This window comes from Quercus suber, unplaced genomic scaffold, assembly GCF_002906115.3.
Source record: "Quercus suber isolate HL8 unplaced genomic scaffold, Cork oak 2.0 scaffold_9, whole genome shotgun sequence".
NCBI lineage: Eukaryota > Viridiplantae > Streptophyta > Magnoliopsida > Fagales > Fagaceae > Quercus > Quercus suber.
Genome location: NW_027069475.1, coordinates 2,467,831 through 2,539,919, shown reverse-complemented (window position 1 = coordinate 2,539,919; position 72,089 = coordinate 2,467,831). Strand labels below are relative to the sequence as shown.

The window sequence follows — 72,089 nt, the reverse complement described above, 5'->3', positions numbered from 1 at the left end:
TTTGACAATTCCATCCTCACATTATGCAGTTCCAACATCACATTTGACAGTTCTTTTGTTACATTTAGTGGTTCCTTTATTTGTTTCTCAAATTTAATGATTCCATTATCACATTGTGCAATTCCAATATCAAATTTGACAGTTCTTCTGTCACATATAATGGTTCCTTTAATTTTTTTTCTTAAATTTGGTGGTTTCATTCTCAAATGTTTACAGAAAATGCTATAGATTTGACACAATTTTTGGAACTAATATACGAAACCAATACAATTTTCTATTGATAACCCTTGCATCATTACATAGTGTTGAGATTGACCATAACATTTAATCTGAAGCTCCATTGATTGTATGAAAGCATGATTTGGCATCCTCTTTCACTATGAAGTTCTTGAATTCCCTTATCTTGGCTAACTATGTTGCCCATAAAATGGCCATTACTTTGTCATTAAAGGACCACTGGAATTAAATTTTTTTGTCCAAGCTTTAAGATAGACTGCATTTCATCTCGAGCTACTTCTCTCTCTCTCTCTCTCTCTCTCTCTCTCTCTCTCTCTCTCTCTCTCTCTCTCTCTCTCTCTCTCTCTCTCTCTCTTAGTGAGTCTTAGAATCTCTCTCACCCTTTGCATTTGAGATATTTTAAAATATTTTGAAAATTTCAATTTCATATTATAATAAAAAGATATTGGCTTGTAGAAAGAGTCTCAATCTCTCTCACTATCTTTACCTCTCCAAGTAACTCTTTCAAATGGATGGCTCAAATTGTCATTGTCCATCAATTTTAGTGAAACACTTGATAATAATGTCCTATGAGTTCCAAAATATCATCATTGTTGTCTCAAAGTTAGAGAAATGCTTTAGATTATTTTTTTATTTGATAATGAAATTAAAGGGCAAATGGGTCAAAGAATATTTTATCATTCTATTCCAAAAAAATATCCTTAAGCAAACGTGAGAAATCAAATCAAAAGAATATAGAAGATGATTCAATATGATTCATGAAGAAATAATAAACGAACAAAAATTCATTGTGATTGATACCATAGATAGAGAAGGTTATCGCACCTACACTTTTATCTTAGTACAAACTACAAATGTCAAAACTCAAAATTGAAGGTTGTGTATTATCTAGATGATGTATACAGTGCTCTTGTTTGCTAATAGATAAAGACTCACATTCACACTTATACAAAGCATTGTCATTTGAGAGGCTGAAAAAAAAAAAAATCCAATAGCTCTATTTTTTAGTGCTTTAAATAATTTAAAACATTGTTGTTGATTCAATATGATTCATGAAGAAATAATAAACGAACAAAAATTCATTGTGGTTGATAGCACAAACAGACAAGGTTATCACACCTACACTTTTATCTTAGTACGAACTACAAATGTCAAAACTCAAAATTGAAGGTTGTGTATTATCTAGATGATGTATACAGTGCTCTTGTTTGCTAATAGATAAAGATTCACATTCACACTTATACAAAGCATTGTCATTTGAGAGGCTAAAAAATAAATAAATCCAATAGCTCTATTTTTTAGTGCTTTAAATAATTTAAAACATTGTTGTTTATTATCCTTTGAAATAATTTAAAACATTGTTGTTGATTCAATATGATTCATGAAGAAATAATAAACGAACAAAAATTCATTGTGGTTGATACCACAAACAGAGAAGGTTATCGCACCTACACTTTTATCTCAGTACAAACTACAAGTGTCAAAACTCAAAATTGAAGGTTGTGTATTATCTAGATGATGTATACAGTGCTCTTGTTTGCTAATAGATAAAGATTCACATTCACACTTATACAAAGCATTGTCATTTGAGAGGCTGAAAAAAAATAAATCCAATAGCTCTATTTTTTAGTGCTTTAAATAATTTAAAACATTGTTGTTTATTATCCTTTGACAGCACCAGCTCTGCTGCCAACTTGTATCAAAAAAGTTCCAACAAGTCCTCCTACAAAATAATGAGACGTGTAATTAAAAATTATTCCACAACAACAGAACCAAATCTTAATATAATTCTCTCTTCTAAAATAGAAAAAAGAAACAAACATAAATTTATTAGGCATACATGTATAAGTGCACCAATTTTAAAAAAAGAATTTTGCAAGGAAGGAGCCACAAGAACCTGCTTCATAATGGATATCAAAAGTTGTCCTGCACAAATATTCCATTATGATGGATATCAAAAGTTGGGACATTATAAGAGCTTTGTATAGAAAGTGGTTTTGCACTTACATAACATGAATTTCCTTTCATCTTTGATTAGTCTTGAATTCACAGGGTTGCTTAACTTACCATAAAGGCATAAAGTTATAATCCATAATTTGTTTGACATCTATAAAAAAAAAAAATCATTAAATTGGAATTTTCTATGTGCTAAGTTGAATACTTGATGGTAACAAAAAAATATAACAAATAGATAGCAGTCAAGGAAAAAGCATATAGTTATAAAGACGACGAAACTACACTATCAGTCCCTAAACTCAATTATTGAAACCAAGTTCCTTGTTTTATTCTAATTTCTTATTTTTGATATCTGTTATTTCTAGGAAATCTGGAGTGCCCCTAGAAGAAAATATTGTTGCATAGGGAAATAATTTGGCAAGGAAGAACTGAACACCAATGCTTTCTCATAACAATATTATCCTGTAGAGGTTTTTCAGAACCAAGAAAAAGATGGACTGTTCAGTACAAATAGAAGGTGACATTTCCTTATTCCTTCAGAATTTGAAATTGGTCTCCACTAATTACTAGAGCATTAGAGACAAGCTTCATTTTTTTTTCTTTTTTCCCACAGAGGTACTTTCCATTTATCAGACTTCTTAATATTATATAGTTGAAAATTTTCATTTTTTGCACTCACTAGATCTGGAAATCAAAGTTCGTATGATACAGATGTTTGAGAATATATATGTTAGTCCATCTGAATTTTGAAATATATATTAAGAAATTAAGGTGAATTGTAAAGTTCTATGTGATGTGGTTTTAGTGTTGCTTGAGTCCTTGTTTTGTTGTTTTAGATGCCTATGTAGTCCCTTTATCCACTGTTTCTTTTCTAGAAATATGAAGGAAATATGAAGACATATTTCAATGAAATGATTTTTTAGCAAGATCTCTGGCAGTACATCTAATAGCTGGTTCTGGATTTCAATAGTTTTGAGTTAGGACAAAAACAACTCTTTTGATCTCTGTTAATCAAATTGCCTTTGTTTCACTAGTACTCAGTCTCTAAAGCAAAATGCCAGTATAATATTTCACTTAAAAGGACAAAGATGTTGTTGGAATCCCAATGTATATAGGTTATCATTTATAAGTCCAAAGTTATTGCTAATTCATATAAAAATGATAGAAAGATAATTGTCTCATATCCTTCTATATTTTGTTTCTTGTGGATTTCAGGATTGAAAGACACGAGTTTTGGCATATTGACAATTAAAGAATTTTGGTCTCAAGTTGCAGTTTTTAAATTACTCCAACATCCATAAGAGTAATAGAAAAAGATGCTACTAAATGGCAAGCTGAAACGGGCTAACAGAAGATTAAGTTTTAATAGTTTTAATTCTTTCCCTAGCAATGTGGCTTCTTCCGTGGGTGATTTAGATCCCTGTGCATCGGCCTAAACCTTCTACATTGTGCCCCTTTGGAAGAAACTATACCACATCTTTATCTATATTCTTCTTCTTTTTATATTCAATGGAAGAGGAAGGATGGTTCCACCATCCATCCCACCTCCATTATTCAAGGATGAGAATTTGACATTGTTTTCTTGTCTTTTGAGTTATAATTTGTCCCCATTTTTGAACTTTGTATAGTTTCCACTTTCCATTGTGTTTTCCCATTCTAAATCATTTATTTATGCCAATACTTGTATTATAAATCAACAAATTCTTAACAAAACTAAACCAGCGCAGTTCTGATCCTTACTAGTAGATACAAACCCACAAAAAATCAGAAACAAATCAAACAAAACTCACAGACGAATCAGGAAAAAAAAAAATCAAAAGAAACCCCAAAAAATCATAAACAAATCAAACAAAATCAATAGAAAAATCATAAACAAATCAAATGAAACCCACAAAGGCACAAATAAACCTAGACAATCCTATCAATATTTTGTGATTCAGATCTACAATTGATGGAAGAGACAGAATCCACGGCATGCAAACAGATCACTAGGGTTTTTCCCTAACTTCAACAAATATTGAGGAAAAGGGTTAAGAATCAAAATCTCTAAATGAATGCTATAAGAAATTTAGAGAATCTAGATTGTAATGACACAGGATGCCAAAAAATAGATTCAGTGATTTACCTAAGAACATCAGCAATGAAAGTTGGAGAGAAGAACCTACTTCAGTCAAATCGGATAAGATGCGAGAGAAGAAGAAGCAGAACCAGAACCGAATGTTTTTTTTTTTCCTATTTCGGTTTTATATGTTAACCTGACTAGCCGGTAACTGATATCCCATTAAAATTACATAAACGGCTAAGATTAAAATAAGTAAATCTAATGGCTAAAAATTATGTGGGTACCATACCCCCTAAAAAAAAAGAGGGGGTACAGGAGAATGACCCTTCAATCAAAAATATCTCTCTTTTTTTTTTGGTTCCAAAGTCAAAACCCTTATATTTTGAGATTCATTTAAATTCAATTTAGTGGAATAATTAGAAAATGCTTCTATTTGTAGTGTTTTAAATTTAATACTTCGTACAAATTATTTGATTTTTTTGTCTGTTTTGTGTGTGTATTTTTAAGCCCAAGTTAGTGCTGCTTTACATCATAACTGGAAGAAGAGCAATCTTGAAGGTTTAACAATGGCAAATTGTGGAAAATAGAGAGAGAAAAGATGAAGAATCAAAAGGAAACTTCTATTCAAGATTGCATAAAATGATTACAACACTCACACTCTCTATTTATACATTACATGATTGGTAACTTCTCTAGAAGATTCCAATCTAACAAACTCCTAAACAGACTAACTGAAATTTACATCTGTACACCATAAATAAATATCTAGACTAATGCCATAACAAAACACGAGGTAGGAAGCCCAGAATCTTATGGAGGAAGAGAGTCTGAGTCAAACGACGTCACCTAGTTCAAGCATAATGTGACACGCGTGGATAAGACTAAAAAGACCCTGTGTCACATTAAATAAAACGCCGCCGTTTGACTCTCAACAATATAGCCGTTGCAAATATAGCCATTAGCTTTGCTTTGTTTCTTCAACCTCTGTGATTCTATTTTCATCCCCCCTCAAAACTAAGGGGTCAAGACATACCATGGTTTTGGAATGTAAAAAGAGGAAACGAGAGGAAGAGAGACTCTTCATGAAGATGTCAGCAAGCTGGTCACCAGTAGCTATATAACGAATTTAAAGATCCTTGCGAAGTACCCTCTCGTGCACAAAATGGTAATCCACTTCAGCATGCTAGGTGCGAGCATGGAAGACAGGATTAAAGGCATGGCAAGAGTAGAGACATTGTCACACCAGAGCTTGGGAGCAAATGAGAGAAAGATGCCAAGATCCTTCAAAACTTGACAAATCCAACACAACTCCGCGGCAATGGTGGCAAGAGTACGATACTCAAACTCTGTGGAAGATCTAGAAACAATGTCCTGTTTCTTAGCACTCCAAGTGATGGGGTTTAAACCAAGATACACCAAAAACCCAGTAGTAGAGCGACGATCAAAAGGATCACCAGCCCAACCTAAATCCAAGAAGGCAGAAGTGATAAAAGACCAGGTTAGAAGAAAATCCTCAAGTTGGGGGTGCCACTCACATACCTCAAAATACGCTTAGCTGCAACTAAATGAGCTTCACATGGATCAAACATGAACTGGTAGACTTGATGCACAACAAAACTAAGGTATGGTCTGGTAAATGTCAAATAGTGAAGGGAACCAACAATGCTACGATATTGATGAGGATTAGCTAGCAAGGACCCTGTGGCGGGAATCAATCTAAGATTGGGGCCACAAGGAGTCTTAGTAGGCTTAGCAGAGAGCATATTGTGTTTCTGAAGTAAGTCATGTGCATACTTGGATTAATTGAGGAAAAGACCACTAGTTGTTCTAGTAATTTGCAACCCAAGAAAATAGTGCAAATTACCAAGGTTTTTAAGCTCAAATTCAAAACTCAGTTGAAGAATTAGAGACTGCAAGAAAGAAGGACTATTGCCAGTAAGCACTATGTCATCAACACAGACCAACAGATAAACTAAGAACTTCCCATGCCTCAAGATGAAAAGAGAGGAATCTACCAAAGAAGCCTGAAACTCCAAATGAAGAAGATGAGAAGAAAACCTCTCAAATTAAGCCCTTGGTGCTTGTTTGAGACCATGGAGTGATTTCTTTAGATGACATACATGATTAGGGAAAACTGGATCCACATACCTCTGTGGCTGAACCATATAAACCTCTTCTTTCAAGACAACATGAAGAAAAGCATTTCGAACATCCAATTGCCTGAGGGGCCAATTGAATTGAACAGCAAGAGATAAGATAATTTTGACAGTGGAAGGTTTGATTACAGGACTAAAGGTTTCATCAAAGTCAATACCATACTATTGATGAAATCCCTTAGCCACAAGTCTAGCCTTGTATCTGTTGATGTTGTCATCACTGTTGTGTTTCAATTTAAAGACTCATTTACAACCCACAACATTCTGAGTTGGTGAAGGAGGCACTAAAACCCAAGTGCCTTGTCTAGTGAGAGCATCAAATTCTTCATCCATAGCAATACACCACTGCTGATACTGAGTAGCAATCTTATAGGATGGAGGCTCAGTAATAGTATAATCAATCTGAGCAACCTTGGACTTAGATGTGTGTTGAGGCTTATTTTCGACAAAGCCCAGTAGGACAAAGGCCCAGAATCGCGGCAGACCAAAAGAAACAGCAGACAAAAATCATACGAATGGTTCAAGGGTCCATGAGATGGGTTTAGAAAAAAGCAAACGGGCTTGAATAGGACCGGAAAGAGAAAAGAAACAAACCTATGGAAAATATGAAGAAAAGAAAGAATGGGCCACAGCAGACCCAACGCAATAAAAAACAAGGAGAGTAACGAGCTAATGGGGAACCCATGAGCCCAAAGGATGAGGTATATAAAGCAATTGGGCCAAGGAAGCCTAAAATGAGTTAGCAAAAGTCCATGGGTGAAACAGAACTAAAATGAGCCAGGGATGCCCGCAAGAAAAAAGGGACATTGGAGCCCACAAAAAATGAAAGAAGGAACCCAGTAAGTATACTGGGTTACGGAGAGGGAAAGCACATGGCAGGCCCAAAGAGGGCTCGGCAAGATTGAGATGAGCAGCAAAAATAACAATCTGGCATGGCAACGGACGCCAAGCCACAAAGCAAAAGAAAAACTCCTAACTAAAGGAAGACCCAACTAATCCTACAGAGCCCAACCTCCCAAAGAAAGGGACAACACATGAACGTTGGCCTGCCAGAGATACATTCCACATCAGAAAAGGCCAAAAAAGCGCACGGCAGGATATGTGCACCCAGTCTCAGACCTCGGCAAACAAATGAAACATCAATAAGGTAACGTATGCGTACGACCCAGGCGTCACCAGCCTATACCCAACCACTATGGGAAAGGGTGACGTCATGGGTGAGGGCACGGTCTGGCAGTGGGGAGAGGAGTGGAAACCCATTTTGTGTTTCTAGCCCAGACTCTTTTAGTGGGCACAGTCCTGCTGGGATGACATGCCACCCAAAAGACGCAAGGGTGGGTAAGAACCACTAGGTGCATGCCATGAGAAACCGAGAGAGAGAGGAGACACACTAGACGAAGTAAAGAAGGAACCTTCGTTGTTTGAAAGCCACAGGTCAATGGTGGTAGTCTGAACCATTGACTCGGTAAGTGATCGGCAAAAAGCTACCATATCAGAATAGGGCCATAAAAAGGCTAAAACAGTAAAATCGGCCATGGCAGACCCTATATAAGGGACCCATGGCTGTGTGAAAAAAAAAGGCAGAGGAGAGTTATCAAAAACAGAGAGAAAAGAATTTTAAGAAAGAAAACAGAGTGTTTATGGCAGGCATGCACCTAAATGGGTTTAACCCCCTCTCTCCCTCAATAGCCTTGTCCTCGAAAGGAAATACAACTTATACTTGGGCACATACCATTTGGGGCTGGTCTCTCAAAGCAATTAATTTCATTAATTGAAGTTACTTGCGTTGAGGGAGTGGTTTCCCCTGCCTTGGTTAGAGTCCTGTGGCTATACTTAGTGTGGCAGACTCGTCCTTTTTTTGACTAATCCCGCTCTAATTCTTTGTTTAAGTATTATTCTTTAAAAGTCAGGCCTTTCAAGTTATTTATCTTGTTTACTGCGGAAGAAATAGTGAATGTATTTTCTTTACGTTTTCTCTATTACGTCTGCCTGCCATAAACTGTTGACAATGACTCTACCTGCTGTGAGCTCTTAAATAGACTTTGGCAGATGTAGTGAAGATTGCGCACAAGCCGGGCCAAGGTGTGCTCCAATTGGGCCGGTCCCAACTCCTCACCCAGAAACAACTCGGGCTTAGTGCGGCAAGAATTTGCCCAACATCTCAATCCAAACCCACCTCTTTACAATTGGCGACTTCACTGGGGAGTTGGGAAAGAAGGCAGGGACAAAACACAAGATCCCTCGCAAATAATGCCACCAAAGTCTAGAACGACGCGAAACATGAGCGCCGTGCCATCACAAGCAGAGTTTAGACCAACTACACCTAGCCAACAGTAGATTAATCAAACAGAAGGTGCTAATGGAATGGGGGATGGTCCCCAGCCACCGCCAAGGGACCCCACAGACAACACCAATACTTTCGTTGAAATGTTACAATCATTACAACACTCCCAGCAACAAATGATGGAAGAAATCCGTCAGCTGAAGGCAGAAAAGACGAAAGAGAAGGGAAGCCAACATGTCTCAGATCATGCGACAGACAGGGAGGAAACGCTGGTCCCTCAAAATACAGAGCAACTCTTCATCACCACGGTAGAAGTAGCAACTCTCCTCGAGCAGGAGAGGGCTAGAGCGCCTAAAGAAAGGTTTTATGCATGCAGACCCCCTTATCCATTAAAGGTGCTCAACAAGCCATACCCTGAAAGGTACGAGCCACGGGCTTTTGCCCAGTACGATGGCTGGGGAGGAAGTGCTGTTGAGCACGTAAGCAAGTTCATAGATACCCTTGGCCCCTACGCGGCAGACGAGGACTTGTGTCTGCGGGAATTTTCTAAATCACTATGCAACCGAGCGTATACCTGGTACATTGGCCTAAAACCAGGATCCATCCCGACTTGGGACGACATGGTGGATTTGTTTTGTACTAAGTACTTTCATAGAGAGGAAACAATCACACTTGCAACCTTGCAAGCAACCAAGCAAAGAAGCGGCGAAGATTTGATGGAATGCATAAAAAGATTCAGGGACATAGCGCTTGACTGCTATGACCATTGTGAAGAAAGGACTTTGGTAGAAATGTGTATGACTAACATGATACGGAAATACAGAGCAGTCTTGGAAAATCTAGACATCTCCCAGTTCGCACAGTTGTTACAAAAGGCCAGGAGGACAGCCCAGTCAGTGAAGCCAAGCACTGACAAAAGAAATGCTCCACAAGTGACGACGGTGACTACTGGCGAGCGAAGAAGGAAGACAAAGGGGAAGGAATATGATACTCCCCCACCCATACCGTACACTCTAAAGGAACTAGACGTACTGCTGGATAAATGGATAGTAGATGGGGTCTTTAAACCCAATCAGGTCTCGAAAGAGCCCACGAAGGAAGAACGAAAGGACCCATGCTTCTGCCGCTTGCATTACTATGTACAACATCCTATCGCAGAAAGTTGGGCGCTTCGCAGGCTGATACACCATAGAATCAAAGAAGGGACCCTGGAGTTGTCCCAGTCAGAAGTCTAAAGAAACCCACTCCCAAACCATAAAGGGAAAGGTATGGCAGCGGTCGTAATCTATGCAGACCCAGGAGGGGATGAAGAGGAGAACCTAGCTCTGCCTACCACGGCTATCACCACTTTACAGCAAAGCACCAAGTTCAAGAATTTGTTTGACCAACTGGGGTTCACTATGGGAGAACGAAAGGTAGCCACAGAGGCTTTGGTAAGTATCGCCTTAGGAACAGGGGTAAAGTGTTTAACCACAGAAAGTACAGGGGACAGGGCCCTCTTACAAGAATCAAGTGAAATCACCTTCAGCAATGAGGACATGGAAGTGGGATATCCGGATCACAGGAGGCCACTTTACTTAGCAGCATCTATAAATCAAATCCCCGTAAAGAGAGCCTTGGTGGACACAGTCGCCTCTGTGAATCTTATCCCATTAAGCACTTTGCAAGCAACGGGAATTTCGAAAAGAAAAATCCAGGGGTGCCCAATGGAGGTAACAGGCTTTGGCGGAAGGGGAGAGTATACCACAGGATACATTCAACTATGGTTAAAAGTAGGCCCTATAGCTTCCCTGGCTCGATTCCATGTAATAAAGACAGAAGCCTCATACCATGTGCTACTAGGGAGACCCTGGCTGCACAAGCACCAGTTAGTCCCATCCGCCTATCACCAGTGTGTAAAAGGAAGGTTAAATGGTAAGATGATACGCATAATGGCAAACCAGTCACCGTTTAAGCAAGCGGAAGCCCATTTCGTGGAGACTATGTTCTATGACCAATGGGTACCGTCCGGAGAAAGTTCATTAGCAAGGCCACTTGGTACTTTTGTACCTAGGTGGGAAGACATTCAGAGTGATCCAAAGCCCGATTTGAGGGAGTTATTAGCTCAAAAGAAGAAAAGAAAGACAACACCCGCTACAAGAACAGAAGACGCACCGCAATGCGTTAGAATCCGAGGTCCTGATGGCAGAATTATTTACAAGTTATGAAGGTGCGCGGGGCCCACGAGTGAGACACAAGCGGGCCCCAGGCGAGAGTGGCAACACAAGAGTCTGGTGTGTTGCGCAATTCAAGGTAGTTCAGAAGAGAAAGATAGTGAAGAAAGTCATGAAGAAACTATGGCAGAAAAGGACCCTCAGGTTATGGCAGAAGAAGAATTGGAGGAGGTCAACCTGGGGTCTGACTCATAGGAACCAAGACCTATTTTAGTTAGTTCAAGTTTGACGAAAAGGGAAAAGTCAGAGTTGGTACAATTGTTAAAAGAATTCAAGGATGTTTTCGCATGGGACTACAGTGAAATGCTAGGACTTGATCCAGGACTAGTAGTGCACACACTGAACATTGATCCAGGAGCTAAGCCAGTAACCCAGCCTGCCAACACCCGCGCTGGCTATCCAATATAGTGCCAGTAAAGAAGAAGAACGGGCAGATAAGGTGTTGTGTGGACTTCAGAAATCTCAACAGGGTCTGCCCAAAGGATGAGTTCTCATTGCCAAACATGGACTTGTTGATAGACTCTGTGGCAGGAAGTGCTATGTTCTCGTTCATGGATGGATTCAGCGGGTATAATCAAATCAGGATAGCACCAAGGGATGCGGAGAAAACTGCCTTCAGAACACCCATAGGTAATTTTTACTATACAGTAATGCCATTCGAATTGAAAAATGCGGGTGCAACTTACCAACGGACAATGACAACCATATTTCATGACATGAAGCATAAGGAATTGGAAGACTATGTGGATGACATAGTGGTGAAGTCAAGGAAAAGAGAGGAACACTTCTACACGTTGAAGCAGGTGTTTGAGAGGTGCAGAGCCTTCAAGTTGAGAATGAATCCCCTCAAGTGTGCATCTGGGGTGTCCTTAGGAAAAATTTTGGGCTTCTTAGTCCATAGCGGGGGAATAAATGTGGATCCTGCCAAGGCCACAGCCATAGCAACTATGAAGCCATCAACCACAGTGAAAGAATTGAAGAGTTTCTTAGGAAAAGTCTCATATATTCGAAGATTTATTCCTAGATTGGCATCGATCACTTCCGCTTTCGCCAGACTACTCAAGAAAGGGGAAAGTTTTGACTGGAGGGAAGCACAACAGGCGGCCTTCAAAAGGCTACAGCAGATCATGATGAACCTCCCCACCGTGCAAGCCCCAGTCCACAAAAAGCCATTGCTACTCTATCTGGCCACTAGTTCATATGCCGTAGGGGCGTTGATCGCCCAGGAAGATGAAATCAGCGTGGAATAGCCAGTATACTACATCAGCCGCGCTCTAAAAGATGCGGAAACTCACTATCCAAGAGCAGAAAGGGCGTGCCTGGCTATTGTGTATGCCTCCCAAAGGTTGCGCCATTACTTCTTAGCTTATGAGGTATGGCTGATGACCAAGTCCCAAGCTATCAAAACTTTGTTGCAACAACCAATCCTTTCTGGCAGACTATCCCAATGGTTGTTACAGTTATCACAGTACGACTTGAGAATGGGGACACCCAGGGCAGTGAAAAGTCAAGCAATAGTAGATTTGTTGGCACAGTTTTCAGGAGAAAAAGAATTCCTGCTGGATGATGAAGTTCCAGGAGAAGTAGCCATAGCAGAAGAAAGAAGAGAACAGTGGATAATGAAATTTGATGGGTCTTCTACCACCCAGTCCGGAGGGGTGGGAGTAGTCTTGTATCATGAGGAAGACAAGGCAGGATGCCAAGAGGGGTCTTGTCCAGGTGTGTGGGGCAAGAAGAGGCCCAGAGAAAGTTAAAAGAAGTACACGACAGGACATGTGGATCCTACGGAGAAATTAGCCTCTACCGCAGACTCCAAAGAATAGGCTTTTATTGGCCAAGTATGGGCAAAGATGCAGACCAGATTCAAACCTAACGTGGGACCTGCCAACTCGCAGCACACAGGGGAGAAAGTTATATTGTATTGACTAGTGAAGACTGGAGAAGCCCATTCAAACTGTACCTAACAAAAGGCATCCTGCCACAGAAGCATTCCGAGAGTTATAAACTCAAAAGATTGGCAACACGTTATTTCCTGCATGAGGAAGTCCTTTTCAAGACAGGATATGATAGGGACCCATTAAGATGTTTGGGCCCCAAGGAAGCAAAGGAAATAATAAGAGAAGTGCACTCAAGGGAATGTGGGGAACACCAAGGGAAAAAGAAGTTATACAGATGTCTGCTGCAAATGGGATATTACTGGCCTACTATGAAGAAGGATGCAGCAGAATTTGTAAAAAAAATGCCATAGCTGTCAAGTACAGGCTAATCTCATCCATACCCACCCACAAAGTTTGCATAGTATGATTACTCCATGACCCTTCCACACTTGGGGGCTGGACTTGGTGGGACCAATCAACCCTCCATCTCGTGGATAGATATGGATTTTGGTAGCCACTGAATACTTCACCAAATGGGCAGAGGCAATACCACTTCGCAAGGCCACAGGAGGGGCAGTGACAAACTTTATCAAGGAAAATATAATTATAAGGTTTGGGGTGCCCCCACAGAATCATCAGTGACAATGGTACGCCATTTGTCAATAGTGAAGTAAGAAAGATGTTGGAGTTTTACCAAATTAAGCATCACCGTTCGTCACCATACTATCCCTAAGGAATGGGCAAGCAGAGGCAACCAACAAAGTTCTCATAAAGATCATCAGTAAAATGAGTCAAGAGTATACGGGGGGATGGGCAATGCACCTGCTAGACACCCTTTGGGCCTACCGAAAATCACCAAAGTCTGCCACAAGATTTACACCTTTTTCTCTAGTATACGAAACAAAAGTTGTGAGCCCTGCAGAAGTAATGATCCCATTGCTAAGAGTCATGCAGATACAGGGGAAGGAAGAAGAGGAAGCCTTTGCGGCAAAAAGATGTGAAGATTTAGAAGGGCTGGACGAAAAAAGAGAAGAAGCCCAGGAATGTGCTGCAGATACAGGCAAAAAATGGCAAAAGCCTATGGCAGGATCATTAAAGAAAAAGTGTTTGCGGAAGGGCAACTCGTGTTAAAAGTGACGGACTATGTGAGAAGGGGTATGGCAGGACCATCCAAGTTTGCACCAAAATGGGAGGGACCCCTCGTGGTGAGAGAAGGCTACCCAAATGGATACTACCAACTGACTCAGATAGATGGCAAGAATTTGATGGATCCCATCAATAGGAAATGGCTGAAGCGTTACTATGCTTAAAGTTGAGAACAAGTCATTACCCTCCTTCTATGCTGTGTTCAACAAATTCCAAGTTTAGTTTGTTCCCTTTCCTGCTTTGTTATTTGCTTTCCTCCAAGTGACCATGTCACAAGACAAGTTTATAATATGCTTTCGTGAATTATGCAATGAAAAAGTATGCTAAGTATTATAAAAACATTCCATGACATAAACGGTAGCAAAAGGTGACTAAGTGTAGCACATTAAGTTACAAACCCCAGATTGTATCAGTCTTGCCAAAATAGTTAAATAAGTATTCTAGAAGACCATAATAGAGTGTGCTGGCCAAAGATTAAAAAAAAAAAAAAGGAGAGAGAAAACAAGGATAAAAAAAAAAAAAAAAAAAAGAAGAAGAGGGGAGCCTACCATCATCAGTAAAGTCCTGAGAGCAAAGACTAGTTTCCAAAATAGTCAGGCCCACCAATACTAGCAATCAAGCACTCGTGACGACCCTCTACATCCGCTATCTCCTTCTTCAAAGTCTCAATCCGTGCATCTATGGCATCCACAGCAGGCTGAACCTTCCTCATAAAGAAGGCTCAAGCAGCTCCACAGTAAAACCCACACTAACCAACTCCTGTATCGCAGCTCTCCACTGCAGAATCCTCTCAAAAGAAACAGAATCAATAAAGCTGTGCTCAATATCATTCAGCACGCTCCCCAGCATCTTTAGGAAGTGTTCCCTGGCAGAGCGACCCAAACGGAACCCCTGCATGAAGTCACCGCGGCTACTGTAAACTCCCTCTAAATGAGAAACACACTCACTGGGAACTCGGAAGCCATGAAAGTCCGCATAAGGAAAACCTGCTCCCCAGAAATTTGTCAGGTCAAGATCATTCGTCTCAAGCTGATCAAAACGAATGAAGAAATTCGCAGCTTCGCTCATGAGTCTGAAACTGCGGCAGAACTACCTCCTACCTCAAACTGAGAAAAGATGGTGGGAGGCAAGCCTAACGAGAAGTGGGAAACACAATATGAGTATTTATGATAAGAAAGTAATAAATTTGCAAGAAAGTAGTAAAAACAAAAAAAAAAAAAAAAAAAAAAAAGAATAAGAGGGGGTGAGAAAACTTACCAGAAACTGTGAAGATAGGAGTGGCAGGATTTGCGGCTGAAGCAGAAACTGGTGTTGTGGCTAAGACAGAAGCAGGGATGGCAGAAACAGGCACGGTAGGAGCAGCAGGAGGAGTGGATGACTGTAGCTCCGCAGTTACTGCAGCCTCTGGTTCTTCGAAAGCCTCTGCAATTAAGAACGTGAGTACATCAAATGAAGGAAAGCGGCATAAGCATATATATATATATATATATAATAAAATAAAATAAAAATAAAAGAACAACAACAAGGGAGGAAGGAAGAAGCACATACCCGCTAACTCAGCCTCACTCTCCTCCTTCTCAGACTCCTCAGAAGACAAGTCTACAGCAGGCCCGCGAATGGCAGAATTGGGGATGGAAGAAGGGGTAACTACCAAGGAAGAACCTTCCTTCACAACTTGAGAAAGGGTTGTAAAAGGATCATTGGTGGAAAGGATAAAGGGGGCGGCAGGAGAGGCAACCCCAATCTGAACAGCAGGAGGAGTGGCCCCTTCTTGAGAAGTGGGTGCCTCGGCAGGAGTGGGGGTAGCCTCCCTAATCCCTTCAGTATGAGTGCCCTGCATGGGCACCAGCTCAGTAGAGAGGACAAGAGTCTCAGCAGAAGTCCCTTCAACTATGGGACGATATATGGAAAGAGGCTCAGGCTGATCCTGCAAGATAAGAGCAAGAAAAAAAAAAAAAAAAAGAGAAGGTAAGGGTAACTAAGAAAACCGCAATTAGACAATAACTCAGAAAAAAGAAAATGCACAATTGAAGGCATGTGACGAAAGAATGCAAAAAAAAAAAATATATATATATATATATAATACCGCAAGTTCTGGCTCGTCAAGAAATATAGGATGAGCGGCAGATGCATCCTCTCTGTGCTTAGACTGCAAAAGAGACAAGGTCGACATGCACAAGTGTTACTTGCAGGAAAACCCAGAACCAAGTATAGAAAAGACTAAAGAAAATTAAAGACAACATACTCTCCATTCAGTAGCAGTGGCAGGAGAGGGAGATGTCTTTCTTTTGCTACCTCGTGTCCTGCTAGAAGGAGGAGCATTTGTGGATGACTGCGAAACGGTATGCTTGGACTTGCCGGCGGTAGAACGTGTGCTAGGAAGAGTACAGGCTTTAAAAGGAGGAGAGTCCTTTAGAACTATGTGGCCCATGGGTGGCAGATTACTCCCAGAAGACATTGCCTCGCCTTTTTTCTTGGCAGACTTGGGTTTGACAGAACCTTCTTTGCCCAGTGTAGGAGGGTTCAAGACTTTCACTTTCTTATCCCAACCAGGAGGGTAGTCACCCACAAGCCAATTCCGTCCTTTAGCCCCCTCATCCCATTCAAGAACAGAAGATCGACCTTGTTTGTTAACATATGCTAACATGGACCTGGAAGGAAGCACTAGTCGAGGGTTGGCAGAAACAACCATGCCAAGACCGTCAGGAGGAATCAAAGAAAAACTGTGGCTGCCGAATAAAGCCTGCTCAAAAGATGTCATTACAGCCCGCCAATATTCATGCATAAGAGGAGTACAAATACCTTCCCTTGAAGAGCTAGGGACACTGACTGCAGTAAAGTGCTGCCTCTAGAATTCAAAAGCAGTAGGCCGCAGAAATGGCCTGGCAGAAGTGGGAAATTCTACAAGAAAAGAGAGATCATCTGGAATATCTTGGTCCAACCCAAATTGCCTTCTTACTTGGTTGGCAGGATAATACACAAATCGAACCCCCTCATCAGCCAGATAAGGCAGCCACCCACCATTAGTGGCTGCCAAGTAGGTGATCCCCCTGTCATCAAAATCAGCCAAAGGATGAGTAGTACCAACAATATCTGCAAATTGACCCATAACAGAATCTCCATTAGTGTAACCTGCACCCAAATGTTTATATGTTCGCAAAGAAAATCCTACACCCTTATCAAAGAACTCAATAGCAGGGTGGTAAATAGGCTTCAAACCAGACCAACGAAAAGCCAAAGGAAACTCAGATTCAAACCTGCCACAAAAATCGGTAATAACCCTCGGACAGGAAACATACTTCTCTTTTGCAAAGCGAACAGGTCTGCACTTAGTCAAGTGTTTTGCGCAGCATTCATACAACAGATGTTGTAGAATAGTGCTGTGAATGAAGGAGGTAACTATATGGTAGGACCCTGCCTGGTCCTCATCAGTTCACAGGATATCCAACTGTACATACAAGTGCCCCAGAAACATGGGGGCTAATGGCAAACTTACCCCAGCAGCAATCTTAATAGCCAAACGAAAAAACAAAGGTTTAACGGCATAATAAGGACGCGAACCAAACACAAACTTACAGAGCCAAAAAGAAATGAAAGTCGCACGGCAGGCAGCGCCGAAAAACTTGGAAGAAGAATTGACCCAATGAGATAGCTTGGCATTTTTAGCCATTCTTTTCCTCAACTCGGCCTCCACGGCCACTTCCTCCAGAGAGAGTTCTAGGGTACTCGGGTCAACGTCACCAAGAATGGGCAAAAGGAGTTGGTTCGCCACATCCTCCAATGTCACAGTGATCTCATCGCAAGAGAGAAAGAAAGTGTGAGTGGCAGTGCACCACCGGCGGACCAAATGGCGAAGATTGAAAAGGTCCCTGTAGTTTGACAAGCAACGAGACAAAACAACGGCCTGCCATAGCAGACCCATGCAATCTACATCCGACAACTCTCGGTCTACCCATTCTTTCCAACCTAGGGCTTGGCCTGACCCAAACTCAAAGTGAATAGGGACAGGGAGCAAAATACCCTGGCGAATAACAATATCAGGAATCGAAGAGGGCAACGGAGCCCAAGGAGCCTCACTGCTACAGCGACAAAGAGCAAGCCACACCCGGCCCAGCGCCGGCGGAATATAATCGCCAGGTACCTTTGGAAAGTGGGCATGGACGTCATACCAAGGATCTATCAGCAGAATAACCTCGTTGTCAGAAAGGCGGCGCGCCTCCTCCTCGTCGGAGGAACCTGGTTTAGAATACTCAACCTCCTCACCCTCGTCGTGAGCGGAGGGAGGATCAGAAGCAACCCCCTTTCCTTTACGGCGTGAGGAAGCTTGGCTTTTCATCGGCGACATGACGGATCAGAGTAAGTGAAGGGGAGTGTTTGAGAGGAAGAGCACGGTGGAAAAGAGAGAACTAAAAAGACACTTGTATGGAAAAGAGAAAAAGTGGTTGGGAAGAGGAAGGAGACTCCTTTAAATGCCCCCATCATTAAAATCAAAGTGAAGGGGGGTGGTGGGTCAGCCGCCGGATGGGGAATGGAATTAATGAAGCAACGCTGCTTTTCGAAATAACTGCCAAACTGGAAAATTCGAAGAAGCAACTCTGTTCATGGCAAAAAAAGAAAAGAAAAATATGTGTATATATATATATATATATATAATAAATAGAATAATATACACGTGAGTTGAAGATCACTGTTTGAAAAAGCCCGCGAAGGAAAAGAAGAAGAAGAAAAAAAAAAAAAGACAAAAAGACAGGAATAGTCTTTATTCGCATATAAACCGCTAGAGCATTTCATATGCTTAGGGGGCTAATTGTTGAGGCTTATTTTCGACAAAGCCCAGTAGGACAAAGAGCCCAGAATCGCGGGCAGACCAAAAGAAACAGCAGACAAAAATCATACAAATAGTTCAAGGGTCTATGAGATGGGTCTAGAAAAAAGCAAACAGGCTTGAATAGGCCCGGAAAGAGAAAAGAAACAAACCTATGGGAAATATGAAGAAAAGAAAGAATGGGCCACAACAGGCCCAACGCAATAAAAAATAAGGAGAGTAACAGGCTAATGGGGAACCTATGAGCCCAAAGGATTAGGTATATAGAGCAATTGGGCCAAGGAAGCCCAAAATGAGTTAGCAAAAGTCCATGGGTGAAACAGAACTAAATTGAGCCAGGGATGCCCACAAGAAAAAAGGGACATTAGAGCCCGCAAAAAATGAAAGAAGGAACCCAATAAGTATACTGGGTTACGGAAAGGGAAAGCACATGGCAGGCCCAAATGGGGCTCGACAGGATTGAGATGAGCAACAAAAATAACAATCTGGCATGGCAACGGACGCCAAGCCACAAAGCAAAAGAAAAACTCCTAACTAAAGGGAGACCCAACTGATCCTACAGAGCCCAACCTCCCAAAGAAAGGGACAACACATGAACGTTGGCCTGCCGGAGATACATTCCACACCAGAAAAGGCCAAAAAAGCGCACGGCAGGATATGCGCACCCATTCTCAAACCTCAGCAAACGAATAAAACATCAATCAGGTAACGCATGCATACGACCCAGGCGTCACTAGCCTATACCTAGCCACTATGGGAAAGGGTGACATCATGGGTGAGGGCACGGTCTGGCGATGGGGAGAGGAGTGAAAACCCATTTTGTGTTTCTTGCCCAGAATCTTTCGGTGGGCACAGTCCTGCTGGGATGACATGCCACCCAAAAGAGGCAAGGGTGGGTAAGAACCACTAGGTGCATGCCATGAAAAGCCGAGAGAGAGAGGAGACATGCTGGACGAAGTAAAGAAGGAACCTTCGTTGTCTGAAAGCCACAGGTCAATGGTGGTGGTCAGAACCATTGACTCGGTAAGTGGTCGGCAAAAGGCTACCATATCAGAATAGGGCCATAAAAAGGCTAGAACAGTAAAATCGGCCATGGCAAACCCTATATAAGGGACCCATGGCTATGTGAAAAAAAAAAAGGCGGAGGAGAGTTATCAAAAACAGAGAGAAAAGAATTTTAAGAAAGAAAATAGAGTGTTTATGGCAGGCATGCACCTAAATGGGTTTAACCCCCTCTCTCCCTCAATAGCCTTGTCCTCGAAAGGAAATACAACTTATACTTGGGCACATACCATTTGGGGCTGGTCTCTCAAAGCAATTAATTTCATCAATTGAAGTTACTTGCGTTGAGGGAGTGGTTTCCCCTGCCTTGGTTAGAGTCCCATGGCTATACTTAGTATGGCAGACTCGTCCTTTTTTTACTAATCCAGCTCTAATTCTTTGTTTAAGTATTATTCTTTAAAAGTCAGGCCTTTCAAGTTATTTATCTTGTTTACTGCGAAAGAAATAGTGAATGTATTTTCTTTATGTTTTCTATATTATGTCTGCCTGCCATAACCTGTTGACAATGACTCTGCCTACTGTGAGCTCTTAAATAGACTTTGGCAGACGCGATGAAGATTGCGCACATGCCGGGCCAAGGTATGCTCCAATTGGGCCAGTCCCGACTTCTCACCCAGAAATAACTCGGGCTTAGTGCGGCAGGAATTTGCCCAACATCTCAATCCAGGCCCACCTCTTTACAATGTGCCAAAAGCCTTAGGATTAAAGATACCTACTTTGGACTTGGTTGTCATAGGATGAACATTTTGAACAGTCACAAAATTAGGCACAGGCACATCAACAGAAGGAATAGAACTAGAAAATGGAGTGGGAGAAGAGAAGGAAGGATTAAAATTGAGAAGTTGAGGGGCAAGTGAGGTTGACTAAACAAGTGTAAGGTCAGGTAAGGTGGATTGGACAGGTATGGAAATAGGGTTAGAAGCTGAGACAGGTGTAGAAGGAGAGGACACAGGATTAACATCATGTGATGAAGAACTTGCAGGTAAATGTGAGAGAAAAGACAACCAATGAGTAATGTGAAAGTTCAATTAGTGTGTAAAACACTAATGAATATTTAGACTCTCAATTTTTAACAATACCAACACAAGCTTATACACAAACAATATATGTGCAGAATGAAGAATATAAGCTGTAACCAACTAGGTAAAACACTCTAAACCATAATTATCACAAACACAGCAATAATTAAAAGGTAAAGAGTAAGGGAAGAGAGATGCAAACACAAAGATAACACCGGCACGTGTTATCGAAGAGAAAACTGAAGAACTTGGCGAAAAACCTCTCTGCCGCCCTATAAGCAGTCAAATGATCCATTAAAGAATAAAGTTGGGTACATGAATAACCATGGGCGGCGCCATGCATAGTTTGGGGGTTCATTTGAATTTTTTTTTAATTTTATATATATATATATATATATTTATTGTTATTTTACCCTCTTGAAATAAAAATTTGAACACTTTGACCTTAATTTTTTAAAACCCACTTGAAATAAGTTTAATTATGATTCTCTTAATAATGTTTTGATCTTTTTAAACACAAAAAAAGGCCTAACAATAAACCAATTTTATCTAAATTGAATTTTTTTTTAATTTTATATATATATATATATATATTTATTGTTATTTTACCCTCTTGAAATAAAAATTTGAACACTTTGACCTTAATTTTTTAAAACCCACTTGAAATAAGTTTAATTATGATTCTCTTAATAATGTTTTGATCTTTTTAAACACAAAAAAAGGCCTAACAATAAACCAATTTTATCTAAAATTTGGGAGAAATAGTAAGCCCAACAACAAAAGTAATTTTTTTTTATCTTAAATCTTAAATAAATAAAAACCATTTAGATCTTAACAAATTTGAAATAAACTAATAGAAAATACATAATTTACCTTGTATATTTATATTGTTTCTAAACAAATGTGTACAATATTGTATATTTTTTGCAAATGTGTATAGTATCATTATCTATAATGTGAATCTTACATTGATTCTAAACAAACGTGTACAGTATAATTGTTTGCAATGTAAATCTTGCATTGAAAGTACAATGTGAACATATAGTTGTCCTAAACTAATAAATAAAAGTATTTTAAGTAGTAATGATTAAAATTTACTTAACATAATTAACATGTTCATTATATTAGGAAAAAATATGTCAATTGAACCTCTAAATTATTTTTTATTCTACTACTAGTATGTACTATAGACAAATTTGTAATAAGGAAATCGTGTAAACCGTAAGATTCATATTTTACCCAAGATGTATCTTCTTATTGACACCCCTAGAAAAAAATCTTGGAGCCGCCACTGTGAATAACAGAAGACCCTCCAAGCCTAATCTACCTAATGCACCTAAGCCCTCCAAGCTTCTTGCTCTAACAGGGTTACGCTTAACCTTGTCTTCTTTAGATTCCCGGATCCCGCAATAAGCCCATTGCATCAATCAAGTATATTGGTCATCTCCGAACTGCTTCCCAAGCACCGAAAAACCTCTTCACTGATATAAGTATGGTGAGATAAGGATTTGGCAAAATGTACATCTTAAGGATATGTCAATGGAGAGGGTGAGAGTAGAGAAATTTGAAGAATCAAATAATAAAGATTGTGGATGAGTCAATTTTGTTTTTCTGTAAGGTTTCTCTCTCAAAATTCTCTTTGGAAGTTCTCTACATTTCGTAGGTATAAGGGTATTTATAGTAGTGTATGTGAGAAATGTGAAAAGCCAGTTTTCATTCAAACAGGGCATTCTGGCCACTCAGTCTCACGAGTGGAATGAGTCTCGAGTTTGAGTCGTGAGCTAACTACCTAGCCAGACTTTACATTTTGTCCTATAGTGCTCCAACTGTCGTGACCCTTCAGTTCCCTACATGCTTAACACATGTGCTACTTTGGCGACTTGCCAGTCGCAAAATCCAGTCGCGAGACTCCTCTTGAATGCACACAACTTGAGTTTCTTCACACTCTCTCACACACAACTATTACATTATTCCCACCTAAATACAAGGTATCTAATTGCTAAAATACAAGAAAATTTGGTATGGAATAAAGTCAACACTTGATTAAATAAATAGTTCACAAACCCTGGAGAGATCACCAAGAAGCTTTTCCTAACCTCTATCTTGAAAACAGCCTGGGATAAAGTAGTGCTTTAAATCAACAAGATCCACGAATCGCTCTTAGATGATTGGAGCCTTCTCAAAGAACTCATTATATCTCTCAAAGTGTTGGATAAAGCGAAATCGAGTATTGTCCATTTTCTTTCTCTTGTCAACGCGTCGTGCAGTGGTTTTCTTCTTCAAAGTCATCTGTAAAAATGAAGCAACAAGTACCATAAAAATAGAGCACAAAATATAATAACAAACTCAATTAGCAACAAGTTTGTACCAACATAATGGACATTGAAATATAACCCTAAAACAGAAATTTAAAGAGTAATTCAACCAAAATTGATATGTAAAGACGTAAATCATCAATACATGATAGAATCATGACATTAAGTACTCAAACATGTCAAAGAGTGTGTGTGTGCATCAAATGCAAAACGTGTGCAAATTAGGGCAAAATATAAGAACACATAGTCATATGATGCTTCAAAATCAAAGAAACATGATTATCCCTACAACCATTGTATTCCATGGAATCCATAGAGACGCAAGAAATACAACCCTAAAACATAAATTTAAAGAGTAATTCAACCAAAATTGATATGTAAAGATATAAATTATCAATACATGATAGAATCATAACATTAAGCACTCAAACATGTCAAAGAGTATGTGTGTGCATCAAACGCAAAACGTGTGCAAATTAGGGCAAAATGTAAGAACACATAATCATATGATGTTTCAAAATCAAAGAAACATGATTATCCCTACAACCATTGTATTCCATAGAATCCACAGAGAAATAAGAAAATATCTATGAGACATTTTATCATAGACATGATATGCACAACATAGCACAAACATGGTATAATGCACAAAAATGAGAAACAAACATGTAAAACATGTATAATAGGCATTATACTAACAAAACCAACAAAACCCACACATCAAACTTAACAAAACATCAATAAACCATATTCTAACATTATATTTTCAAATCTTAACAAAAACAGAAAATCCAGGAAATCTTGGGCTAGAAACATGAAATACTTTAAGAATGAGAGAAAACCCATATCTTTTCTTGAAGATTGGTCAAGGATTGATGAAGAAAATGGAGGTTTTGTGAGTGAAAATGATGATTTTCGAAGAGGGAGGCATACAAGACAATGAAACAGCACGTGATGCGAGGGAAAACTGAAAAGTTTTTGAAAACCATCTTGGATTTAATCCTATTTGTGCAAAACATGTGTTTTTTGCAATTGGAATGAGTCACAAGCAAGTCACCAAGTCAAGTTGCCAAAATCTCGTGTCACAAATTTTGAAAAACACTTTCCAAAAACAAGTAAAATACTCAAAAATCTTTTTGTGTTTGATCAACATATGATTGAGTAAGTGCAACACATTTAATCAAGTACAATCACACAAATAAATAAAGCATTCATTGAACATAGACATGTGTGATATGTGTGGGTACCAAAGATGAGATAGTCCTTAGTCAAATGTGAAACTTCAATGATCAATTTAACCAAGACATACACAATTAGCACTAGGAAGAGTGACCAATCTCAATTATAGAAGTATGCATATATGACCTCCCACAAAACTTGATTACCTAATTTTGAAGTTTTTCATTTAGCTCATTCATTTCATAGCATTTGATAATTTTGGAACAATACATCTCATTTTGAGATCGATGCCTAAAATTTTTGATATTTCAATTTGATTAGTAAGCTTTTGGCTTTTGGGCATCATACATTTTCATAAAAGTCGTTTTCCCTTTTTCTTAGTCAAATACTAGTATGTGCGACAGCTTTTGCAACTCATTATCTTTTTCATTTTGAGATTTAACATTTGTTGAGCTCTTTAAGCAAAAAAAAAAAAAAAAAAGAGTGGGAAGATATATAGGCACAAGTCTATGCAAGTCTCAAAATCAACAAAACTATTGACTAATCATTCATGACAAGTTTGAAGATCTATTTACAACAATCACATAAATGTCAAGATTTTTCCCACAATGATATGAGTTCATAGAGAACAAGATATGCTCGTAAATGCACAAAACCATTTGTACAAAAGTACAAGGCAAAACATGCATGTGACAAAACACAATAATGCCGATCAAACTTTTTGGATTTTCTATTTTTTATGTGTTTTTGGATTTTTGACACAAAAGAAAGTAAAGATTGATCAAAAAGAAAACATTAAAAGCTCTTAAAAACAAATAAAAATTTGTCAAAACATGCTAGAATGATTGCTAGGAAAACAACCAGACAAAATCACAACATATAGAAAGAATTGATGCATGGACATGTTCCAATGCTTATGCATGTGTACCCTTCTTCACCCACACGGCACGTGCATTTAGAGTAATATTCTTAAAGGATTGGGTACTTGAGTTACGATTCTCAAACCCTAGTGTGAAGTTTGCTTGAGGTTCCCTTTGCCATTTCTTTGTCCTCTTGCCTTTGAGAGCTGCCATTCTTTAATGCCTGAAGTTTGTGGCAATTTGGTCTAGTGTGTCCTCAAATTCCACAATGATGGCAAAAGTGTTGAGTTTATGGTCTTGTTTGTGACTTCGAAAGAGATTTTCCTTTCACCTTAAGTTTAGCCACTACTGGGTTTGGAGGCTTTGTTGAAACCCATTGAGCAATCACTTTTGGCTTCTTCTCAAACTTCCCTTTCTCAACAGTTGGAGTTGCTACCACTGGATCCTTTACTTTAACAAACTTCATCTTCTTAGACACATTGGCGCTTGAACTACTCTCTTCGATGTATCCTAAGCTGCTTTTATCAGAAAAGGGCTTTTGATGTGCAAGCACTTCGTCAAGCTTTTTGGAGTCAACCCGCTCCACTTTAGCATTAGCTTGAATCACTTCAAGCTCAAGAAACTTGATCTTGGAATAGGCTTCGATTAGTTCTCCGTTCAGCGTCTCAACTTCACATTTAGTCTCCTTGTACCGCACTAGAAGACTTTTGTAATCATGCTCTGCTCTTTTCATTTTTCTTATAGGGTTGCCTTAGCCACTCTTGCATGGTCTCTAGTCTTCTCTAGAAGAGAATTATAAGTTTCTTGCAATCACTTTGTTCCTTCATGGACACATTTTTCACCTTCATCATCGAATTCCTCCCCAACTCCCATTGACTCCACTTAGGTGTGCTCACCGAGCTCTTCCACTAGTACATTCAAATCTTCTGAAGAGCCTACGGGTGCAATGATCATAAATGCAGAGTAATTTTCTTCTCTATCACAACTTTCTTCCGAATCTAAATTTGAACTATCTGAGTCACTAAGGGTAGTGGCAAATACTTTACCCTTTGCCTTTAAATAAGTGGGGCATTCTTTCTTTACATGCCCATGCCCTTTGCACTCAAAGCACGTGACCATTTGAGATGGGGGGGGGAGGGGAGTCTTTTGAATCCTTCTTCTTGAAGTCTTTCTTGTCCTTCTGAAAATTTGAGAATTTTCCCTTCTTAAAATACTTCCCATCTCTCTTGAACTTCAAGAACTTACGGAAGTTCTTAGCAAGGTACGCCACTTCCTTTTCAACCTTATCCTCATCCAAGGAGTCTTAAGCTTCCACTCCCTCATTGATTGTCTTTAAAGCAAGAGATTTGCTCTCCCTTTGTGATGGTAGAGATAGCTCATAGGTTTGAAGAGAACCGATGAGTTCAATCTCATCAAGTTCTTTGCTCTCTTCGATGGTAGTGACCTTTGCACGAAAGCTCTCCGACAATGATCGTAGGATCTTCCTCACAATCTTGGAGTCCTCCGTATTTTCTCCCAAGTTGAATTTCCCAATCACCACTTCATTTAGCTTCCCATAAAATGAGTCAAATGACTCGTCTTCACTCATCTTCAGCTCCTCGAAGCATGTGGTAAGCATTTGCAACTTGGTGTCCTTCACCTTTTTGGTGCCTTCATAGGTCGTCTCCAATATTTGCCACACCTCCTTGGCAATTGTAACATGAGAAATCCTGTGAAACTCATCAAGAGAAACACCACAGAAAATAGTATTTAAAGCCTTGCTATTAGCGTTAGTTGCAACAAGGGCTACCTTATCCCATGTGGATTTGGCAGCCTCTGGCCTAGTCCATCCTATCTCAACAGCATCCCAAACACGATCATCAATGGAACATATAAATACCCTCATACAAACTTTCCAAAATGCATAGTTGCTCTCATCAAAATATGGAGAAGCATTAAGCGATTGAGATCTATCCATCTCAACAAGGGTCTAGGATCACACTTAGGTAATGAAACCACAACAAATACACCCGCTCTGATACCAATTGAAAATTCAATTAGTGTGTAAAACACTAATGAATGTTTAGACCCCCAATTTTAACAATACCAACACAAGTTTATACACAAACAATATATGTGCAGAATGAAGAATATAAGCTATAACCAACTAGGTAAAATACCCTAAATCATAATTAATCACAAACACGTCAATAATTAAAATGTAAAGAGTAAGGGAAGAGAGATGCAAACATAAAGATAACATCGGCACGTGTTATCGAAGAGGAAACCGAAGAACTTGGCAAAAAACCTCTCGGCCCTCTCCAAGCGGTCAAATGATCTACTAAAGAATAAAGTTGGGATACATGAATAGCCGAAGACCCTCCAAGCCTAATCTACCTAATGCACCTAAGTCCTCCAAGCTTCTTGTTCCAATAGGATTATGCTTAACCTTGTCTTCTTTAGCTTCCTAGATCCCGCAATAAGCTCATTGCATCAACCAAGTGAATTGGTCATCTCCGAACTGCTTCCCAAGCACCAAAAAACCTCCTCATTGATATAGGTATGGTAAGATAAGAATTTGGCAAAATGTACCTCTCAATAATATGTTAATGGAGTGGGTAAGAGTAGAGAAATTTGGAGAATCAAATGAAAAAAATTGTGAATGAGTCAATCTTGTTTTTCTCTAAGGTTTCTCTCTCAAAATTCTTTCTAGAAGCTCTCTACATTTCTTGGGTATAAGGGTATCTATAGCAGTATATGTGAGGAATGTGAAAAGTCAGTTTTCATCCAAACAAGGCATTCTGGTGACTTAATTTCGCGAGCTAACTGCCTAGCTAGACTATACATTTTGTCCTATAGTGATTTAGCTGTCATGACCCTTCAGTTCCCTGCTTACTTCACATGTGTGCCACTTTGGCGACCTGCCAGTCGCGAGTCAGTCACGAGATCTAGTCACAAGACTCCTCTTAAATGCACACAACTTGAGTTTCTTCACACTCTCTCACACACAACTGTTACATTATTCACACCTAAATACAAGGTATCTAATTACTAAAATACAAGCAAATTTGCCATGGAATAAAGCTAACACTTGATTGAATAAATTCAACCTTACATAATGGAAGAAGAGTTAAAGGATGAAGAAGTATGAGGAGAATAATCTGAAACTGAAGTGGATGGTTTGGGAGAGAGAAATTCAGTTTCATTGAAAAGAACATGTCTAGAAATATAAATCCTATAAGTGCTAGGATCTAGACAGATGTATCCTTTGGAATAGGTAGGATATCCAAGAAAGATGCAAGGTTTGGTGTGAGGCTAAAGTTTGTGTTTATTGTAGGGTCTAAAAAGTCAAAAACAAATGCAACCAAAAGTTCTAAGATGAAGTAAATCAGGTTTAGACTGGAACAAAACTTCCCATGGAGATTTGTGATGAAGTAAAGGTGTGGGAAGTCTATTAATAATGTGTGTGGCTATGGGCACTGCCTAAGACTAGCAAGATAAAGGCAATGTGGAGTGAGAAAGCATAGTGAGTGAACACTCTACAAGGTGCCTATGTTTTCTTTCAGCTGTGCCATTTTGTTGTGGAGTATGAGGGCAAGATGTTTGATATATGATACCATGACTAGAGCAAAACTAGTGGAAAGCAGTAGAGGTGAACTCACCCCCTCCATTAGTTCTTAAAATGTTAAGAGAGGTGTGTAGTTGATTTTCAACATAAGCTTTGAAATACATGAAAACATCAAACACATCAGACTTATGCTTAAGGAGATACAGCAAGAAAATTTAGAGTAATCATCAACAAAACAAGATAATATCTAAAGTCATTAATGGAAGTAACAGGAGTTGGTCCCTATACATCACTGTGAACAAGTTCAAGAGGCTTAGAAGCAACAAAATCAAATTTATTGACAAGTAATTGATGCATTTTACCATTAAGGCAATGATTACAATGAATGTTTGAATCAGAAGCAGTTTTATTACAAACATCAGAAAAATGAAGAGAAGATAGTGCAATTCTAAGTACATTGTCACTAGGATGACCTAGTATGTGGTGCCATAGCAACCACTTATGTGATTTCCATACATGATAAGATGCAGAAGATGAGTTGTGCACTTGTGATGAAGAAGAGGGATTGTACTATGTAGAGGAAGAAGTAACAGAATGTGGAAAAGATCTGTTGAAAAGCTTTGGATAGATTATGTAAACCCCATTCTCACTCAAGCCCTTGTAAAGGATTCTCCCTGTAGGAACATCCTAAATGGTAAGTTTTTTAGCATCAAAGTGACAAGAGCAATTATTATGTAAACAAAACTTGTGAACTGAAAGAAGGTTCATTGCTATCTTAGGGACATGAAGCACATCGTTAAGAAGGAATTTATGGTATTTGGTAGAAAGGGAAGCATTACCAATGTGATTAATAGGAAGGGCTTGTCCATTGCCAACTGTGACTTGTTCTGAGCCTTTGTATTGTGACCGAACTAAAAGATTGTTCAGACTAGCAGTGAGGTGGTCTGAAGTTCCTGAATCTGCAAACCAAGGGTCTTGACAATTGGTCAAAATTGCATTAGAAGCTGAAGTCATTGCAGCTAGCTTGGTCAGTGGATTCTTGCATTGATAGGCAAAATCCATCCTGTGATAACAATCAAGGGCTTTGTGACCTGCCTTTCCACAGATCTAACAGATAGGTCTATCAAGTTTGAAGTTTTGACCTCCAAAATAAGCATTTTGAGTTGAATTATAATTATGTTGAGGTTAGGGAGTGAAGAATTGGTGTTGACCTCCACCACTACTGTTGTTGAATCTTCCTCCACCTCTTCCTCTATTGCCATTGTTCTTTCCCCTTCCTCTATTAGAACCACCATGATTGTGTACTGAGGTTGAGGACTGTTAGAATTCTTATTTCCAAAAGCAAACATAGCCAGAGAATGTGAAACACTATCAAGATTCTCTGCCATAGCCTGTTCTTCACTTTGCAACATGATTAAAAGTTGTTCATAGGTGATTGGTTCACTCCTAGTATGGATTGCTGAACAAAAGTGAGCAAAATCCTTAGGTAAACCTCGAAGAACAATACATATGAGTTCTCCATTATCCACAACTACTCCAAGTGCAAGGAGTTTATCATGAGCTATCTTAATCTTCTGCAGAAATGTGTTCGCAAAATCTGAACCTTTCTTAAGACTTTGAAGCTAAAATTTCAGATTGAGAATGTTTGCCCTTGAGGTTTAGGTAAATCTCTGCTCCAGAGTATTCCACACTTCTCTTGAAGTGGTAATTCCAACTACGAGAGAGAAAACCTGTGGAGTGAGAGTGGAATTAATCAAAGAAAGAAGAGCCTTGTTTTTTATTTTCTAGGTTTGGAACTCTGGATTCACATTTGTGGTCAAGCGTCCTTGAGCATCAAGAAGAAACTAACCAGGTTGTGGAGTTGAACCATCAATGTGTTCAACTAGAGAGTAAGCCTCTAGTATTGTGATCAACTGGTGCCTCCATGGAATGTAGTTTGTATAATCAAACTTGATTGACATCAAGTTTGACCTTTTAGAGAGTAGTAACAATGGTGAAGGTGTTTGAGTAGTGATCTGTGGTGATGGTGGTGAAGGAGTAGTGCTTGTAGGAGTAGAGGAGGCCATGGATTCAAGCTCTGATACCATGGAAGAAGAGCAATCTTGAAGGTTTAACAATGGCGGATTGTGGAAAATAGAGAGAGAAAAGATGAAGAATCAAAAGGAAACTTCTATTCAAGATTGCATAAAATGATTACAACACTCACACTCTCTATTTATACATTACATGATCGGTAACCTCTCTAGAAGATTCCAATTTAACAAACTCCTAAACAAACTAACTGAAATTTACAGATGTACACCATAAATAAATATCTAGACTAATGCCATAACAGAACACGAGGGAGGAAGCCCAGAGTCTTATGGAGGAAGAGAGTCTAAGTCAAACGACGTCGCCTAGTTCAAGCATAATGTGACACGTGTGGATAAGACTAAAACGACCCCGTGTCACATTAAAAAAAACGCTGTCATTTGACTCTTAACAATATAGCCGTTGCAAATATAGCCATTAGCTTTGCTTTGTTTCTTCAACCTTTGTGACTCTATTTTCAATAACATCAAATTATGGGGTTGTTGGGCAATGTTGATTAAACAACAATTTTCAATGTTTAAACAAAAATAACACTTCTAACACGTTTTTTTTAACACTCAAATACGTATTTCCACACCACTGAAAATTGAACAACAATACTTAAACACTGCTACCAAATAGGCCCTATATATACTTGGACCACTGTCCACTCCATTCCATTTGTTCTCTCAAACTATGTATGTTTTTTTTCGTGTTTAATTTTAATAGTTCCAATTTCAAATAACAAAACCATTAAAAAGAGTGTTCAATCTGTACAACATCTGATTATATGAAAATTTTTAGATTAATCAGTCTAAGGAACATTATCTATCTATATATATATATATATAACCAAAGCCTCTGGAGATCTCACAATTTTCCACGTTAGCACAATATTTAAATAAAATTATCATTTTTATTTAAATAAAATTATTATTTTTAGTTCAACTTTAACCAGGAGTGTAACTCTATCTCTATAATAAGTCTAACTTAAACTCAAACTCATCATTATTATTTTTTTTTTTGAAAATTAAATTATTGTTGTTTAATCAAAACTTAACAAGAAGTATTGAAATTTTATCTCTCTAACAAGTCCAACTTAAACTCAAACTCAAAAATTGTTAATCTATATAAAAACAAAAATTATGATAGGACTCAAAAAAAAAAAAAAAAAAAAGACTAACGATGAAAAAAAAGAGACTCACGTTGATAATCGTGAGTTTGGTTTTTGGGTTGAAATTTCTACTAATTATTTTTTTTTACTATACATAGAAAATAAAACATCTCTATTGTTTTGGAGAAAAAACAAAGATGCAACCTATATCTTCCAGTTTAGGGAATAATAAATTTTTATTTGGTATGTTATATATAAATTTGTTGAATTTGGTTTGGTTTTGAAGTTCTAAGTCTTGGGGTTTTTGGTATTTGGGTCTCAATATGTTGATTTTAATTCTTCACCTTAAATGTTTTTTATTTAGGTTCATGTGATTTTTTGTTTTCTTATTAAAAGCTATTTTTTTTGTTGATTAATTATTTACAAATTTTTAGACCAATTTGTACAGTGTATTGCACAAGCTAATAGAACGTAGTTGGTGCAAGGTTTCTGGGTTAACTTTTGGAATTAAAGACCAGTTCAATTCTAGCAGTAATAAAAAAAATAAAATAAAATAAATGGTTTGGATAAATTTAGTTAGATCTAAGCCCATAATGTCCCACGATTGTTGAAAATTTTGAGCATGAGTAAGTCCCTAAACTTTTTATGATTATATATGACTTCGTAGAATTAATANTAATAGCTAAAATTCTTCATTCATTATTGATTTTTTTTTTTCATAATCAATATTTTTCCTGTGTATCGCATGAGTTAGCAACTAGTATGTATAAAACCTAAGACTCTGAAGCTCTCACAATTTTTCACGTGAGCACAATATTTAAATAAAGTTATTTTTTTTAGTCCAAACTTAATCAGAAGTGAAACTCTATCTCTCTAATAAATTCAACTTAAACTCAAACTCATCATTATCATTTTTTTTTAAGTGAAATTATTTTTATTTAATCAAAACTTAACAAGGAGTGAAACTCTATCTCTGTAACAAGTCCAACTTAAACTTAAACTCAAACTCAAACGTTGATAATTTATATAAAAACAAAAATTATGATAGTACTAAAAAAAAAAAAAACAAAGACTCACGTTGATAATCGTGAGTTTGGTTTTTGGGTTGAAATTTCTACTAATTATTTTTTTTACTATACATAGAAAATAAAACATCTCTATTGTTTTGGAGAAAAAAAAAGATGCAACCTAATATCTTCCAGTTTAGAGGAATAATAAATTTTATTTGGTATGTTATATTATAATTTGTTGAATTTGGTTTGGTTTTGAAGTTCTAAGTCTTGGGGTTTTGGTATTTGGGTCTCAATATGTTGATTTTAATTCTTCACCTTAAATGTTTTTTATTTAGGTTTCATGTGATTTTTTGTTTTCTTATAAAAGCTATTTTTTTGTGATTAATTATTTACAAATTTTTAGACCAATTTGTACAGTGTATTGCACAAGCTAATAGACGTAGTTGGTGCAAGGTTTCTGGGTTAACTTTTGGAATTAAAGACCAGTTCAATTCTAGCAGTAATAAAAAAATAAAATAAAATAAATGGTTGGATAAATTTTAGTTAGATCTAAGCCCATAATGTCCCACGATTGTTTGAAATTTTGGAGCATGAGTAAGTCCCTAAACTTTTTATGATTATATAGACTTCGTAGAATTAATAGAAATTAAAAAAAAAATTATTTACTTTCTTATTATTTTGCAGTATCACACTTTTATAAATAAATTATTATTTAATAGAATTTGGGGATTCTATATTTTTTTTCTTTTTTTTATACAAGGATTTTATAAAATTTTGAAGTTTTAAGTCTTGGGTTTTTGGTATTTGCGTCTTAGTAAGTTGATCTTAATTCTTCATCTTAAATGCTTTTTTATTTAGGTTCATGTGATTTTTGTTTTCTTACTTACTAAAGTTTTTTTTGGTTGATTAATTATTTGTTTAGATTAATTTCAATTAATTAATTTTTTTTAGAATGTCTAGTTATAAAAATTCTTGTTCTTTTTATTTTCTTTTTTTAAAGATAAACATGGTCATTTTGTTTTCAATTATTATATTTGCACATTGTGCTCGTGCATATTGCATGATTTCCCTAGTCATAAGCCTCTAGAGAGAGAGAGAGAGAGATCACGGGTACATCAATGGCATAAACTTAGTAGATAAAAAGCCCGTGATATTCCTCTTTTAGAGCCATATAGAGAAGTATATGATCACCTACCTTTTTTTTTTTTTTTTTTTTTTGAGAAGAATATCACCTAATTAATTGGTTGTGCAGTCCCTGCAATGTACAAGAGGTGAAACAATAGGAATAAAAATGTCAATAAAAAATGCGAATTATACAATTTAAAGCCAACTCAACAAATACAGCTCATATTAAAACCAAACACATCTCATTCTCACTTTGCCTCTATAACCAACTAACTCTCCCACAACTATCATATTTAGTCACCATTAATTAGCAACAATGGCTTCTCAATCTCCATTATTGCCCAGTCGCCCCCACACCTCTACCAGATTTGACACCAATGGCCACAATCTCCACCACAAAACAATGTGTAAATATCTTTCATGCACACATCACCATTAAACCCTAGCTAAGTTTTCACTTTTTCACCTGTTTTATGCTTTTTCCAAAGGTTTAGTTGAAATTGCAATTTTTTTTTAATTACTTTTTAAACCTTAGAGTTTTTGGTATGTTTCATTTAAAACTTAAACTTTCAACCTGTTTCATTAAACCCTCAAAGTTTCTAATAACAATCTTTCATTTAAATCTTCTATCACTTTTTTTTTTAGTTAACAACGTTAAACATCACATGACTAACTAGTTTAAATGAAATTTATTTCAAACTTTGAGGTTTAAATGAAACTTAACCAAAATATAGGTATCAAACGTATATTATTACCTAGAAATTATAAGCATCACAGATATTATTGCTTTCTTCATGCTTAATTCTAATAGTCCAAATTTCAGTTGAGTGAATAATATTGTATAAATCTTAATTATTGCTTGATTATTCAAATTACTTACACAAGTGTTATGAGATTGTCCACAAATACTAAAAATAATATATATATATATATTACTTTGTTAAATGGCATATTTAACCTTCCACCTTTAACATTTGTTTTGAAATTGTTCTTATTATTATAATTTAAATATACAAAAATGTCTTTACCATCATTTAATATATGAAAAATGCTAACATCACAAATAAAATTTATAAAATTAAAGTCACTTTGATGAGATGAAACTTATGACGAGACATAAATTTTGTCTACCATATTGAGATTTTACATCCATTCAATGCTGATATGAGAATATTTTTTGAGATAATTTCAAAAGCATAGGCGTTAAAAGTAAAAAATCTTTACGTAAAAGTACAATACTTTTTTTTTAAATCAAAAGTTGAGGATTAAATATGTAATTTAGCCACATTTGATATTACTATATATGTTCAAATTTGGGTTGCAATGCAAGACATAAATATCTGACGTCATGTTAAAGGACTATGGCAGCTTCTACTCACATGTACTTCAACGTAAAGAGCATGGAATCTAAGATGCTGATGAGAGCTTTTATATTATGTTATGCTTAATGACATATGCAATGACACAATGTCCCCTCTTTACCTATATATAATTATATATATAAATCACGGGTTTAATTTATAAGTACATATAATTAAAAAAAAAATTAAAAAACTTGTACATGTAATTCCCGTGCATATTCTTCTTTTCCCACTGTATACTAAGAAGTAAGAACAGGAGACCAAGAATTCACTTATAAATTTGCCCACTAGTTTTTTTGAGCTAATCACTAATCAGTAGTGAGTTCTCTTTTATAAACAAACTCTAGCAGATACATAAATATTAGGGAAAAAGAAATGTCTATCGAAGCTCTGGCAATGGCAGGCATCGACTACACAGAATGTAGCATCAAGCTTGAAGAGTTGGAAAAGGATGGCCCAGAACAGCCACCACAATATCTGGTAGATATGCAAAATTGTGGCAATGAAGTTGAGAAAATGGGCGGTGATCATGTATTAGTGGGTAATGGCAATGGAGAATGGATGAAAGCCAGAATGCTCGAATGGGTTAAAGCTCTTGTTGCAGTGAATGAGAGTGTGCTACTCTCTAAAACGAGAAATGTATTAGCTGGCTAGTTTGTAAATGGAGATTTTATTAATGATATACTATGATATATAGTTTTGGAGGAATTATAATAGGGGATGCTTTTATAGTCTAAATAAATGAGAATATATAATTACTTTTTAAAGAGTTAATAATATCACCATTTGGTTCAACTTTTTGATATTGTGTTTTTTTAAAAAGTGGAGGTTTTAAAAAGTGCGTTATGAAACTGGATTTGTGAAAAAGTTAAGTATTTGGTAAAAACTGTTAAAAAATGTTTTTTAAAAAAGTTGAGTGTTGGGCTAACACTTATAAAAGTGGTGGTTTGAGTGGTAAATTACCAAAAAGGACAATATATGTATAAACGAGTTAATTTAAACGTACTATTAAAATTATTTTTTTCACTATTTAAAAAAATTATTTTTTCTCACCAATATTAGCTAATAATAACCTATCACTTAAGATTTATTGTGAAAATATTGTGAAAATATTGTGATAGTATTTTTCAATTTTAATTTCTTATTCTCTATTTTATTTTTCCTTATTTCTTTTTTTTTTCATCCATATTTCCTTCTTCTTTTTTCCCCCTCTTTTTTTCTCCACCACACACGTACCCTTACTCTTTTCTTTTTTTCCTTCTTTCCTCTTTTTTCCCTACCACTTCCTCCACACTCTAGAACATTCCACAAAGCTCTCTGTCTTCCTATTTCTTTTTTTTATTTTCTTTCTTCCTTTCTACCTTTTCTCTTGCCACTCCGTCTGCAAGTTTCTTTCCCTCTATCCCATCAAAACACACAAACTTAAAGGTCACACACAACCGCACCATTTGATTCTCATCAAACGAGGATAGAGAGATGGGTCTGCTGATCGGTTGTCTCTATCTTTCACCTCCATTGTTTCCGCCTTTCACCTCTGCCGTCTGCTGATTTGCTCTACCTTCACTGCTACCTGTCTTCCTCTCCACCATTGCTTGATCTCTTCCCCGCTGCCAATGACATGTGGTAAAAATGGGTCAGATAATTTTTTTTTTTTTTTGGTTTTGATTTCATTATTGGATTCCCTTGTAAAATTGTATTATAAACAAAGGGATAAAATTGGGTTTCTAAGAAAAACTTGTGGGCAATTTGGGAAAGTTGTGCAACTTCCAACGGCAATATTGAAATGTGCTTCAGTGCTTTTTTGCAATGGAGCAAGGTGCTGCTTTCACGATTTGAGATTTTCCTTCACAAATGAAAACGCAACTTTTTAGAAAACTTACGAAACACACATTTTATTTTTTTTTATTTCAAAAAGTGTGTTTCAACTTGTAAAACCTGAAACAAACGGGCACCTACACATGTACAATGCATGTTTAATGAGATGTATGATGTATCCATTCATTTAAATTGTACACAAGATGTACACTAGATTTTTTTTTTTTTTTTTTGAAAAGGATGTACACTAGATATTGGTTCTGATCAAAGAGAAAATCATATTATAGATAGTGTGTTATAACTACTATATTATATTTATAATTGAAAACATAATGTTTTCGAGTTATAACAACGGAGCGCGTGTAAAACACACTTTGTATAAAATTGCAACCCTTGAACAACGGCATTTTTTGTTGGACCTACTCACGTTGCATCTTGCTCACATAGGAATTAGACACAAGCCAAACTTTTTGAACTCATGTCTAAGCTTCTTATTTTTAAAGAACTTCGGTTTGTGTTTGGGATTAAAATTTAAAGTCAGCTTATTTTACTATTTTATTTTTTTTACTACTATTCATTTTATTTTTGCTACTATTCATAGGTTTCATGACACTTTTTGGTATTATTCATGGGTTATACTGTATTATTTTAACTAGTTTTTACCTTTATCTAAAGTACTTTCAGTAACAAATTTTTATTTTAGTTAAATAAGTTGTTCTCAAAAAGCAAGTCTAGTGAGCTTTTTATCTTAGCCCAGAACTAGGCAGTAGGCACAACCCAATCTTACTAATACCCAACGAGAAAGTGATTCGTTCTCGACACAATATCCAATTTACACTTTTTTTTTTAGATAAAATATAGAAATTTATACTCTTTAGAAGAACATGGTTCTCTCAATTCGAATGAACTAGACATTGTACATTTTAAATTTATTACCAAGATGTAGTCTTTAGAGTGTGTTTGTTTGGAGGTGAAATATGGTAGATAGAAAACTTTGGAAAGAAAATAGAAATGAAAACTATTTTGGAGTACATTTGGTTAGGTGGGAGAAAGGAAAATAAATGGTGGGACTCATTTAAGCCCACCAAAAAGTTTTCTCTCCAAAATAGAGAGAAAACAAGAAGGAAAATGTTTAAACAAAAAACTCTCCTCTACTAACGTGCTAGGTATCTTTCAGTCTCTTTTTTTTTTTCCCCTGCTTTCTTTTCTATTTTGTCTTTTTTTTTTTTTTTACATGTTTTCTCTTTTTTTTTTTTATGTGTCAACTGTTTCTTTTTTTTTTTCTATTTTTATAAATTTCCTTCTTTAGTTTCTTTGTCCTTTTCCCCTTTTTTTTTTAATCTCCTTTAGTTTTTTTTTTTTGTCGTTTTCCTTTTATTCATTTATTTTTTAAATTTCCTTTTTTAGCTTTTTTTTTTCCTTCTCTATACACTTTAGTTACTTTTATTTTTTTTCTTATTTGTTATTTTTTTTATCTATTGGATATGAAAGTAAATTTATACAAACTATATTTTCTATCCCTCCACTTTTCTACTCTCAAACCAACACCATGAGAGAAAACTAAAAATTTTTCTATCCTCGTCCTATTTATCCTCCCACTTTTCCAGCCCTCCAACTAAACAAACCCTTATTAGAGATTTAATGGTGATGGGGAGGCAAAAAATATCTAACTCCCAAGTCGTCCACACGCCTCGTCCAAGAAATGGGGAAGGAAAAAGGTAACTCAGGTCGTCTACAAAATCTCGTCCCTGGAAAAAGATGGAGCCTTCGCCAATTGAGTCAACATTCATCCTTGCCTCCGTCATCCTGAGGAACAAAGACGAGGCATTGTAAAAATGTCTCGTCCGTCCTTAATGACGGACGAGCCAGGCATTATGACAGCATCTCGTCCTTTGTAAAGGTAAAACGGACGAGATGAGACGTTGCGTCTGTTCTCAACGGATGCAATATTCTATCAACCGTTCTATAGTAAATAATCAGTTATGGAATCTAAGTATTGTAACTTCCGTGGCAGTTGTAGTGGTTACTCCCGAGACCCGTAACGACTGGAGAAGTTACAAGGTAACCGCTTTTGCCGAACACTATATAAAGGGCTCGTAGGTATGAAAAAACACTCTGAAAATTTCTTGATAGCACTTTCTTTCTTTCGACGAATAGCAAAAAGATTAACTTTGCCATCGGAGGACCCTGGGCCGGCACCCACCGGTCTCCTCTGATCTTATTTTGTTTTCCAGGACTCTCTTCGAGATCAAGACCCGGAGATCTTCAGCCCACTGATTTCCGTGGGAATATCAGTAGGCGCCGTCTGTGGGAAAGAAATTAGATTGTATTCACTGCATTTGAATTTCATTTGCCAAGTTCTACTATTTCTTTCTCAGGAAAAAGGGCTGAGATGGTCCGGACAAGATCAAGGGCTACCAGTCTAGGCCCCCAAGAGAGTAAAGACGCTTCCAGTAATCCCCATCGCAGTCAACAATCGGCGCTTGACATGCAGCCCTCTTCTGCCCAACACATGCAATCCATGGCTGCTGCCATGGCAGAATTAACTCGCCAAAATCAAGACTTGCAGAAGGAGATTAATTTCAGAAGGCAACGGCACGAGGCTCGTGGAGAGGAGCGTGAACAAAGTCGGGAAGGTGAAAGAAACCTTGAATCTGAAAATCAATCAAGGGGTGCTGCTTCACAGAGGGTACCACATTTGGAGAGGGTGGTGGACCAAATGAGAAAGGTCATGGATGAAATGAGGGAGAGCATGAGAAGGACCAATCCTGTAGAAGATTTAGTTCACAGAACTGACTCACCCTTTATCGCATCCATCAATAGCCACCCCTTGCCACCAAAGTTCAAGATGCCTTCTTTAGACTCATATGATGGCACACGTGACCCCTTTGACCATATTGCTACCTTTAAGACTACTATGCATCTTCAAGGGGTTCCGGATAAGATAATGTGTAGAGCCTTTCCAACTACCCTTAAAGGGCCTGCGCGAGTTTGGTTCAGTAAAATACCCCCGAATTCAGTAAGTTCTTTCGAGGAGTTAAGCAAATTATTCGTTAATAACTTCATTGGAGGACAGAGACATAAGCGTTCCTCGTCTAGTTTACTGACCATAGAGCAAGGAGAGAATGAAAGCTTGCGTTCCTTCATCACACGCTTCAATAGGGAAGCCCTGACCGTGGACGAGGTAGATGACAAGCTACTGTTGGCAGCTTTTCATAATGGGGTCAATTCTGACTTGTTTATACATAAACTTTATGAGAAGGAACCTCAGTCCATGGCTGAACTCGTCCATTCAGCCCAAAACTTCATGAATGCAGAAGATGCGATTATAGTTAAGAAGAGGAAGAGGGCTGAGAGAATGGAAACAAATCCTGCTCGTCATTCCGAACAGGGTCCTCGTCCGAAGAAGGGACGAACGGAGGATAAGAAAGACCGAGAGAAGAGGGCAGGTCCATCAGCAAGGAACCAACAATACACTCCTTTGAACGTGCCACTCGAGCAAGTCCTCATGCAAATCAAAGACGAGCCTTCCTTAAAGTGGCCAGAGAAGATGAAGGGAGATCCCAACAAGCGCAATAGAAATAAGTACTATCGCTTCCATAGAGATCACGGGCACGACACGGACGAGTGCTTCGATCTAAAGCAGCAGATTGAGAATCTCATCAGACAAGGGAAGCTGAGAAATTTCCTTGGATGAGATCACAAGGACGAGAAATTGAAAGGGAAAGTAGAAGAATCGTCACGACCACCGCTCGGAGAAATAAGAATCATTCTAGGGGGAAGTTCTGCAGGATAGTCATCTAAGTCAAAGAAAGCATACTTGAAAGCAGTGCAGAGCGTTCAGCTCTCTGGACGATCACCGAGTGCAGGGACTATGGACGAGCAGGCAATCACCTTCACGGATGAGGATGCAAGGAGAGTCCATCACCCTCATGACGATGCTATTGTCATCACCCTCCTTATTGCGAACTACAAGACTAGAAGGGTGTTGATAGATAATGGGAGTTCTGCTGATATCTTGTACTATCCAGCCTTTCAGCAGATGAGGTTAGGATGAGACTTGCTCTGGCCAGCGAGCTCCCCCCCAATAGGTTTTGGTGGAATGAAGGTGCAACCTGTGGGTAGTATTTCATTACCAGTGACAGTGGAGGCATATCCGCAGCAAGTTACCAAGGATGTGAACTTTCTTGTGGTTGATTGTTCATCTTCTTACAATGCAATAATTGGGAGGCCAACCCTAAATAGGTGGAAGGCAGTTACATCTACTTACCACTTGTCAGTCAAGTTCCCGACAGAACATGGGGTAGACCAAGTACAGGGAGACCAATTAGCAGCAAGAGAGTGTTATCTAGCCATGTTGGCTGCGGACGAGCAAGTTCAGGCAATGAATATTGAAGAAAAGAAAGTTGTGGCAGAACCCATTGAAGCGTTGGAAGATATTCCTTTAGATGATGATAACCCTGAGAGGTGTACCAGGGTTGGAGCAGATCTGAAAGCGAAGATCAAGAAAGATCTCGTTTTTTTTTTAAAAAAAGAAACAGAGATGTGTTTGCATGGAGTCACGAAGACATGTCGGGTATAGATCCTAGTGTCATTACCCACCGTCTGAGTGTATGCCCTTCCTCCAAACCAGTGCGACAAAAGAAGAAGGTATTCGCCCCAGAGAGAGACAATGTTGTTAAGGAGGAAGTTCATATGTTAATTATGGCGAAGTTCATCCGAGAGGTATACTATCCTGACTGGTTGGCCAATGTGGTCATGGTCAAGAAGGCGAACGACAAGTGGAGAATGTATGTTGATTTCACTGACTTAAACAAGGCTTGTCCCAAGGATAGTTACCCGTTACCACGCATTGATCAGCTGGTAGATTCTACTGCAGGCCATAAGTTGCTCAGTTTCCTTGATGCATTCTCTGGATATAATCAGATTAAGATGGATGAAGCGAACCAAGAGAAGACGTCCTTTGTCACCAGTCAGGGATTATTTTGTTATGAAGTGATGCCTTTCGGTTTGAAAAATGCTGGAGCAACGTACCAACGACTAGTCAATCATACGTTTCGTCCACAGATCGGGCGGAATATGGAAGTCTATATAGACGATATGTTGGTAAAAACTCAGGACGAGGATAGGCATCTGGACGACTTACAGGAAATGTTCGATACACTGAGGCAGTCTCACATGAAGTTGAACCCTAGCAAATGTGCTTTTGGAGTATCATCAAGGAAATTCCTAGGGTTTATGGTCTTTTACAGAGGAATCGAAGCAAACCCTGACAAAATTCAAGAAATTTTGAGTATGAAGCCTCCGAGCAATGTTAAGGAAGTCCAGTCCCTCACCGGACGAGTTGCCGCCCTCAACAGGTTTGTTTCTAAAGCTACTAACAAATGCCTGCCATTTTTTAAGGTTCTTAAAAAAGCATTTGAATGGACCGACGAGTGTCAAAAAGCTTTTGAAGATTTGAAAACATATCTCACTAAGGCCCCTTTGTTAAGCCCGTCCGTGCAAGGAGAAGAGTTGTATTTATATTTGGCAGTCACTCCACACGCAGTGAGTTCAGCATTAGTGAGGGAAGAAGACAAGGTACAAAGACCTGTATATTATACCAGCAAGGCACTGAGGGGAGCGGAAGGACGATATCCCCTAATGAGAAATTAGCTTTTGCATTAATAACAGCCTCCAGAAAACTAAGGCACTATTTTCAAGCTCATGTCATTAATGTCATAACAGACCACCCACTTAAGAAGGCAATGAACAAATTTGAGGCTACAGGACGTTTGATCCAATGGGCCGTCGAGCTCAGTGAGTTTGACATAAAATACCAACCGAGGCACGCCATAAAGGCTCAAGCTCTGGCAGATTTCATCGCAGAGTTTACCTCAAATTGTGACGAAGTGGGTGAGAAGGAAAATACTAAGTGGGTCGTCTATGTGGATGGTTCATCTACATAGCACGCAGGAGGAATAGGTGTGGTTTTACAATCTCCAGAGGGGGACAAACTAAAACACAAAGTCCGTTTGCAGTACCAGACAACTAATAATGAAGCTGAGTATGAAGCTTTTCTCAAGGGGATGGAATTGGCCAAGTCCGTAGAAGCGAAGTCACTCCTTGTCCTGGGAGATTCACAATTAATCATAGGCCAAGTGAATGGAATGTTTAAGGCAAAGGAAGAACGAATGAGGAAGTATCTAAACAAAGTAATGCGTCTTATAAAAAAGTTTAAGGAAGTTAGCTTCGTTCAAATCCCAAGGGAGGAAAATATGGAAGCTGATGTCTTGGCGAGAAAAGCTTTAGCGAGTGAAGCCATAGACAAATTTGATGAAATTCAGTATATGCCAAGTGTAGATATCCTAGAAATACTACAAGTGAAAGATAGAGAAAATTAGATGGCTCCAATTGTGTCGTACCTCAAAGACGGACGACTCCCAGAAGAGAAGGACGAAGCAAGAAAGTTAAGGGTAAGGGCAGCCAGGTACATTCTTATGGACGAAATTCTTTACAAAAGAGGTTTTTCCCAGCCTTATCTCAGGTGTTTAGCCCCGGACGAAGCGAAGTACATAATAAGGGAAATTCATGAAGGGTATGTGGCAATCACTCAGGAGCCAGGTCGCTCGTTCACAAAATCGTCCGTGCAGGGTATTATTGGCCAAACATGCAAGCTGACGCTAAGGCCTACGTCAAGGTCTGCGATCAATGCCAAAGGTTTAGCAACATCCCCAGGCAACCATCAGAGTATTTGACTCCAATGACGGCCCCGTGGCCTTTTGCATAATGGGGACTAGACATTCTGGGTCCATTTTCACTGGGTGTAAGACAAATGAAATTCCTCGTGGTTGGTATTAACTATTTTACCAAGTGGGTAGAGGCAAAATCTTTGGCCAACATCACACAACAAAATGTCAAGAACTTCGTGTGGAAGAACATTGTGTGCAGATTTGGAGTACCTAGGGTGCTGGTGTCGGACAACGGACGACAATTTGACAATGCACTTTTCAAAGATTTTTGCATACACTTTGGAATTCAAAATCACTACTCCTCGCCAGCCCACCCACAAGCTATTGGCCAGGCAGAAGTTGTAAACCGATCCTTGTTAAAGATAATCAAGACTCGGCTTGAGGGGGCTAAGAGAGTATGGCCAAATAAGCTACCAGGTGTCTTGTGGGCATATAGAATGACAGCAAGAACTCCTACAGGGGAAACTCCTTTCAAGCTAGCCTATGGAACAAAAGCAGTCATACCTACAAAAGTGCATATGGCCAATCATAGAGTGGCGGCGTATCAAGACAAAGATAACGAGGAACAACTCTGTTTGAACCTTGATCTAATAGACGAGGTAAGGATGGACGCTGAACAAAGGATGGCAAGGTACAAAAACCTCATGGCTAGGCAGTATGATGCAATGGTGAAGCCAAGGCGTTTCAACATAGGAGACCTCGTCCTAAAAAGGGTTTCCTTGGCAACAAAGAACCCAGCACATGGGAAGTTGGGACCAAATTGGGAAGGCCCCTACAGAGTCGTCAACTGCAAAAGACAAGGATCCTACTACTTGGAAGCCCTTGATGGGAGGAAGTTGGAGCATCCTTGGAATGTGGAGCACTTGAGGAAGTACTATCAGTAGAATGTCAACTTGGAGGAGCATGACTCTGGACGAGCTCAGGGATTAAAAACTTTGCTATTATATTTTGTGTGGCTTTATTATTGTGTTAAATTTATGGACAACGTTATAGTCTGTGTTGTTTAAATAAAGGCCTTAGCCTATGAAGTGTATAGGCATTAGCCTATGAAGTGTATGCCCCGTCTTAAAACAATATGTTATGTTATGTATATAATGTTGTGTGCAATATTGATTTTCATGTAGCTAAGAGCTGAAAAGCTCAAGACGAGAAAATTCTCTGGACGCGGAGATGTATCGTTAAAATTTTTTCCAAGGCAAATTTGTCCGAATAAAAGGACGAAATGAAATTTATGCCATCCAAGTAAACTCGTCCAAATCAAGGGATGAGGTAAACTTGATATCCAAGTAAACTCGTCCAAATCAAGGGACGAGATAAACTTGATATCCAAGTAAACTCGTCCAAATCAAGGGACGAGGTAAAACTTACACTCGTCATGAGGTTAACATCTACTCGTCCATACAATGGATGAAGTAAAATATTATGTATATCCCAAGTATGAACAAGGAAATGCATAGACAAGTGTTTTAGGAATCAAAGATATTTTTGTCCATGGATGAGTAAAAATGCATAGTCTCAGGACGGAAATTGGCAAAAACAAAAAGATGAATGTGCTGAATTATTACTTCATAGATAAATCACACTTAGTGAAATTCCAACAAAAATGGTAAAAATGTGTAAAATGGATGAGCTAAGCATCAGGACTAGCGTGTGGAAAATAAAGACTCGTCCGTGCACATATTAAAGAAAGATAACAATATTCATTCAACTGTTTCAAGGGCGAACAACTAATGTCCAAACACCCTTGTAAAATTAGAATTTGTTTTGCATAAACTTGTCCTTAAACTATGGACGAGCTGAGTGTACTTGCATTACATAAAAGGGTCCTAAAATAATGGACCAAAGTAAAAATAAAAATACAAAAGATAACCAAGTTAAAACTTCGTCCTTAAGCTGGGGGAGCATCAACATGGGAGTCGTCCTGAGGAGGCAAGGTCGAGGCGTCGTCTTCAATATTGACATCTTCAGAGCCAGTTTGGAGGAGAAAGCTGGTAGCAGCAGCGTTCAAATTAAGCTTGATGGAGCTAAAGTCAACTTCAGGGAAGTTTTCCATAGCCTCCATTCTGAAATCCACAAAGCCAGCAGCGTAGTTGGTGTCTAAGAGATCAGTATATTGTTTGGACGCCTTAAATTCAACCACCGCGTCCTCTTGTACTTTGGAGAGAAGAGAACTCAGCTCATCATTCTTTTTCTGGAGATGATCAAGACGAGTATCTTTCTCCACAGCATCAGTCCTCAGCTCCTCGATCAAATTTTCTAACTCTTTTTGCCTTCTCCTTAGCATTAGCAGCTGCCTCAGCCCAACTTTTGGATTCAGCCTTCACCTCTTGGATCCTCGTCTCCAGCAAGACCCTCGTCTTGTCCAGCTCTGTAGCTTGCTTAGAAGCCGCCATAAATTTTGACATAGCCTATAAGAGAGGACGAGTAAGAAAAGTTAACAGAATGATCATCTTATTATAGCCAAGACGAGCTCAAGAAGTCCATACCTTAAAAAGATCATGAACACCTGAGTGTTCAAAGTCCTTCAAGGACATGTCATAACAGGCGTTTATGTCCTCGTCAAGCACAGCACTCTGGAACCGTTCCCAGGCCAAATCTTCATTCTCAACAATATTTGAAGCAACCCTTTGGGAAGGCTGGGACGAGGCGGCAATAGTCGTCTTGGGTGTAGGAGTCTTAGACGGGGGGTCTCAATGGGCGTGGACGAATCGACATGAAACACCTGGGTAGGTGGTTGGGACGGAGGTAGGTTGGACTTCGCTTGGGACGAGCCCTGTTTAACTTTCTTGCTTCGACGGCTGGGGAGATTCCCTAAATCCAGAGTTCTGGATAAAGTTTTCCTTTTCTCCCCACCCAATGGACGAGATTGAGGCTCGCCCTCAAGACGAGTCCCTTCAGCAGCTACCTCCTTCCCTTTATTTCCCTTCATTGTTGCCATTCCTAAAATAAAAAATAAAAAAAATAAAAAATCTTTTAAAACAAAGACGAAAGACAAACAACACCAAGAACACTTAGAATTTTGAACTTACTTCTTCGTACTGTAATCTCGTGTGCAAGAACTTCTTCAGACGGGTTAGGACCAAGTCCCCACTTGGCAAGTCGTCTGAGTGTAACTAAGGAATGGAAGTCCCTGTCTGAGTGTAGATGAGCCCTGTGGACACGGTCACGGTGAAATTTGCTGAGGGAAGGTCGTCCAACGGCTAAAAGAAAATAAATAAAAGTTAGGCATAAAAAATAATAATAATATATAAAAAGAAAAGAAAAGAAAAAGGGAGACAAGGACTTTACCCTCTGGACGAAGGTTCCCTAAATCCCCAGTATAAGGACCAAATGTATCCTGGCCAACGTCCGCAGGGCTGCCAGCCCAAAAGCCAGAGATGAAGAAAAACTCCGTCTTCCATTTCCTATCAGACGAGGCCAAGGACTTGATCAATCTACAATCACTACCCCTGGCTGTGAACTGATAGAAGCCAAAGGATTGATGAATTTCTGAAGGTTTGTAACAGAAGAGGAACTCGTCCACGGTAAGAGGACGGTCCCCTCCAAATACTTCCCTCCACAAAATTTGCATGGAGATAATCAACCTCCACGCGTTGGGATTAAACTGACATACTCCTAAACCTAACCTACATAGTAGTTCTCTGATAAAGGAATTTAATGGAAATCTTAGGCCCCCCAAAAGATAGGCCTCATAGACGCCTATCCCAAAACGAGGGTCACAACACCATTCTCCACGGACTGGCAATCTGGGATTAAGCTCGTCCGGGATTTGGTACCACGTCCTAAAATTGTTCAACCTTTGCTCATCTGTCTTAGAAGGAATATCTACAGCGCAACTAAAGACAGTGGTCTACTCGTCCGAAGCATTAGGAGGAATGTTGGACGAGGTACCTGCCCGGGACCCTGAGGCCTTCCGAAGTTGATCTTGAACAACTTCCAAAGGAATCCCAAGGACGCCAGAAATGTACTCGTCTGAAGAATTCCCCCCACTGCTATCACTAGTACTACTAGAATTATTAGAGCTACTCTCGTCGTAATACTCGTCTATCTCTTTCTCTACACTATCACTAGACGATGAGATAATTGTTGCTGACATTTTCTTTAAAAAGAAAAATTGAAGAAACCTACAAAACGAAGGAGGAGGGAATACCTGCTTCTAAGACGGATGAAGGCTATAGACGCGTGAAAACTCCTAGATGAGGCTCTAGACGAGGAATGTCAAAGGCAGAAAATTCTAGAAATGTGAAGGGCACAGGAGAGATTCAACTATTTATAGGATGTTGACCTGGGCATTTGAAACGACGTCACCAATATGAGAGTAACACGTGGCGCCTATCTCGAAAAAATGAATCGACGAGACTAATTGCCAATAAGATGCTAACACGTGGCATATTTACTTATCTTACATTAGCTATAAACATCCAAGGACAAATTAACAACTCACCCCATTAGTTGAACGACCCATGTGGACAGGGGGCAACTGATGGGGAGGCAAAAAATATCTAACTCCCAAGTCGTCCACACGCCTCGTCCAAGAAATGGGGAAGGAAAAAGGTAACTCAGGTCGTCTACAAAATCCCATCCCTGGAAAAAGATGGAGCCTTCGCCAATTGAGTCAACATTCATCCTTGCCTCCGTCATCCTGAGGAACAAAGACGTGGCATTATAAAAATGTCTCGTCCATCCTTAATGACGGACGAGCCAGGCATTATGACAGCATCTCGTCCTTTGTAAAGGTAAAACGGACGAGATGAGACGTTGCGTCTATTCTTAACGGATGCAATATTCCATCAACCGTTCTATAGTAAATAATCAGTTATGGAATCTAAGTATTGTAACTTCCGTGGCGGTTGTAGCGGTTACTCCCGAGACCCGCAATGACTGGAGAAGTTACAAGGTAACCGCTTTTGCCGAACACTATATAAAGGGCTCGTTGGCAGAGAAGCAAGGTATGAAAAAACACTCTGAAAAATTCTTGATAGCACTTTCTTTCTTTCGACGAATAGCAAAAAGATTAACTTTGCCATCGGAGGACCCTGGGCCGGCACCCACCGGTCTCCTCTGATCTTATTTTGTTTTCCAGGACTGTCTTCGAGATCAAGACCCGGAGATCTTCAGCCCACTGATTTCTGTGGGAATATCAAATGGTATATACACGGTGCTATATAATTTGAAATTTTATTCTACCAATTAGATGTGATTACTAATTTTAAATGATGGGATAATTTATACACAATTACATTCTTGAAAAATAAATCTTAACAATTAATTTAATTTTCTCCATTTCAAAAAAAATATATAGATGATGACAGTTCAAGCTTAATCAGTTGACATTCTATCCAGGACAACAAAAGGCGATATTACCATTGATGCAGGGAGGATTGTACTGATACTACAAATTGTATATATTGGATTGGATAAATTTGTCTTAACAAGGATAACAATAATTAAGATAGAGGAAATTGTTTTATATATCTCAAAGCTTAAAGCAAAAGGCAGACATTTTGATCTTCTCCATATGGTGATGATCCTGCATTTAAGAATAGTGTAGGGGAATTGGGTCCAGGAGCTCATTATCTATGTATATATTGGGCCTAAGGCCCAAGTCGAGAACTAGAGAACATCCGAGGATGAGTAAACATTATCAAGGGAGTCTGTGTTAGTAGATGAAGAAGTTAGTTTTGGTCATAATGGCACGAGAGAGTAGGCCGAGGACAAATGTCTCCTCGGCTAGCCAAAGCCAAGGTCCGACTGGGTAGTCCGCCATCCAGGGAGACGTTCCAAGGAGTTCTATTGGTACAGATGAGCATTGCAGAAATTTAGGATAAGGTGAAATCCTAAAATATCTAAGGAAAAAACTGCTACCACCGCATTAAATGCTTTGCAGCTAATTTTCAGGCCGCATTAATGTGAAAGTGATACCTAAACAATGACTTTCAACCTTACAGTTACTACATGAAGACTTTAGGAAGGTGTTGATGAGACAAATATCAATACCAACCATCTAGTTTGCACGTGGAGGGTTGAGATGAAAGGGGAAGAAAGTATAAAAGAAGAAGGAAGCAATGTGAAAATGAGATCGAGAAATTAAGAGAGAAAGACTATAACAATCACAAATTACATTTGTAACTTAACTTGAGAGAAATATATAAGAACTGATTTCCTCAAACTCTGCCGAGAACGATTTTCTTTAGTACAAGCTTGTCCATTTTCATTCCTCGGTGATCTAAATCTACTTTGATAACTGTCTAATTCATTAAAACCTAGTTTTTCCAACTCATTCTCTACAAATTCATTATTTTAGACTTTTTGGGCCTAAATCCATCCACATTTTCAACTAAAGATTCAAATCTGGTCCTTACAAACAAAAACATACACTTATAAAAATTAAAATAAAAAATGTATCAAAAAGAATTGATTTACGATGATCTCCACAAAGAACATCTTGCTTCAACAAAGAAATTAAATTTACTTTCCATTCCCACCTTCTTCAAGATTGCTTTTCAACAGAAAATTTGAGAATAAAAGCAAAATGATAAAAAGTCTTTTCAGAATTTATAAGGCATAATTCTTAGTCCTGCAATTCACTGGAAGTCTGGAAAATAAACACACAACTATATCAAGGGAAATTTTCTATATGATTTCGATATATAATCATATTTAGCCTTTAGCTCTGGACCTCTGGTTAAGATGGGAAACAGGTCCATCCCTTTACGTATCAGTTATCACCTATACATCTGTAAATAAAAGCCTAAAAACTACTTATTAAAAAAATAAATATATAAAAGCCTAAAAACTTTATTTAAAAACGAAAAGATACCAATAGTCCGATACTATATCAAGCCACCATATTTTTACGACCTATTGTTAGATTGTTTTAAATAAGATTTATTTTCCTTCAAATTTCAAATAGGGAGTCCTTTTTCAATTTATCTATTTATTTATTTATTTATTTATTTATTTATTAGTGAGGGTATTGGTGTGAGAGTTAGCAGTTGCAGTTGCTTGGTGCCCGTGACATTTGATAAACCAGTTCCTTCTTATTGCAATGCATCTGCACCTACCAATTAAAGCCCACTAACTACATATCACATGCATTCATATGTACATGGGTCTACCAAATTTATGAAGAAAAAGTGCACTCATAGAACTACTGAAACTAATTACATGTATATTCGCAATTACAAATTTACAATACTTAGGTAGACATCCACTGGATATCATACACCGTCATAATCAACAAATTTAGGTATAAAAAGTTAAAGATTTCATAATGAGGGAGTAAAGCTAAGTCGCTGAGGTCACGGAAATAGCAATACAAACTCAGTACATGTAACACCTGTGACCTGTGTTTCCATAGATGTTTGGTATATTACAGTTGAACACCTGAGACCTCAGCCTTCAAGAGGAAGACACAGATCACATATAAATACCAATGCTAATTTTTCTTTTAAATCAATTCCCATATACTTCTCAATTTAAAACAAACACAAATAAAAATTGGTTTTAAGGTGAAGCCATGTCAATTGAAGCTCTAGCAATGGCAGGCATTGACTGTATCAAGTGCACCATCAACCTTGAAGAGGTGGAGCATAGAGATGTGGAGAAGACACCACAGTACCTTCTGGCCGAGCAAAAACCAAGCACTGAGAGTGAGACAAATGAGGACCAAGTTGACAGTGAAACAGTGGCAGGTGAAGGAAAAGATTGAAGCATGGACTGAAGCTCAGTTCATGCCATTTCCACTTTTAATGTTTAAACAAGAAAGTTGTATTTTAACTGATTTTGACAATCAGCATGGACTGAAGCTCATTTCTTTTTCTTTTTTCTTTTTTTAACATGGAAGACATATTTACAGAAGCTTGTGGTTCATCCAGAAGAAATATGTGTATTATGACTAAAATTTTAAAGTTGGAACACATGTATGTACCTAAATACATGTATATTTCATGTCATAATTTTACCCTTTCATATCTTTTAATTCCAATCAAACTAATGCTAGGACCGATGAAGTGGAAAAGACATAGTAAGATTCAATTCTAAGTGCAAAACAAAATAGTCAGAGAACTTACATATATGTATGTACATACGTATTTAAGTATATATAGAGAAAGGGAGAGATGAAGTGCCTTGAGTATGCACGATGAAATTAGAGGAATTCATTCTACTTGTATGTGCACAACATGTGTATGTGGGAGGGGGGGTTGCTTTGCCTTGTTTCTAAAGAGTTATCACATACCCACATGAACACACAAGAAAAGTACAACAACAAAGAAGAGCTTGAACCAGAAATACATAGAATATTAAAGTATCAAGGCCATGTTTCTTTCATTTGGGTATACAAACAAGCATCAGCAAAGAAATCATTAAGCTAATCTACCAAAAAGGATGATAATACAGGCCCATCATCTAATGAGGGAATAAGTAGACTTATCTGTTACCTCATCTTCCACCAGACAATTCAATAGCATCTTGGTTATAAACTGAATCTTCTCCCCAGTCAAATCTTCTCTGTAGTCTCTCATACTCTTGCCTGCGAGTAACCTCAATATGCTGCCACTCTTCCCACCTCTCAGCCAGCCCCTCACCCTCCAGCATCCGTACGACCTCTGACATTGCTGGGCGATCCTCTGGTGACAACTGGGTACAAAGCAATGCAACTTGGATCATCATTTCTACCTCTTGAATGTTGTAATTTTTATTTAGGTTTTGATCTACAATATCCTCTAGTCTCTTCTCCCTTTCCAGTTTCTTGACCTTCACAACAAAATAAATAGAGAGTTTATTAATTGCCAAGTTTAAGGTCAAAAAAAGTACAGAACTCAGAAACTTCAAATACGATGAACACTAGGAAAAAATAAACATACACAAAAAGGATCATTTATAAGAGACTTCCAAATCACTTTGTACACAATATTATTGCATGACATAGAATCACCACAAACTTTTGTTCTTCCAGAATTACATGCCAGTCTTCTTGAGCTTATCAAAAGTGGTAATACTCAGATGTAATCACCGTTTGCCTAAAAGCAAATGAACGCCCAGCTTGAACAAGCATGCAATTCCCTCAATACAACTAAAGACACCAAATGGCAGTAAAACAAAGGGGAAGCATTTCATCTATAAATTTTCTTTTAATTATATAATATGCAAGGAAGCACTATCTTATTGGCAAAGTACATTTGCCATGAAGTGAATGAGACATCTGTACGTGCAAATTAATTGTTGATGCAAGAAAGTATATGTACTGAAAAATATAAAATGTAGCATCCTTATTGGCAATGAGGCTACAAATTATATGTTTTCTGTGGGTCTCTTTGACATCACTTAAGACAAATCGTATTGATGTATTTGCTCCATCTGTATGTAGAGTATGAAGTACATAGCATGCTTATAATAGAAATTGTACTCCAAGTAATACTTATCATATAATTAAAACACTTAACATATTACCCATGCATAAAATCATGACACTGGAGAGAGAGAGAGAGAGAGATGCACTGAAAAACCAAGGCACTTTCATAACAAGGTTATCTTACATGGTCAAGCAATAAAACATCATCTTCTTCTTCCAAGCGTGAAAAGTCAATTGCTCGTTGACCTGTTACAATTTCTAAAAGCATGATTCCGTAACCAAAAACATCAGTCCTTTCTGATGACTTCCCAGTGGACAAGTATTCAGGTGCTATGTGGCCCATTGTCCCACGAACTTGAGTTGTTACATTAGTCTTTCTAACATCAACCAGTTTTGCCAGGCCAAAATCACCAACAACCGCTTCAAAATCTTCATCAAGTAACACATTTGCAGCCTTAACATCCCGATGAATAATTTTAGGATTGCAATGTTCATGAAGGTACTCTAGGCCACGAGCTGTGCCTAAAGCAACTCGTTTTCTGGTAGGCCAATCTAAAACAGGCACCCCAGCTTTAAGATCTGCATTAGTGCTCAAAGCCAGTATTATATTGTCAGAAAAGCTGCTAGAAATTGGTAGTAGACTAGGATTCATTACAGGAATGGTCCAATATGCAACATAAGAAGTGACGTAAAATCCTATCAGTCAATGGAACACAATGACACAAATAATTAATGACAGAGGACTTGTCTTATTCACATACAATGATACTTTTTGCTTTTCAGGATACAAAGTAACACATAAGCCAAAGAAATTTAATTGGTACTCAGAGTTTGATGACAATGCTAATGACATAGAACCCTAAGTTTTCCCATTTCAATTCCCCAAAATCTAATATGAAATAGCTGCAACTTCCAAGGCCAATTGTTGTTAAACATGCACTTTACATATTTTTGTGGTTAACATGCACTTTACACCCATGAAGTTTGGGTTCACTTCTAAATCGGTGCCTCACTAAACTTGTAATTTACACCCTCGACTATTACAACATTGTCAAACACCCCTTCCATTTTAGTCCGTCACATTTTCACTATTAACCTGCCTAGAAGCAATGTTGTTTTTCTTCTTCTTCTTCTTTTTTTTTTTTTTTTTTTTTGGGGTCCAAAACATCGTTTTTGTGTGAGTTAATGGCAACATTGTAACAGATGTTGATACTGTTGTAATAATTAATGGTCTAAATCGGAAATTTTTATAATTAAGAAACCAATTTAGAAACAACCTCAAATTTGAAGGGTGTAAATAGTATTTAACCTATTTTTCTGTGTGTTTAAAGGCCTTCACACCATAATTTTAGGGTATATCTCCAAGCAGAATAATCACCAATAAGGCTCTTATTTATAAGTAAATAAGGAATTTATTGAAAAAGACTACTTCATGTACATGGAAATTAACACAAATGACACTAAGGCTCTTTGATAAGAACTAAAAAGTGAAAGGATAGAAAAAAAAAATCCCAATTTCTGTCATGTGTTTCATAGGAGAGATGGAAATTTGATGTATTTCCTTTTTATGGCTGAGAAGTAAAATGGAAGAAAACAAACAACTTTGGACTAATTTATTATTATACCATTATTATTAAATGAAAAATTATTATCATTACTTTTCATAGTACATGAAGTTTTATTAGTATAATAATAGGAATCATGTATTAGCATATTGCATCAAATAGAATTTTTGAGAACATGATGCAAATTCATCATAGGATTATTATGGTTTATTGTATAATGTATTATCATCATTCTTTTTTAAAATTCTACTTAATATTTTTATATATGAAAATTATGTGAAATTTGGTTATTCATATTTGATAAAAGATTAAGTGACATTGAAAATTGGATGGATAATGGGCAAAATTGTAACTCTAATGATGGATATTGGAAAGATAAGGGCTAGAATGGAAAGAATGGAAAGTGTGGGCCAAAGTTGAAAAACAAACCATCTTCTCTATCAAATGGTAATAAACTTCAATCTCGTCACTTTTTTCTCTTCCTTTGATTTTCTATTTCCCCCTAAAATCCTCTCTACCAAACAGAGTGTAAGATAAAATTAAAAAGTTTTGAAAGGCATCACTTCCTATCCCCAAAATAATTGATTCTTCTCCTAAGTCTTTAATTTCTTATAATATAAACATCAACTTAAACTGCTTTTCATAACCACAAACATGGGGGAGAAAATATTTTCATCAACAAAGAAAATTGATGATTCTCTCTTTTGAAAGACTTGTACTTCAACTGCAGGCATTTAAACAGCCTCAATGATTTGACCTGTGATAAGCACATATGCCTATTGTCGTACTAGCATGTGAATGCACCAAGGGAAACAAGAACAAAAATTTAGGTATGGTGTAGCAAGTTACATATAATTGTAAATGTTCAAAATGGGTCAAGAACACCCCTTGTAAATAATCCAAGGCCAATTTTTGCAGGCTTGATATATCACCAGATCCCAAACTGGTATTTGGTGTTGAGCATCAGACGGGATAATCCAATCCAGAATGAGATGGAAAATCCACAGAAGAACAATTTAACCCCACAGCAGCGAAAGGGATTGGGGGATATGTAAAAACCCACTATTCACCACTGGCTACCCACTATTCACCACTAGCCAGCTCTACTTCACTGCCAGCCAGCTAAAGGCTGCATGTGGTGGCCGGCCAGCCAAGCATGACAAAACCCACTGGGAATATAGCTCAACTATCGCAGATGCACACACAAAAACCAAATACTACATTTATTCAGCCTGACTGACTGTGTGTGTGTGAGAGAGAGAGAGAGAGTCTCTGTATAGTTTAACTAATAGCAGATCCTATGCACATAAACAACTAAAAGAGCAGATACCTCGTAGGCAAGAAGCAACACTTAAATTCTGCATGAAGGGATAGACTAAAAGGCGTTCTGTTGGAGTTGTGCAAAACCCAATTAGCCGTAAAAGATTCCTGTGAACAGCTACACTTATCATCTCAACTTCACGCTGGAAAGCTGCATCTCCTCCAGGACTTTCATAGTCAGTTAACCGTTTCACAGCAATTTTTGTGTTATCAGGTAACACCCCCTTGTAAACTTTCCCAAAACCTCCCTGTCCTAGAACATTTTTCTCACTGAAGTTGTCTGTAGCTAATTGTAGTTCCCTCCATAAAAATCTTTTCAATTGACCAAATGCAATTCTCCGGTCAACTTCACCTGAGCACACAAATTAAAATTAACAAAAGAAAGGTTTCAAAAGAAGATTCTTGAGTTTAAGTTCACATCAACTATCAATTATATCCCTATGACAAGAAGTACCCAAGGATTATTGAACGCGACACAGAACAAAACAAATTAACGAAATGAAGAGAAACACTATGGAAACTTAACCCCCCCCCCTCCCCCCACCCCCCAAAAAATAAAAATAAATAAATAAAAACCACAAAGGAGAAAGAATTCAATGACGCAAGAATCTAAGGGAGTCATTAACTACATGATTCAAAATGAATCGATTTCAATAATATATTGTAGCCCTACTTTATTATCAATTGCTTTCGATTTTACACAAGAAACAGAAGTTATTGAAAACACTAGTTTTGACCCCAAAACAATTATGCAGTGGATTAATAGATTAATTAACAATTATTCAGCTTACACAGTTATATCAATTTACTCAACAGAACCAGCAAGTCACCAAATTTGTAAGAAAAGATGAGCAAAACAATAAACAAGAGACAGCCATATTATGATGAAGTGGAAAACCAATGGAGATACTCCAAAGGGAAAACCACTTCAGAGTTACCCTCATCCCAAAAGAAATTCAATAATAGAATTGAAGTTTTTACAATATGATTCAAAATCTTGAACCTAGACTCTAATCGGTAGATTATTTACTAACGTAACCTCACAATCAGCTCCAACACCGTCGTACTCTTCTATCATAAACACCTTTCCTGAACCACATCCATGATCACGGTCAAACCTTCTGATCGACACCAAGGACCCTTCTTGAATATTTAGATATCGTAGTGCCAAACTGGGTTGATTAGTTATGCGGTTTCAAGCTTTGATCACATTGACTGATATGCACCCAAAGGAATATCACTTCCTGTACTTGCGGGTTCACCAGGATAGATGCTACTGTTTTCTCTATGTTTAGCATAGGGTTTCTGCCTCACGAAGCCTCACAAAAGTCGCGTTTATGAGGCTTTATATAATAGACTTATGTAGGGTTTAAAATAAAACAATGAAACCTGATCAGAAACGGTTTCACATAAAACAGGGTCCCTGAGTCTTGATCAATCAAGGAGCTGTTGAAATTTGGCGCTTCTCAGATTGGGCAATTCTGTGTCAACTTCAACTGGCCATAACTCACTCATTGCAAATCCAAATCAGGTTATATTTGTGTCCATATTAAAGCCCTGAATATCTGCTTTCCAATGAAAAAAGTTTCACTCAGAAATTCATTTTTGAACAAAAGACAAGGGCAAAAGATCATCAACTTTTCATCTCCAGGATGTCAAAACTTTGTCGTATTTGAACAATGTCTAACCCAGACTCAACTCACTTTTAGAATGAATAAATTACACCAATAAGCTTGAAATTTATTACAAGCAAATGTCATGGAATGAGCCAATAAAAATTTAAAAAATAAAATCCTAACAATTATTTTTCCTTAAAATTTTTGAGTAGTCAATACAGAACCCAATCAGGTTAGAAGTAAAATTCATCCACACCCCCACCCACCACCCCCCCCGGTCCAAAAAATACGGGAAACAAGTATATGATAAAATATTCCATTTTCCAGTTTTCACATAACCATTTTCTATAACTTCTATCACATTTTGTGTGCGCGGTTAATAGGCTTTTCATTAGTTCATGGATTTGTATAAAACAAATATGAATTTATCAGGGAAAAAAAAAAAGGTTAAACCACTCAGGCTGGATAAAAATCCAAAGGAATCCAAACTGCTCAGAATATTTTTGAATCTGAAGTCTACTCGGTTCTAAAAAAATGATTTACACAATAGATTGCAAATTGTAATTGGATATGATCTGACAATTTAACACATAAATTATATGTTTTTGAGATAGAGGTAGCGTCAATGCTAATTTGCTGTTAGTTTATCCAGTAATAGTAGGTTTATGCAAAATAGATATAGAAAAATAAAATAAACAATCACATTGCGAACACAAAGATTTACTTATTTTGGCCTAAAGCCTGTGTCTGCAAACAGCATCAAGAGAGTTTCACTAAGAAAATTGGGAGATTACACCCAAAGAGCTCCATCACAAAACCCTATGACGCAGGACAACCAGAACAAAAATGGAACAACAATAAAATAAAGGGATATGACATAGGAGTCAACACCTTGGCCTTGCTTGGAGTCGGCACCAAGCGAGGAAACCACTAAGAGTCAATACTTAGGGTAGAACTAGAGTCAGCACCAGACCAAAAGAGACCAAACGGCCCTTGTTTTTCATTTATAAAAATATCAACTATCTCCTCAAGGAATACAATAAGTTGCTTATAAAGGATTACTAAACCCTAGTTCTAATTGGCTAGGAAACCCTAACTGCCTTATTACGAAAATAACCTTGCTTTCAAATTAAAATATTAATAGCCTAATAAACTACTAGGACCTAAAACATAAAAAATACAATTGACTTGTAAACATAAATAATACTAAATAAAAATCTTCTTATGTCCCCCGCATCATTCTCCTCTAGTTGGAGAAAACTCAATCTCGAGTTTTAAAGCATTGAAAGATTAGGATGCTGACAAATAACACTTGCTTCAAGTCTGAAATCACCTTAGGAAGCACAAGGAAAAGAAAAACCTTGAATTCCACCACATCAAACTCATTTGGAATAACAAAATCAATGTGTGGAACTAGTATAATCTCTTCTTGAACCTTATGAACCATAGGAAGCATTGTGGTTTTAACCTCTTCGACTTCACCAAGATGTAGATCTTCAAGGACTATGGAGGGTTGATCAGAAGCACGTTCAACAACTTAAACTTTCACATCATGTGCACCCTCAAGCTTGCTGGGTAGTTTTTGAGTGGGTGCCATTATCTTTTCTAGCTGGGCATTAATCCTAGTGATTATTTGCACCCCCAATGTCCACGAAATAGGTGAAACATTCTGATTTTCCTTTCTTACAATAGCAAAAAGTGAACTAAGAAGATCCAAGGAAATGGCTTCACCTTCATTTATGACCAAACTCATAATTGTTTCCATGGTTGAAAGTACAGCAGGTGGATGGTTGGACCTAATCATCTTCAAGAAACTTTGAAACATCTCAACAATCAATGCATCACACTCAAGATCCAACATCGCCAAGCATAACTTGACCTTTGCAATGGTATCAAGAATTGAAGTCACCTTCTTATCAAAGCGAGTAGACACTTGAAACATATTTTCACATGCTGCCACAATCAATTGAAATATTTCCTTCATTTGCTCATCCTTATATGGGGCATCTAGTGTTGTTATTCTTGTAATCTCAATAATGCAAGATAAAACTGAAACCTTCACGTCCATTTCAACGTGTCTGAAAAGTTTATTATTGATCAGAGCCTTTACTGAGGGAAAAAGTGCATCTCGCATTGATTTGGATGGTACTTGCTCAATGTATGCTAACAAATTTTCAACTTCATCAAGAAGAGTAAGGAGGTCATCAATGCAGGAAGGAAGGTTAAGGAGTCTATTCCCAACTGCCTTAATCTCCTTCTCAAATTCTCTATCAAAGGCAGTCATTTTCAGCTCAGACTTGGAGTCACAAAACACCGATATGAAAAATTTCTGAGAAGTTGAAGAACACTTGATGTGCACGGGTTGTTGTGATTATCTTGGAATAGGCTTCTAGGACTACTCTCAAATAGTTGCTAGGACTAGGCTGGTTGACAGGTTTGGATTTCGTGGGCTGGGTCTTGTACTTTTTTCCAAAAAAGAAAACTCATGTTGTAAAAGGACGGCTGGGGGCTTGTTAAAAAAATGGGTTGAGTCTTTTTTTTTTTTAAAGGCTAGTAACTGGTTTGGTTAAAAGCTGTCCGATTGGCAAGTTGGGTTGGTATTTCTTTTATGGGCTGAAACAAGTGTGTATTGAGAGTAAAACAGGACGCTAGTGCTGCTAGGAAGAAAGAACTCAGATGGGACTATCGGGTTACCTCTGATATGGTGTTGATGGACTGGCTATTTGTTGCGACAGCGGCAGTCTTGTGATGGCTGTTGGCGGCGGCTCTGGGACAACAGGGTGAGATCGACATTAACGAATTCTTGCGGTACTGATCTTGTGCAGTGGGTTGGCGACGCGGTACTCTGAGACAGCAAGATGGAGCAGCGTTGCACTAAGACAGAAGAGGAACTCTATGTGGCCTGGGAATAGGTTGGCGCTTTAATCGTTTATTGGGATGGCAGCGTTGGCTTTCCAATGGGTGGTGGCATGTGAAGAAACCCTTTGAAAGAACCCGACCAGGTCTGGCTGTGGCGTTTGTTGGTTGTTGGGTCAAAGGGCTTGGGTTGATGAGTAAACTTCTGGTGGCTTGATGCGTGTGGGTATTGACAGATGGTTTTTTTTTTTTATGTTGGTTTGGCAGAGATGTGGCAAAGGGATTTTTGAAGGTGGTGTGGTGGCTGGATTTCTGGTGGTGGAAAAAATACGGTGAATGTCTTCTTCTTTTTTCTTTTTCTTTTTCTTTTTTCTTTTTTTGTCCGGTCCTGGATTGACTGACAATGCTTCAAACAGATCAGTGTTTGCTCTGTACCAAAATTGACGCAGGACAACCAGATCAAAAGTGGAACAACAATAAAATAAAACGATATGAGTTAAGAGTCAGCACCTAGGCCTAGCTTGGAGTCAACACTGGGAAAACCACTAGAAGTCAGCACCTAGGATAGACCTAGAGTCAGCACCAAACCAAAAGAGACCAAACGGCCATTGTTTTTCATTCATCAAAATATCAACTATCTCCTCAAAGAATACAATAGGTTGCTTATAAAGGATTACTAAACCCTAGTTCTAATTGGCTAGGAAACCCTAATTGCCTTATTACAAAAATAACCTTGCTTCCAAATTAAAATATTAATAGCCTAATAAACTACTAGGACCTAAAACATAAAAAATACAATTGACTTGCAAACATAAATAATACTAAATAAAAATCTTCTTGCGTCTCCCGCATCACCCTAAACCCAAATATGCCCAAGTGCTCTCTCTCTAGCCACAACTAGCACGCCACAAGAAATATTAATTCTCAAATCCTAGTGTGCAAAAGACCAAATTTGTATGTGTATGTTGGCTTGGTCTTGCTCTTCTGAAACAACCAAGGAAATGGAATATATATATGTATATATATATTGAGTTCAGAGTATTGGACCATCTTATCTGGAAATATTATCATCTTTCTAGGCAGAGAAGTTTGATCGACTAATGTCAAATCAAATAGATTTAAATAATAAGATCAAGATGCCTCACCAAATCCAGCTAAATCATAGAACTTGAATAAGATTAAGATCATCACTTGATATATTTATATGCATAGTAACAACTTAATCGAATTTACAACATACAAAACAGACTATATACTTTTTGGTAATGGATTTCAAAAAGGATCACAACAGGGTAGCTAAATCCAAAGCTAGTTACTTGTCCATATATTATGCTTAGGAGGTCTTGTTTTATGGTATGAAGGAAACAGGTTGCATTTACACCCCAAATAACCATAAAACAGGTAAAACTAAAGGATGTGTTATACCTAGCCCTGTATAACAGCACTTTTCATGAGAATACAACAACAAAGCCTAGGCATGTTTCACAAGAATATTATGCAAAAAGATGCAGAATTATGCTTTGCAACATTATGAATTTCAACACTCATAACAAGATATTTCACAATGAAAAATCAATAAGTCAACAGATACCCATAAGAGTGTCATAATATTTCTTTTTGACCTTTCATTCAACTTTTCTAAAACTTAACCCAATTAAAGCACAGTTCAAAACAGTGTCAACTTAATTGAACTAGGCTAGTTCAAGTGAGTTGAATTCTGTGCTAATTTGTTGAAATTTAGAAATAATTCTAAACATAATGTTTTTACGTTGGAGGTGTCATTTGAAAAGAGTTCAACTTAATCATATAACTATAACCCAACATGAAAACAGTTAAAATTGACAATGTGAATGAGCAAATTAACCGCGTGCACGCTGGGGAGAGATATAGGAGAAATAGCAAAATTTGATGTTAAAAAGAAGAAAGAGGAAAATCAGAGCACCAAATGTTTTCAGCCAGTAAAACCCATTTAAACTTTTTTTCCCCTATTGGAGCAGGCAATTTTAATTGGCTAAAAAGTTAAAAAGGAAAACGAACCTGCAACATCTACAAAAACTTCACGTTTGTAGCCAGAGTTTCTACCCCTACACAGAACTAACAACAAAGCAACAAGAAGAAGAATAGCAATACATCCTCCAACAATTCCAAGTATAACTCCAATTTTTGACGCTTTCGAACCAACTGTCAAGAGAAAGAAAATATTGGCATGAAGCTAGTCAAAGAAAGAATTAATTGCACCATTGCACTCCAGAAAACTTTATCCATATTGTAAATCAAATCCAATAACCTGTATCTCCACTTTCACTTGCACAAAAAGGAGGGGACTTAATGCTACAATTCAAGTGGTTTCCTGTAAAGCTGCAGCAATCAACAGAAGCGGAGCCAGGTGTATAGCAAAAATTAGCAGAATAATACTAAACATCTAATTTATATCATATGAACAAATTTATTATCTGCTACTATACATATCAATCACACACATAAAGAGGCAAAACAACCAGAGAAACCAAGCGCACAAGCACCTTCAGCTTCTTGTCCTTAAATTGATAAATAGATGAAATTCCCATCTACATATCAATCACTCTCTCTCTCTCTCTCTCTCTCTCTCTCTCACACACACACACACACACACACACATGTCGATAGCAATCTCTCAAGAACATTTATGCATAAACAGGAAAAACGACCAGGGAACTGAAGTGCACAAGCAACTTCAGCTTCTGTGTCTGTAAATTAATAACCAGATAAAATTTCCTTAACTGTGTAAATGTTTTTACCATTTCATCCCTTAAAAATGGATGGCAAGGTGACTCTCTCACACACACACACATGGCAATGACAGTCTCTCAAGAAGATCTATACATAATTAACACTAACACCTGTGAATAAATTGGATGATTTTCCTTGGATTGTATATCTCAATATTGAAAATGAGGCCAATAAAGTTCAATTTAAGGGTAGTCAATTATGGGAACTAAAACTAATAGGAGTCTATTTGAAAATTTATCCACCACTCGTCCATCAAGGGGTTTCAAATGGAAAGTAAAGGGTGGGCCCAAGAGGGCGAGAATCAGAAAATTTCTCTCTCACACACACACACATGGCAATGACAGTCTCTCAAGAAGATCTATACATAATTAACACTAACACCTGTGAATAAATTGGATGATTTTCCTTGGATTGTATATCTCAATATTGAAAATGAGGCCAATAAAGTTCAATTTAAGGGTAGTCAATTATGGGAACTAAAACTAATAGGAGTCTATTTGAAAATTTATCCACCACTCGTCCATCAAGGGGTTTCAAATGGAAAGTAAAGGGTGGGCCCAAGAGGGCGAGAATCAGAAAATTGCTAAAGAGTATAGTCTAACTTTTTTTTTTTTTGATAAGTAAGAGAGAATTATATTCAAGAAGCTACCTCATGCAAACAACATAAGGCAGAACAGAGAGTACAGAGAGGGAAACAAACAAGAAAAAACAACAAAACAAACAACAGTCAACAGAAAACTAAGTACAAAGAAGGGAATTTAGGAACATAGGGAGAGAATCACTAGAGGTGAGTCCCCAGGCCCTAGACCAATCAAAAAGGGAGCCATTGAAGTTAGTTATAGGGAGAGTATAGTCTAACTTTACTAGTTAGGTATAATAGATCTTGCAAGAAACTGTCCTTGGGTTCATTAGATACACATAATCACTGTATGGGCTTGATTGAAGTTATAAACCGCAACGTGTTTTGGGGGAGAGAAACACGGATTTCAATCCCCTCATATTCATAGCAGGAAACATGACTCAAGTTGGCGGTGAAATCCAGCAAATACAATGTTAAATGGGAGGCATAATCCAACCGGTACAAATGGCATGCTCAGCATGGTGCCGCAAGATCATTACCATAACATTTAATCATGTAAGACTGAAATTCTTCTAATATGATTCATCTTCCAAATCTTAAAATATATGACATGTGACAAACTAAAATGATGCACAAAAAATTGAAGAACAAGTAAATAAAGATAGATGACCTAGGAGTCAACACCTAGGCTTTCTTGGAGTCAACACCAAGTGAAGGAAAACCTAAGGAAAATCTCTAAGAGTCGCCACCTTAGGTTGACTAAAGTCAGCACTAGACCATTGAGAAAATAGTGATTTTATTCATCAAAATAATCCCCCTTCATAGGAGCACAAACTTTACTTACATAGGAGGACTAAACCTAATTCTAACAGATATAAGGACCCTACCAAATTATTGAATTACAATTAACCTTGACTTGAAATGAAAATACTACTAAACCTAATTAAATATTAGGGCATAAAATAAAATACCTTTGACCAATAAAAATACAATTGACTATAATATTAAATAAGACCAAATTAAACTATAATTTCTTTGTGCTTCCTGCACCAAATTTGACATAGGACAAGCCAAAACTAGGGGTGTCCACGGGTCGGGCTGGGTCAGGTTTGTGCCCAACTCAGACTCGACCCGAATGAGGCAGGTGGATAAAAATAATGACCCGAAACCGACCTAGAGATCTGGTCGGTTTTTTCGGTTCGAGTCTCGTTGGATTCAGGTTGATTCGGGTCGGTCTCGGGTTTTATCTCTGGCGCCGAAATCTGGCTGGATTCGGCAAGATCAAGCCGAAATCTGGACGGATTCGGCAAGATCAGGTCGAAATCTAGCCGGATCTGTCGAGATCTATCCTAGATTTCGTCGGATAACGGCGATATCTCGCCAGATCTCAAAGGATCTGGACCTGATTTCGCCAAAAATGGTCGGAAATTCGTAATAACTTGTCGAACAGAGAAAGGCCACGGTTCGGGTCGGGTGTCACAGGTTTCGAAAGGAAAAACCGGCAACCGACCCGCGTGGGGTCAAGTTAGCAAGTTTGGAACCCACGTCCGACCGCCGGAGTCGTCGGATTGGGTGGCGGTGGGTTGGACACGGGCAGGTTGGCCGGGTTGAGCGGGTATCCAGGTCTGTTGGACACCCTAGCCAAAACAATGCAAAAACAAAATTGAATGACAGGATAATAAAGGATAGAGAATCTAGGAGTGCTTGTTTGGTGTCAATACCAAGCAATGGAAAATCTCTAGGAGTCAACACCTAGGATTGGCTAGAGTCACCACTAGACCATTGGAACAATTTCAATTAAAAATTCAATTTATCAAAATAACCCCCCTTCATAAAAGTACAATACTTGCTTATATAGAGTCCTAACCCTAATTCTAATAGATACAAGAAACCCTAATTCAATTTAACTTGGGAAAACCCAATTATTAAATTACAAAAATAATCTTAGGTTTAAATAAAAATACTAATAAACCTAATTAAATACTAAGGCCTAGAATAAAATACAATTGACCAATAAAAATCCAATTGATTCCAAAATTTAATAAGTCAAAATATAAATAAAAATTTCTTTGCACTTCCAGCATTAATATACTCTTTAAAGTTATCCATAATAATTAGTTGTTCATACTTGTAGCTTTGAACTTGTAATAAATGCTGAGGAATCTGACCACTGAGATTGTTCGAATCTAGCATTCTGCAAACAGAGTTTCAACCATGCCATTAAATACTGAAGAAAGGTGTAAGTACAGAACTTTACAGAGATCTTAAATTCTATAAAACACAGGAACTATTTAAATCATTTCAATTTTAACTCAAACAAGTAAAAATTTTCAATCGTCTTTGCATCATACAAGATATCACATACAGACTGCTTAAGCTTGGAATACGTGAAAGTGACTCAGGAATGGTTCCATTCAGATTGTTTCCACTCAAAGTCCTGCTTACATAATCAAGAAGATCACACTGTTGATAAGAGATCACAAGAGATGCAAACATCATTAAATATGTTGGAAACTGAAGACAGTGCAGAAGGAATTACTTACAAGAACTGAAGCTTCGTAAGATTACCAAGGGACATAGGTATTTCACCAGATAAATTATTATTTCCCAAATTCAAAGTGGACAAATTTGTCAAATTCCCAAATTCTTTGGGTATCCCACCAGTTATGCCATTTCCTGGCAAACTACTGCATGATGAATGGAACAGATAAACATTAGTGTCACGCTTGCACTTCTTGCTTACATATACTTCAACATATGGAGAAAATAATCACCAAGAAATCTTTAACTAAATCTCTAATAAGTAATAATTTAAGCAGCCATGACACTAATTCAAGGACATTTCCATTAAAAAAATGTTACCAACAAAGATCATAATGTCATGGTCATAAGTTCCACATATGCTATCATAAAGAATTGAAACTTTATTATACCCCCCTCCATCCCAAAATAGATGGAATGCTTTCCATATTGGACTGTCACAATATTTGTGATTCTAAAAATGAAAGCACTAATCCATTTAACTTCCTATATTACCCTTTAAGTTGAACCCAACTCTTTTCAAACTTGAACCACCTTTCCTGGCTCATCCGAGAGCATATTAGGAAGATGTTATGTTTATTTTGTTTGAAAACTCCCTTCTATTTTGGGACAACAGGAACAGACGTCATCATTCTGAGTGTAATGATTGTTGTTGTTTCTTAAAATATGATTTAGAAGTAATCACCATATATTTGAAACAAACACCAAGTAATCTATGTAATGATAGAGACAAAAACTTATTCACTACAAAAACAAAAAACAAAAACAGAATATTCACCTCCACAAAACAAAACAGAATATTCACCTCCGTCATGTTTCATTAAAAAATTTTGGCTTAGAGAAACACAGTTCAAAATCCACCTGATGTCAAAAAAAATCATTTTGTCTTTAGCTCTAATAACTAGAATACATCAGGTTATTCATTATTCAATCATTTTCCTAATTTATTACTGTTAAAGAATTCCTTTTTTTTTTTTTTTTTAATTACCAAAAAAGAAAGTTTTTTTTTATATAATAATTAAAAAATAAGAGCATACTGAAGCATTTTTGGATACTCTTGTTGAATTCCTCAGGAGATAATATCATCACAACTTAAGGTTTATTGGCACATACAGTAGTCAATGATTGTTTGGTTAAAACATCTTTTTTGATAAGTGATCTTTGACCAAACAGTAGTCAATGATTGTTCCTTCAAAAAATTTTGTAAGGTATCCTTTGCATATTTTCTCTAAAAATTGGTCAATGATTGTTTTGTTAAAAAAATAAATTAAAAAACATTCTTATCTCATTATTTTATGCCTCTATAAACATATTTACATGAAATAATCGGTTCCTCATTTTCCTTTAAGGGGGAAAATATCACTGACACAGAGGAAATCATCAGGACAAAATATAAACATTTATTAAGAAGGAACAAGAAAACCATTGAATAGGAACTTCCTCTTTCAAATAGAGGAAATCGTGACTATTAGGAACTTCCTCTTTCACACAACAATACAGCTACATGTACAGCACACCAATTTGAGATTCAAACCAATGGCAAAGGAAAAAAATATTAATAGTATCATTTCTCAGATCTCTCTCTTTGTCTATTATATTATTACATGTGCTTTGGTTTGTGAAACTGACAATGAAGAATAGTGTTATGTTTTAATGAGTTTCAATCTTGGGAAGGGGTTAGGGGCATTGCAGATCTTACCAAAGGGTTTTGGTTTTCATTTCAAATTGAGGGAGCTTTTATTAAAAAAAATTATGGAAGAAATGAGACTAATGAGTGTCTTCCTAATAAATTTATAATAAAAAATAAACCCACACATTCAATGTATGTCAAGATCGGCATAGGATCATAGGATCATATAATCCTACTGATCCTAAATGATCCCAAACCAATCTCGCTGGCCCAACGATTCTAGAACAATCCTAGTCTTTTTGGTGAAGTGGAGTCGCACATCCTAGTGATTTTAACAACCATGCTTTTTTACCACAATAACCCAATTCTCCTTTGGAAGGAAAAGACAAAATTAACAAAAGTACTAAAGCCTACCACAGCTTAAAGAATTAATAAGTTGTTTTAAAATTGACATTGGCTGAACTAATTCTTTAAATACTTACAGAGATGTAAGGGTCTTTATATTTCCTATTTGTGGGGCCAAGGTTCCACTAAATCCCATTGATGACAGTGATCTGCAAGAAAAAAATAATGTAAGCATAGACCAGACAAAAGGTATTAAGATAAGCAAGTAAAGCATAGAAACTTGCACAAATCACAAAATCGATGGTTTGTTGGAAACATTTTGATCAAGCATGATATGATTAAGATAAGGAAACAGTACATTAAATAGTATCTTACAAAGAAATAACATTATTATTACTGTCACAACTAACATCGACCCAAGTGCAAGGGTTAACTTGATTTGGGTTCCAGCTTGTGAGCTGACTAGGTGAAGCTTTCAATGAAATCTTCAATGCATTCAGGGCATCACCTGAAACAGAGCACAGGAAATTTCATCACTCAAGTAAAGCTAATATGTCAACATCAGTACATCGGTACCAAAATGCAAACTTCAGGAAAACATTGACAATCAGAAATAGAGAAGAAATTGCAGATATTCAATCTTTCTACAGTACTAGACTCAATTAACCGAGCTATTTCTGTGATGACATGTAAACTGCCAATGAAATTGAAAACAATAAATATACTTAGCATAGCTATATGTTGTCTGAACGAATTAAGAGTCATGCGGACACAGCCTTGTACCTTGTGCATCAGACAGTACAATCGACGGCAAGCAAGCCAATATCAAAATGGCGAAAAACAGCTCCATCTTCAACGACATCAATTCCAGTTACAAACACATACGAGATCCATAATGATCGATAAACACAAGAACGCAAACCATCGCTGCAAAACATCCCAGCATCAAACAGCAAACTTTTAGATTTAAAAACAGACACTGTATAACATAAACGAATCTTAAGGCAAGCAGAGGCGATATATCTATTATGCGGCAAGACAATCCAAATAGTAGTTAAACTTAGTCAGTTTCAGCAACTCCTCTAATGTTAATGATGTGGTAAAATCTAATCCACTCATTTCAAATCGAACTGATAGTTACTAAGAATCCTGAACGATCCTAAACTAAGACTTGTGAATAGTAACCCTCAAATTTTCTTTTTTTAATAATTCGATAGTTACAACAATGGGAAGGGGGAATTGAACTTGAACGTCTCCGTTGGAAACATCAGGAGATGCCAGTTGAGCTACCAGACTCTTGGCCTTAGCGCTTCAAGTTAGATATATAACACAGGACAAATTATAAAAACCAAATTTCTTCAACTAAAAAAATCCGTACAGAATTTGAGCCCATAGCTCAAACCTCTTTATATATATATATATATATATATTTCATATTCCTACAGCAGTCCCATAGCTCAAACCTCTTTATATATATATATATATATATATTTCATATTCCTACAGCAGATTCAAAATTAACCGTCGGTAAAAAGAATCAAACAGTTAAAAGAGATTAAAAACTATTTCTGGTCCGTACACAGCTTCCAATTTCAACGACTGATATGTCAAATTTTAGTAACTATTTTCCTTTTCCGGTAATAATAAGCAATAGAAGTAAAATTACAAAATTACGTCAATACAATATCCACCGGTTTCTTCAAAACTGAAACATAGAAATGAGAAATCGATAACAAAAAATTCCAAGAAGAAGAAGAAGTACCTGTTTGAGATTGGTGAAGGAATGTTCTGGAAGAGTCACTGAATCAAAAGGATCTTACCATCACAATTAGGGCTTTATTTATCGAAGAATTGAATATTCAAGTAGCCAAGCTGGCTTCGCTGAGAACTGAGATAACTCTCAGAAAAAAAGAAAAAAAAAGAAAGCGTTGCGTTGCGTTGCGTTGTGTTGTACTTGTATTGAAATCCTGGTACAGCAAAACAAATCTAAAGAGTTAAAGCAAGAGGACCTTCTTTTTCTTTAGAGTAATTTAGGGGTTAGAAAGAAAAACAAAAAAAAATGTAAAAGTTGTGGTTGGATGTGTTTGTTGTTTGTCTGATTGGCATGACCAGGACTAAGGGTGGTGCTTACTCACTGGAGGGGTCCAAGCAATAATAATATCTATAGACCATTGTAGACCGCATTTATTACATTTGGGGATTTTGTTTTGCTTATTTGAGATTTTCTTGAGCGCGTGCTGTACAAACTTCCAAAGTTGTCAAGACTTTTTGTGCGAAGTAGTCTAAAAAAGACGGGGCTGGCCAGGCCAATGGAGGTGGAGGGCCCCTCTACTGTTTATTTGATCTTCTAGATTCAGCTCCCCTTTTATAGAGCCATCGCATGTTTAGTTTAACTGTGATCCACATGGGTGAATCATGCATTCACTTTCTATAAGAGTTGCATTTACTATATACTATATTGTCATTTGTGGAATTGTAGACAAAGATTTGATGCTTTAAATATCATGTTTAACGTGGGTTGTTGAAGTGAAATCTTTTTTGACCTTTAGATTTTTTTTTTTAATAATTTATTGATAGAATAAGAAAATATAAAGAATTTGAATCTAGATGTTAAAGACACTTGAGGGGTACCAACTAATTAAGTTACAAGACTCTTAAAAACTTTGGTTATTTTAATTTACCAAATTATTAGTTAATTCTTTTTCTTTTCTTTTTTTGATAGAAAGTTATTAGTTAATTCAATTAGGCACAGGTCCAGATGAATATGTGATAAGCAAAACCAAATCGCCAAAATTAAAGTGTAATGAGAAATAAATTTGACACTGCAATTTGATCACAATAAGAAAAACCTTAAAAAAATAATAATAAATAAAAATAAAAACCCAATGAGAGTAGTTTGAAAGTTACCACTAACTTGAAGAATCCACTAATATAAAATTGAAGTTACAACAATAAGAAATATACCCAATCTCAAAGGAGTTGCCTATAATAGAACTTACTAATGTTATCCAAGCATAACTCCAACCCAATTGGACTTTTCTACATTGTGGATCACTTCTCTACAAGGATACCCAATTCGCGTCTGACTTCACACAATCACCACTTTTGATTCCTAAAGATGTTGGTGCAAACGTCTTCACATGAACACTTAATTTCCAATGTTCCAAAAGACATGGTTTGGTAACAAACCCTCGCACATAATGTTGCAGCCACCTCTCCAAGTGTACAGTATTCTTCTTTATGATAATAGCTATTAAAAATATTATTAAAACTTTCTAGAACTCTAATGCACAAATTCCAAGTTAGCTGAGTCATCATGGACATTAACATATAATACTGAAATCTCATGGCTCGATCGGTCAAGTGATGTCGAGTCTAGCATCGTGGCAACACAACTTCATCTTTTTTGAGTTGAGTAGAGCCTGTTTAATACATGTGTTTAAAAATTAAAAATTGTTATTTGAAAATATTTATAAAAATACATATGGGTGAAAAAGTGCGTTAAAATACGTAAAATATTGTTTAAAAACTGAAAATAATAGTTT

The 72,089-nt window shown here is 37.5% G+C and overlaps 2 protein-coding genes and 2 long non-coding RNA genes across 7 annotated transcripts; 1 reads left to right on the top strand and 3 right to left on the bottom strand.

Moving 5' to 3' along the window:
- Positions 1–1,386: 1,386 nt before the first annotated feature.
- LOC136068990 (uncharacterized) lies at positions 1,387–4,436 on the bottom strand. Its single transcript, XR_010630286.1, has 4 exons — positions 4,319–4,436; positions 2,245–2,344; positions 2,078–2,163; positions 1,387–1,960 (listed from the first exon to the last, which is right to left on the bottom strand). It is a non-coding gene; the product is annotated as an uncharacterized LOC136068990 (long non-coding RNA).
- A 31,360-nt stretch (positions 4,437–35,796) lies between these two features.
- On the top strand, positions 35,797–40,933 carry LOC136069157 (uncharacterized). The gene is made up of 2 exons (XM_065777376.1): positions 35,797–36,034; positions 39,615–40,933. Exons 1-2 carry the CDS (start codon positions 35,797–35,799, stop codon positions 40,931–40,933), a joined length of 1,557 nt encoding a protein of 518 aa, XP_065633448.1.
- A 4,685-nt stretch (positions 40,934–45,618) lies between these two features.
- LOC136069188 (uncharacterized) lies at positions 45,619–46,901 on the bottom strand. Its single transcript, XR_010630436.1, has 2 exons — positions 46,454–46,901; positions 45,619–46,375 (listed from the first exon to the last, which is right to left on the bottom strand). It is a non-coding gene; the product is annotated as an uncharacterized LOC136069188 (long non-coding RNA).
- Positions 46,902–51,089: 4,188 nt separating this feature from the next.
- Positions 51,090–70,650, bottom strand: LOC112037301 (probable LRR receptor-like serine/threonine-protein kinase At5g10290). Of its 4 annotated transcripts, none has more exons than XM_065776986.1 (13): positions 70,307–70,650; positions 69,328–69,471; positions 68,920–69,052; positions 68,682–68,753; positions 66,572–66,715; positions 66,394–66,465; positions 66,157–66,222; positions 62,967–63,037; positions 62,717–62,860; positions 56,218–56,559; positions 53,507–53,901; positions 52,409–52,724; positions 51,090–51,366 (listed from the first exon to the last, which is right to left on the bottom strand). In XM_065776986.1, the coding sequence occupies exons 2-12, from the start codon at positions 69,404–69,406 to the stop codon at positions 52,410–52,412; spliced, it is 1,833 nt and encodes a 610-aa protein (XP_065633058.1). In that variant the 5' UTR covers positions 69,407–69,471; positions 70,307–70,650; the 3' UTR covers positions 51,090–51,366; position 52,409. The 4 variants fall into 4 exon arrangements, with proteins under 4 accessions (XP_065633058.1, XP_023925880.1, XP_023925881.1 ...); XM_024070112.2 differs by having other exon boundaries at positions 51,090–51,613; positions 70,307–70,649; XM_024070113.2 differs by having other exon boundaries at positions 51,090–51,591; positions 70,307–70,649.
- Between the last annotated feature and the right edge of the window lie 1,439 nt (positions 70,651–72,089).

Excerpts from the sequence above, each read along its gene's own strand:
- LOC136069157 (XM_065777376.1), top strand. The coding sequence starts at position 35,797 with ATGTCTATCGAAGCTCTGGCAATGGCAGGCATCGACTACACAGAATGT. Across the intron at positions 36,035-39,614 it reads TCTTGTTGCAGTGAATGAGA|GAAAAAGGGCTGAGATGGTC; the intron begins GTGTGCTACTCT and ends TTTCTTTCTCAG.
- LOC112037301 (XM_065776986.1), bottom strand. The coding sequence starts at position 69,406 with ATGTCGTTGAAGATGGAGCTGTTTTTCGCCATTTTGATATTGGCTTGC. Across the intron at positions 66,716-68,681 it reads ATAAAGACCCTTACATCTCT|TAGTTTGCCAGGAAATGGCA; the intron begins GTAAGTATTTAA and ends TTCATCATGCAG. Across the intron at positions 62,861-62,966 it reads AAGTGAAAGTGGAGATACAG|TTGGTTCGAAAGCGTCAAAA; the intron begins GTTATTGGATTT and ends TTCTCTTGACAG.